Raw genomic sequence first — 61,628 nt, 5'->3', positions numbered from 1 at the left:
AAAAGATGCTCAACATCACTCATTATCAGAGAAATGCAAATCAAAACCACAATGAGGTACCATTTCACGCCAGTCAGAATGGCTGCTATCCAAAAGTCTACAGGTAATAAATGCTGGAGAGGGTGTGGAGAAAAGGGAAGCCTCTTACACTGTTGGTGGGAATGCAAGATAGTACAGCCACTATGGAGAACAGTGTGCAGATTCCTTAAAAAACTGGAAATAGAACTGCCATATGACCCAGCAGTCCCACTGCTGGGCATACACACTGAGGAAACCAGAATTGAAAGAGACGCCTGTACCCCAATGTTCATCGCAGCACTGTTTATAATAGCCAGGACATGGAAGCAACCTAGATGTCCACTGGCAGATGAATGTAGAAGAAAGCTGTGGTACATATACACAATGGAGTAATACTCAGCCATTAAAAAGAATACATTGGAATTAGTTCTAATGAGGTGGATCAAACTGGAACCTATTATACAGAGTGAAGTAAGCCAGAAAGAAAAACCACCAATACAGTATACTAATGCATATATATGGAATTTAGAAAGATGGTAACGATAACCCAGTATGCGAGACAGCAAAAGAGACACAGGTGTATAGAACAGTCTTTTGGACTCTGTGGGAGAGGGCGAGGGCAGGATGATATGGGACAATGGCATTGAAACATGTAAATTATCATGTGTGAAACAAATCGCCAGTCCAGGTTCAATGCATGATATAGGGTGCTTGGGGGGTACACTGGGATGACCCTGAGGGATGGGATGGGGAGGGAGGTGGGAGGGGGGTTCAGGATGGGGAACACATGTACACCCATGGTGGAATCAAGTCAGTGTATGGCAAAACCAATACAATGTTGTAAAGTAAAATAAATAAATAAATTGAAAAGAAAAAAAGAAAATTTTTATTGTGAACACAGTAGCCAAATACAACAATTACTAATTTCCAATCTTGTTTCATATACACCCCTACTTATTCCTCTCCCACACTCCATGGTTTATTTTTAATCAAATCCCATTATTATATATATATACACACAAATATATATAGCACATGAAGACTAAAAAATATAATCACAATAGTATTATTGAACCCCTCCAGTGTTTAAATTTCTCCAATGGTAAGTGCTATTTAAGTGTTTGCTATTATCTGAATTTCCACAGATTTGAGGAGGAAGAAGCAAACACAAGTTCTTGAGGTTTTGTTTGAAATCATCTTAAAGGTCAAAATTCACTTACATATAAGTACCCCTATATTATGTGTTATATAGGTATATGTTACAGGCAATTCTGGTAGATATATAAAATCAAGTGCTTATTCATCTAGTTTAATGCTAATTTAAACTCCCCAAAGATACTTAAGAATATTAGGAGGTACAATCAACATAATAGAGGCAAAATACAGTTGCTAAATAATTATCACAAATGTCTGTCAGATAGTATGCCTTTAAAAGTTCACACATAAAGTTGAGTGGAAACATTTCTATATATTCATGAAAATTACAGAATTTTACCTGGATTCAGCCAAACTTAAATTATTTTGCAATAGCTACTGGTGAAAATGAGTTATTTAAAAAAGCAGCTGCTTTTTAAACTTCTAATAAATGGTGGAAATTAGGCATAGTCTTAATTATATAGTGACAAAGTCATTATTAGCATTATTTTTAGTCATGCTGATAATATTCCTTCAAACTCGTTTCCTATATTAGGAAGGTGTTTCCGAGGAAAATCCCATGATACTTCATTTCCACTGGTAGCTATTTTGTGTAGCGTATGACTCTGTACTGGCAGTGCCCTGCCAGGCCTCTTTACTAGCTATGCCCCCATCCCGCATTAGCTTCAAGTGTACCTTACACAGGGACGTCTGGTTTCTTGCAGTTGACTGATAGGAGCTTGAGAGGGTCCACTCCCCATCTTCCCAGGTAGAATACAAAATCCTTGTCATCTGGGCTTGAAGGCAGGACTCCTGCAGGGGATCAGTCTGAGGCTCTGTATCCTTGCCCACATCTCTCACTCCTGTTTCTATTCCTCCCTCAGATAATGGAAATAATGTATCAGTCAGAGTAAGAATTTATGCTTTTGTTTTAGGAATGTTTCAGTTGGAAGTCCACTAATAGTGATTTTTGAGCAAATGTGTTCATTTCAAGGGCATTGATGCCACCTGCTAAACTGAAGGTTACAAATGGAGCAGAAAAGAAAGAATGGGGCCTTTGTTGGAAAATAGAATATTGAAAGCAATTCTGATAAGAGCCTAAAACAATCACAACTAGATTTCTCATTCATTTTGCTCAGTCCTATTTGGTTTTCCACTTGGAGTAGTCATCTACTTTTTAAAAAATTAGTTAATTTATTTTAATTGGAGGATACTTACAGTATTGTGATGGTTTTTGCCGTACGTCAACATGAATCACCTACAGGTATACATATGTTCCCCCCATAGTCATCTGCTTTTGTGAACTCATCTCTCTCTACACTAAAATAGTCCTGGAAATTGTGAGTCTTTGGTACACTGGAACAGTCTGTCAGTTTTGTGCACCTAGGATCAGTATCTGCTTACACTGAGAAGCCTGCTTCCTTCCTCCTGAGGCTCTGAGGCTGTTCTTTGGCATTCCTTCCAGAAGACCCATTCTACTTTCTACAGTGATGGAAATGTTCTGGGTCTGCACTAATACAGTAGCCACTAGCTGCAAATGGCTATTGAGCATTTGAAATGTGGCTAAATATATATGGAATCTAGAACAATGGTACCGATAAACCTATTTGCAATGCAGGATTCTTTATCAACTGAGCTATCAGGGAAGCCCGAATAGAGGCACAGAGGCCGAGAACAGACTTGGGGAAGGAGCAGGTGGAAGGAATTGAGAGTAGCTTTGACGTATGTACACTACCATGTGTTAAATAGCTGGAGGGAACCTGTTGTATAACACAGGGAGCTTAGGCTGATGCTCTGTGATGACCTAGAGGGAACTCATTGCAGGCGGGGGCTGCTGTGTTAGTCACTCGGTTGTGTCTGACTCTTCGATCCCATAGACTGTAACCCGCCAGGCTCCTCTGTCCATGGAATTCTCCAGGCAAGAATACTGGAGTGGGTTGCCATTCCCTTCTCCAGGGGATCTTCCCAACCCAGGGATCAAACCTGGGTCTCCTGCATTGCAGGCAGATTCTTTACCAGCTGAGTCACCAGGAGGGAGGTCTAAGAGGGATGGGACACATGTCTACGTATGGCTGATTCATGTTGTACAGCAGAAACCAACAACTTATTGTGCTTTACACAATAAGTGTAAAGCAATTATACTCCAATTTAAAGTTTTTTTAAAGAAATGTGGCTAAGTAGGACTGAGGAACCAATTTTTAAATTTGATTTTATTTTAGTTCATTTAAATTAGATCTGAAGAGCCACATGTGGTTAGTGGCTGCTCTCTTAGCACAGCTCTATCTTATTTATAGCAGGGCCCTTTAAGTAAGCATGAAGGGAGAGCAGAGACTACTGTGCTGAATGATGGAATGATTGCTTCATTTGAGTAACCAAAAGTATCAGAATGGAGGAAAATGGAATGTCTGGTTAGAGAATAATACACAAACAAATGGACCTACTTGTAACTTTTTATTTACTCAGTGTGTGATAACCCTGAGGCAAGAATATATCATGAGCAGAGGAAGCCTTGATAAATCTTCAGTGTTAAAATCTGTCCTGTACAATATGTACTATATAATCACTTTCAAACACCAGAGGTATTTTAAACTCAGCAATAAAATCTTTTTTTGGAAGTCAATTTCTTATCTGTCTCCCTGTTACTGCCCAGCTTGAAAAGACACACAATTTCCTATAGTAGTATTTGGCCTATACAAAATTACCTGAGTTTCTTTGACTTACAACTTTCCCTACCATGGGAGCCTGAACTATATAAGATAGTTTACTGTTGAACTCATTAAAAATACATGAAGCATATCTATTATACCTAATAATTTCTAACACACACCCCTCAAGCCTTTTGTTTGTGATACCACATTGTGGGTCAGGAGATGAAGGAGTAAGCCTTTGGTGCTAGCAGCCATCTAAGAAGGTGTTAAAGATAGTCTGGTGTAAAATACCCTGTCCGTTTTTAATATTCTGAATTTTGAGCCTGATCCTGGAGAACAGCACCATCAGAAAGAGATGTCATGTTAGCATACAGATACCTGAGAACGTCAAGTAGCCACAGCTTTAACTGTATTCATAACCAGAGTAACAGTGCTTTCTGAAAACCAAAACAGAAGGTAACATAACCTTAGGGATTTTAACCTCTCTAGAAGCAAGGAACCCTTATTATTATTTCTGTCTCATTTGCTGATTTTTCTACAATTTTCTATAGCAAAAACACTCAAATGCAGCACAGAAGCATGAAAGGTATACCTTTTAAGAGTACACATTTATGTTGGGTGAGAACTCTATCTTCACGTAGAAATTAATTCTTTTATTGCCTCACCTTGAGAACAAACTGTATACTCAGTATATAGCCCTTTTTTATTTTTGTGAGCTACTAATTCTATTTTATGTAAGGTTCTCTTTTCAAAAAAAATTTAACATTCCTTAAAATGTACATATATCAGTATTTAAATGTACAAACTTAAGTATACATACACATACTCAGGGCTCAAAAAAGATTTAACATACCTCAAAATGTACATATATCAGTATTTAAATGTACAAACTTAAGTATACATACACATACCCAGGTGGCTCAGTGGTAAAGAATCTGCCTGCCAATGCAGGAGACACAGGAGATGCAGGTTCGATCCCTGGGTCCAGAAGATCACCTGGAGGAGGGCATGGCAACCCACTCCAGTATTCTTGCCTGGAAAATTGCATGGACAGAGCAGCCTGGCGGGCTACAGTCCATAGGGTCTCAAAGAGTCAGACATGACTCAGCAACTGAGCACACATACAGCACACATACTAAAAACTGATAGATGGCATTACATTTTAAAACTTAGTTTTTAAAATATAATTACTCTTGGGACTTACCTGGCAGTCCAGTGGTTAGGACTCCACGATTTGATTGCCGAGGGCTGGGGTACCATCCCTGGTCCAGAACTAAGATCCTGCCAGTTGGCAGTGAGGCATGAATGAATGAATCTCTAAAAGCTTATAAGACATTTGGTTTTTACCATCATGATTTAAAACTTGTAACCTAAAGGAACCAGGGCTTTTTGGGAAAATGGCTGATTCCAAGGCTAGGGCTGGGAAAGCACAAGATGAGCATAGAAAATCATGCAGTGCCAGCAATTAAGAAAGTGCTCGGGACTTCCCTGGCAGTCAAGTGGTTAAGACTCCATGCTCCCAAGACAGAGGGCACCAGTTGATCCCTTGTCAGGGAACTAGGATGCTGCGTGGAACAGCCAAAAAAAGAAAAAGACAGTGCTCAAAGAATGGTGGGGAAATATCAAGATACAGGAGCCAACATAGAGGGCCTCCTAATGGCCAAATCTTGGGCAATTTGGGTAACAAAGTCATGCTACTAGTGGATCATTACATATAAGATAAAATTGGAATCCCTGAGTCTATGATGATATAAATAATTTAATAAATAATGAATAGGGAGGAAGGAAAGCTCTTCATTGTAATAGAATTCAAGCTAATAAACTAAAAAGGAATTATGTTAATAGGAAAATCAACATTTGACAAACACCCCAGTGATAATTATTTCAGGCAAGAATGCTAAAATTGGTGAAAGTTTGATGAGAAACTATTTTTTACATAGTCTTAAAGTATCATTCCTCATAATCTTTATTAGTTACAAAGGGGAAAATAGTATCTTTATAGTGAAGAAACCTAGCAGACACTGCCTTAACTAAGTCATCCAAGTGAACATCCATAATGGGACAGATGGGTAGCGTGTGCCACCTAAGGTGAAACACTGTGAGGAACACACCATCACAACTGTTGTCTTTCTGACCCAAAGTGGACTGCCTGAAATCTAATGATGTCATACCATTGGACGAACCCAAATTGAGGAACATTGTTCAGAGTAACTCACCAGTGCCCTTCAAAAATGTCAAGACCACAGAGACTGGGGAACTGTTCCAGAATGAAGGAGAGTTAAGGAAGTGCAATATGCATTCCTGGAACCAGTCGTGGTCCAGGAAGGACATTAATGAGACAATGGTGAGATTGAAATAAGGGTTCTAGATTAGTTAACACTGTTGTAGCAGTGTTAATTTCCTGATTTTGATCATTGTACTAGGTGTGATTGTATTGGATGTTAACATGGGAAGGGTATACTTGGAAGTTTGAAAGAGCAAGAAGAAATAGAGCAGTAGGAGAATCAGAAAGGTGGTATTCCAGCAGCCAAAGAGATATAGAGACATTCAAGAACAAAGTGATAAAACAGTACCAAATGCAATGTGAAGGACAGTTATGTAAGGCCAAAAAGAATGTCCATTGGATTTGGCAAGATAGCAGTCAATGGTGGTGTTTGTTAAAGTTTTTTTCAGTACAATGGTTGGTGCAGGAGACAGAGGTAATGAAGGTTTGTTGAGAGGAGATGGGAAATGAAAAAGCAGATGGAGCCAGTATGGAGAGACTCATCGCCTCTTGGCTTGGAGAAAAGATGTGGAGAAGCAGTGTAGATGTTGGCGGAAGGAACTGATGGGATTCAGGTCTGATTCCTTCCTTCTCTTCTTAAGTTAATGTGTTGAATCTGTGTTCTAGAGTGAATTTGATGGAGTTGAAGGAGGATGTGTTCAGAACATGCCTGAGGAGAACAAGAGGGGGAACTGACCAAGCACTTGTAAAGGACTGTGCCTGGGTGTTTAGGGCCCAGTTGAGGTTTGAGACTATGAATCTGTAGAGGAATCAATGTCCATGGTTGTGGGATATTCTCCTGCAGCCCTTCATGGCCTAATAGGGTGGGCAAAGCAGGCTGTGAGTTGAACAAGGGGGTGGCACTGCCATTGTAGTGGAGCAGAATTAGAAGGGTACAAAGGACCTCTGGCAGTGGTGAGAGAGTGTGCAGGTGGAATCCAAAGTGAAGTGGGAAGTAAAGGTTGTAAGGAGAGCCAAGAACAGAATGCTAGACGATGAAATTGGAGAACTGCCATGAACCTGAAGCACAAATTATGTTAGGCATGGTGGCCAACATGAACTGGAGAGGAAGAAAACCGGTCAGAGATTGGGAGCTGCCAATCAGGAGCAATGGAAAGCATCCTCAACCTGGCCTACACCAATGTAGGGGGACTATATATTCCAGTTTGCCAAAGACAGTCCCAGTTTATGTGTTACCCTGCGTCTTGTCCAATTTAGCATTTGTCCCAGATTTTTCATTTTCCTATCAAGTATTTTGTTTTACTAATTAATTAGTTATTTTTTTTGCTGCGCTGGGTCTTTGTTGCTGCATGTGGGCTTTTTCTAGTCATGGCAAGCAGGGGCTACTCTTTGTTGCATTGAGTGTGGGCATCTCATTGTGCCGGCTTCTCTTCTTGTGGAGCATGGGCTCTAGGCACAAGGGCTCCACTAGTCGCAGCTCATGGGCTTAGCTGTACCATGGCATGTGGGGTCTTCCCACACCAGGGATCAAACCCATGTTCCCTGCATTGGCAGGTAGATTCTTAATCACTGGACCACCAGGGACGTCCCAAGTGTAAGTATTAATAGTTGAATCGAAATAAGCCAGGATGGGTCAGTTGCATACCACTTTTTAATTCCAGCTTCTGCCTTGGTCTTGTCTACTAGCTTGTGAGATGCAATGTGCAGAGAACCAAACTCTCACTTTAACACAGTTAAACCTAAGCAACAACCAGTGGACAGCCGGTGATAAACCTTTTCCCTTTTCCTCTCAAGGACAGTGTGTTGGGTGTTCACTGGTGTCAGCAAGTGCACTGACACTATGAGTTAGAGACAACCGACTCATTCTTGTCCTGGGTGGGGGTTGGGGAGCAGTATTCACTACTCTGCCTCTTCTTGGACATTGGGTGTGCCAGCTGGGTGTGCCCATGCCAAAACCGGCAAGATACATGAAGCCACTAGGCCAGTGGACATAGGAAATTACATATGTACATGTATGGAAAATATATTCAGGAAACAGAGGTAGAAATATGTCCTGCCATAGAACATAATACAGCAAATAGTCTGAATGCTCTTGGTACAGTAGTTATTTATTATATGTTGCAAATCTACAACCCTTATTTTTTTTAAAACTTGCAGTCCACCCTTTCAGCACGAGTTTAAAAAACTAAAGTGCATAACTAATGAAAAATACTGAGCTTGTTATTTAAGAAAATTGGTCATGAATGTGTAATGTGAACAAAACACTTGTTGATAATTATCATCCACACGGGGTGGGGCTCCTCAGTGATATCACTTATTACATGAAAACCAGAAGCCGTATGCATGCCTGCAGAGACAGCAGCATCTACCTCAAAGGTTTGTAGTTATTTTAAGAAAATTGTGCCCAAAGAGGATGACTTAAGGAGGTCCAGCTGCAGAGAGGGTAGCTTCATATTGCTCATGAATGACTTTTGTTTAGATCAAACACTTTTCAACATTCATTTACTTATTTTTTTATGTCAAGTTTCCTTGTACATGATGAAAAGTGAAACAATAGCTTTTAAGATGTAGCTCTATTAGTAGAACTTGACAGTTAAATGATGTCAGTTTTATACTGATATCATGAAATGATTCAAACTGCAAATCAGTTATATTAGGGTTCTTAAGAGAAACAGAACTAACAGGATGTGTGTGTGGTGGGAGGGGGGGTGTGGGTGTGTGTGGAGAGAGAGAGAGATTTTATGGACTTGGCTCATGCAATTGTGGAGGCCTGGTGAGTCCAAAATCTGATAGAGAAGGCTAGCAGGCTGGAGACAGGGAAGAGTTGCAGTTCCAGTCCGGCTGGAAGAATTCTTTTTTGCCTGCAGGGGAGGTCAGCCTTTGTTTTATTTAGGCTTTGAAATGGAGGCCCACCCATATATGGAAAGGTAATCTGGTATACTCAAAGTCCAGTGATTTAAATGCTAATCTCACCCAAAAAACACCTGCACAGAAACATCCAGAATAATGTTTGATGAAATATCTGGGCACCACAACCCAGCAAAGTTGGCACAGAAAATGAACCATCCCATTAGTTAATTCCAGTAATTGTTCAGTTTCTCATCCAATTCATGGGATCAAAGTAAAGCTAATGGGAATTTATTCTGATGGAGAAACATCTGACATTGAAAAGGCTATTGTAAATTCAGTCTGAAAATTCAACATTTAGGATAAGGATTTTTGCAGTGATTTTTTTTCATAGAAATACACAGCACCATGGTAAAAACAAGGTTCTTACTAAACAAAGAAATCTGTGGAGCAGAAATATACTCAGAATTGGCTGTGGTACAGAAATAATTCCTCATTTTGTCCACATAAGTGGACTACAAAATTGTTTCTTGAAAGGCAGGGGTGGGGCAGACTGGGGAATGTTGCGCTATACCCATACTTTCTTTATTTCTTTCTGCATGCAGATCTTCTAGTGAAGAATGGTGGCATACCTAGCGTATTTGACACCCAGAATGACAAAATTATGTGAGAAAATTATTTTGCCTGTCTGACAAAATTATTTTCTGTTAATATAATGGTTATTACTAATTACTACAGAAAAAAATAGTAAAAACCATTATTTTCTTGTTTCATCTTTAGTTTTAAAACAATTAAAAATTTAAATGAATACATTTCAATTTAAAATTTATTGTCCAAAATCAGCAAAAGTTGTCATGTATGAACCAGATTTTCACTTACCAAACGAAAGGATTACCTCTTGCAGATTGCACTCTGCTATTTTAAATTTTTAAACACAAGTAAAAGCTCCAAGTTGTCACCTAAAATGACAGGGTTGAAATAATGACTTGTTTCTTTGTCTTTAAAATCACTGGCTTTCCCCATTTATTTCAAATCTCTGTTAAAATACAGGAGTATAGGGGTTGGAGAAATAAACTGCAAAGCAGAAGCAAGCTGGAAGGGTTCTGAAATATTGTGCTCGCTTCGGAAGCACATGTACTAAAAAAAGGGTTCTGAAATATTGGTAACTGATTTAGAAACCAATGTGGGCGGCTGAGTCCGCATGTGTCAGGGGCCAAATGTATAATCGAAACTTCTCTGAATTAACTTCCCAGGGCAACAGTATTTCTTAAAGGAATAATAAAAATGTGCTGATATGAAGTCAAAGTCTATACCCAATGGAAATACACTCATGATCACCGAAAGATAGGTACAAAAAGTTCGTAACTGCGCTACTTTTTAGAGAAAGAGGCTGAGGCTCCGAGTTAAATGACTTGCCCAGTTTCACAAATCTCCTCCAACCACGTACCTGTCAGTGGCCTTAACAGAGGCCACCAACTATGTGTTAGGCGCTGTGTGGGTGCTGGAGCTACAAAGATGAGCACAGCAGAAATGAACAACTGTTATTGGCGTGCTCGACCTATTGGAGTGTAGGGGAAGGTTTTCTCCCCCCAGATTCATATCGGGAATTGTGGTGGCAAAGAATAAAGATCAGTGAATGTGATAGTTCTCATTTACTGATCATGCACCGTCCTCAGTGTTGTACCATACACATACATTACATATATATATATATATACACATATATATATACACACACATACATATAAATACAGTGTGTGCTCATAGGACACCGTCTGCGTACATATCATTATTTCTCAACGATCCTCGTTAATACTCATTTTACTGAGACGCAAATGAGTGGCTCAGTGAGTCTGATTGGCATAAACTCAAAGAACAGTTAAGGTTTCCCTTCGGATTTGTACCCTGTTCGGGCTGACTCCACGGTTCTAGGTCTCAACTCTTACACCCAGTTAAAGATTTTGGTTCGAATTGGGCCACGAGTCAGGAAAATGGAAGCCGCAATGCAGTCCAAGGTCTTGGGAAGGGGACGCTGGGCGAGAGGAACCACGTGGTGACAGAAACCTGAAGAGTCGGCGCCCGATTTCGGGCCACTGGGAGGAAAGGAGGGCGGCGGCAGGTCTGGGAATTTGGGGGCCGTCTGGACAGAGACTGGGGGAAAGAAAAAGACAGCGCGCGGACGACTCTCCGCTTCCTCGGCAAGAAAATTCCCACGGCCACCAGCGGAGGGTGGAATGCCGCAGGCGCCCACGGAGGCGCGCGGGGAGCGCGCGGGCGGCCCGGGGCGGGGCGGGGCGGGGCGGAGAGGGGCGGGGTGGGGCGGAGAGGGGCGGAGAGGGGCGGGGCGGGGCGGGGCCTGTTGCGCCGGAGCTTGGAGCGGCGGCGGAGAGCGCTCCTGCAGACCTCTTGGCTTTCCCGCGCGGCACCGCCTACCGCCGCGCCTCCGCCTCCTCCTCGGCCCCGCCGCCGGCTTCCTCCTCCCCAGACTGCCTGCAGCCCGCGCACCAGCCGGCTCCGTTATGGCGGCCCGCAGTCCCAGCGTGGTGGTGAGCAGCCTGGCCCGCCAGGCCCGTGGCGGCGGCCGCCGGCACCCCGAGCCGCGGGGCCGCAGTGCGGGCTTGGGTCCGGGGGGCCCGGGGTCGCGGGAAGGGGGGCGGCCGCATCTTCCTGGGTTCGGCCGCGTGTCACGCTGGGGCGCTGGGGTGACGGAACGACGAGGTCGGGGTGGCCGCCTCCGGAGAGCCCCGGGAAGGAGGGCTGCGTGTGGGAGGAGAGGGTGGAAATGGCGTTTGGGTTGACATGTGCCGCTGGCGAGCGTGCTGTGGGGAGGGGCCGTGGGCCAGTTCGGGAATGATCTGGCGCGGTGAGGGTGGGGGCTTGCTTAGGAGAGGCTCTTCTCTGTCGGTTTGGAGTGTGGGAGTCCTCAGGGCAGCTCCGGAGAGGACCCCGGGGCACGGAAGCGACCACACGGGAGGCATGCGGGGACTGGTATTTTCACTTAGTTCTGCAAACACTATGATGAATATTTGTGGGAATGCGCATTGCCTCATTGCATCCTCGCGGCAGCCTTGGCAGCGGTAACCATGCCTACACGCGTAGAAAATAGTTAACTGATATTAGGTAATTTTCCCACAGCCCAGAGGTAAGCCAGGCCTCGTAATCAGATATGCTTGAATCCCAATCCGTTGCTCTTTGATGTCTCAGGGGACACAAAAATGCGAATCTGGTCCTTACCTTCAAGGACACTGGTACCATAATCCGTCTCTGGTATCGTGTCTCCAACCTCATTGGTTCTTGTTTCTCCAAGAAGCCAAGCTGCTCCCTCCCATTGCTTTCCCCTTCTGATCATGCTTGCCAAAAGAGCCAACCCTCTCTCAATAATTAAATGCCTTAGCCTGCATTATTACTATTATTATTATTTTAACAGTTACCTTATTACCTGTTGATTGTCTCTCCCACAAAGGCAGGAATCACAGTGCCTGGCACGTAAGAAATTCTCAATGATTTTCTGTTTGATGAGTAAATTAAATAAACCATTGAGCCCTAAAAAAGAAAGGCCAAAGAGCAGTGCTCTTAATGGAGTCTGCCCTGGGATCCTATCTATCATTGTTCTTACCTACCTATCCCTATTTAGTCCTCAAAACAACCCTCTAACAGAAGTATGGTTATCATTTTACAGATCATTTTACAGATGAGGAATCCTTGAGTTCTTTTAGGCTCTAAATCTTTGAAGTTATTGAGAGGAGCTCAGACTCAAACCTAGGTCTCTATCAAGCACCCATGGGCTTAAATATGATGCTAATAGTACCTACTCAACTATTTTTATTCCGTTGCTGAGGAGGTTCATTGGTTTTAGGTTTTGGGGTCCACAATGCTTGCCCCAGCATACAGTGAATTATTTTTGCTATAACTGGCTTTTAGTTTTGCTTGAACATCAAGATATTCGTTGTGTTTTTGGTTTGCAAATTCCTGTTCCCTTTTTTATTTCCTTCCCAGAAATTGTCTACATGTCAGCAATAACAAACACTTACATAGTGCTTACTATGTGCTGGTTACTAAGCCCTTTATACATATTAATTGGTTTGATGTTTATTTAAAAATTTTACCTGACTCAGAGAGGTTAAGTAACTTTCCCAAGATGACCCAGCAAACTAGAATTTGAATCTAAGCTATCTGGCCCCAGAGTCTGCTCTTAACCTCTCCACTTTTAAGTTCAAAGTGACAGTAGTAGGTGTTTATTTGGTACATACTATGTTTTAGGCATTGAGGTAAATATTTTACAACATTATCTAATATAAATGCCCTGCTATTGCTAAGTCACTTCAGTCGTGTCCGACTCTGTGTGACCCCATATACGGCAGCCCACCAGGCTCCTCCGTCCCTGGGATTCTCCAGGCACACTGGAGTGGGTTGCCATTTCCTTCTCTAATGTGTGAAAGTGAAAAGTGAAAGTGAAGTTGCTCAGTCGTGTCTGACTCTTAGCGACCCCAGGGACCGCAGCCTACCAGGCTCCTCCTTCCATGGGATTTTCCAGGCAAGCGTACTGGAGTGGGGTGCCATTGCCTTCTCCATAAATGCCCTAAGATATTATTAAGATAATAATAGATATTTCAAGGGAGGTTGAGGGAGGTAGATAAATACTAGTATGACCTTGGAGGCATAGATGGATGAAGTAACTTACCCAGTATCAATCAGATGAAATTGACCCCCAGATCTGCCTGATAAGACCCATGCTACTTCTAACTATGTCTCTAAACTACCAGCGTAAACTTGGACACACTTGAACAAAGAACAAGTTGAATTTTTGCAGGTTATTATGAAACATCAGAAATACATTATGTGGATAAAATATCTTCTACATTTCAGGATGGTAGTGCTAGAAATGTAATCCCTATTACCTGGGCTTAAATCTTACCCTGCCAGATTTTCACAGAATTGATAAAACAGTGCTTTTTTGGGGTCCACAACACTATCATTTTATCAACAGGGTTTACGCTGACAGTGTAGACCAAAATTATCCTTGGTGACCACTGAGAAATGGAATAGTTGAATTTGGCGGTTTCATTCTACAAATTGATTAATTAATGCGACGTGCATCCTATAGATTCATCTTAACTTTTTCTGTCCATTTTTTATATCTAGGTATCACAGAAAGTCCATAGGCAAGAGGTGGGAAAAAGACAAAAGGACCAACCAGATCAGCAGAGAAGAAGGGTCTTGGAGTTCTTTTAGCTTTCTGTAGTTCACTAGGCAGTAATTAGGCCATGTCATTTTTACCCCCAGTGTGAAGAGATGCTAAAGATGAAGATGTGCTAGTGTCCTCTTCTTCCTCTGTAATTGTATATTATGTACATCTGTAAGATTTATATGCTGTAAAATTGTCAGCCACCATTGTTAATATCAATATTGAGACTAGATTGTTATTTTCCTACCAGTGGCTGCCAGATTTCTAATATTTAGAAAAATTTGCTACAAATAAGAATTCAAACAAACATTGTAAATTGCTGTGAACTACCATCTTCAGCACTGTGCTTCTGATAATTGGTAGGCATATATTTTGCCCAGAGTTAACATGCCTATTATTCTGCTGTGCACACTGGAAAGGAAAGATGATAATGTTGGCTAAATGCATGTCCTTGTACATACAGATAGTACTTACGGGCCTGCTTGCATAGAAGCAGGTAATAATTTATCCCTGAGTTGAATAGAATGCTGATTTTAATTCTTGTAAGCCTTAGATTCTTGTAAGGCTTTTAATTCTTTACCTATTAGAAGGGAGGGCAAGCAAGTGATATATGTAATTTATTTGTAAGTCTGATATAAAATTGGAAAATGAACATACTACTAGCTTAAATTATTTTCAGATTTAGGAATAAATGCATCAATAGTTCATAATTTTGGTCTTAAGATACCATGAGTTATCACAAACTATCCCAAGGGTATGATATATCTGCTTTGATGTTTTTTGAGAGTTTTGAAGTGTCTGAATATAAAAGGTAAAAATATGCCACCTGGTCATTTCTGCCCATTCTAGAAGCTTGGAATTATTGTTGGTGTGTGCATGCCAAGTTGCTTCAGTCATGTCCAACTCTTTGTGACCCTGTGGACTATAGTCCGCCAGGCTCCTCTGTCCATGGGATTCTCCAGGCAAGAGTACTGGAATGGGTAGCCATTTCCTCCTTCAGGGGATCTTCCTGACTCAGAGACTGAACTCTTGCCAAGGCAGGCAGGTTCCTTACCACTTATTGCCACCTGGGAAGCCCGTATTGTTGGTTACTAAGAATAAAATAAAATGTATTTTATCTATGACTGTACACCTTTTAATTCACATTTTAAAACTCACTTCCTCACTTCCATTTAGTCTTGTTTAGACCCATAAACATTGTCATTTTTTTTATCACAAATAGACCTAAGCCATCCAACTCACAGATGATGAATTGATGTTGCATGTGTTATCTTAGTTCTAGTTAATTTCCTTGCTTACTATAATTTTAGATAATATATCTTTGTAATTAGACATGTACAAACCACAACATTTCTCATTTATGAAAACCATTATTATAGATGTGACACATATAATTATTAAGAATTTGTGGCTCCAGTTTTACTGGAAAATAAAATAATTTTGATAATTTATGATAGCAAAAGATTGACTTTGGTCCTAAACAAAAGATACATAGTAATGTTAACATCTTTCAGTAATCTTTCATATTAATAAAAGTGCCTTGTAGATTTTACCATTAACAAGTTTATTATAGATAAGTTAGAATTTGAAAGCTACCTTCTAAAACTCTGAGGAGATGCAGTCAGATTTCTGAACTGAGTAAATGGTAAGTATCTCAGAGCTATTAATAACCTATCTTTTGGCCATTTCTGGCTGAACTGGGACTCATAGTAGGAAAGGTGTATCTGCAGAGAAACCACATTTTCATTTGTTTACCACTTCCAACCCCTCCAGAGCTCTCCCCTAAATATTTTGGGGTTGGGCCCTTCCCAAAGCCATCCAGAAGCTTCTTTGTGAGCTTGAGCCATTTTAAGTTCACATGTTGACGTTTTAGCCCCGCCCCTCAACCCCCAAGCTGTGGTATTTGGAGATGGGGCCTTGGGAAGGTAATTAGGATTAGATAAGGTTGTGAGGGTGGGGCCTTGGCCTTTGAAGAAAGACCCACAGAGTTCCCAGCCCCACCCCTCCCAACACACACATAGCTAGGAGAAGATAGTTGCCTGCAAGCCAGGAGAAGAGGCCTCATAATGGAACCTACTTTGCTGACACCTTGATCTCGGACTTCACAGCCTCCAGAACAGTGAGAAATAAGTTACTGTTGTTTAAGCCACCCAGCCTATGATTTTTTGTTACAGCAGACTGATACAGTTCTTTTAGGAAGTGTTGGTAGTCACCACTGTCCTTAGACACAACACCAAGCTACAAATAATAACATGTAATTTATACTTATATACAAAGTTGGGCATTTCTGTCACCTAGTTGATTTAGAAGGCTGTGCTAATTCGGTGCCAGAGACATGCTAGTCTAATTTACTCCGTTTGCAATTTAGGCAACAGAATATAATACTTTATCATATACTTTAAGCTTAATATTTCTTTAGGAGGGAGTCATTGGTGCTAGGTGACCTTGGGTTCCATTTATCTTTAGTGTGTATAAGCACTTTTGATAATCACACATTTGTGGGCTTGTGGAATTAGATATGGTACAGATTATAAGCTTTAATGTGTGTCTTTGAAGTCTCTCAATTTATAATCATCTTTGTATCCTCCTGCAAAATCTGTGGCATAGTGCTGTAATCAAGGTGGATGCTGAATGCATTTTTATGTAATTAAATATATTATGATCCCTTCCTACCAAAGTACCCACTGGATTGTTAACTAATCCATATTAGATGGGGTTAATTCATATCAGATATTAATCAATTAATATTGAGATTCGCAGGTAGCTCAGTGGTAAAAAATCCACCTGCCAATGCAGGAGATGCAGGAGACACTGGTTCGATCCCTGGGTTGGGAAGATCTCCTGGAGGAGGAAATGGCAAACCACTTCTTGCGTGGAGAATCCCATGGACAGAGGAGCCTGGTGGGCTACAGTCCATGGGGTGGCAAAGAGTCAGACCCAACTGAGCAACAACATTAACCGAATAACCCACGTCAGATGAAACAATTAAGGGCTAATAAAATTAAAGGCCGCCAAGTATATTTCTGTCTAGCTCTTCTAAGGATGGAGATTATTGGGCCTGTTTAATATGAAGCTATGGTGTTTGGGATGATAAAAGCAAATTTCTGTTTATTGAATTATATTTTATGTTAATTCTTCTTATTAGTGATCTAGGTGGAAGCAAGGCTAATGAGTGAGTTTCAGTACCCTCTTAAGCCGCCATAATACATCTTTATTTTTAAAGTAGTTTAACACTGTCTTATGATTATTCCTTTATATGTCATGTCTTCTACTACACCCTTTGAGGGTAGTGGTGTCAAATTTATCTAATCATCTCTAGTATGTGCAACATAGTATGTACTCAGTAAATATTTGAGTATTGGTAATAAGAATTACAGGTTCTGAGTAAGGTCCTCACCACTTTAAAAATTGCTATTCTAATTCATATTTGATCATTAAATATAAATTTTTAAAACTTGGATTTTTTTTGTTAAGTGTAAAATTGAGAAAAATTGATGTTGGTGCCTTGTTATTAAAATAAATTTCTCCTTGTTTAACTTTATTCACAACATACACAAGTACACATATTAGTATAATGAACCCTCATGTAGTCTGCCCAGTTCTGACAAAGTCATATGTATTTCAGATTAGGACCCTCATAAATATACCCCATGTATTTATAGTGAATTATAACAAAGTTGTGAATTTATGTCTAAAGTACCTCAAGTGATGCACATTTTATGAATTCTTGTTTTTGCCTTTTGGAAAGAGTTATATTGATGTATTTTTTAATGCTTCAAATAACAAATCAATCCTTTTACACTGAATGTGATATATAAATCGAATAGTACTGATTGAAAATAAAACCTTTTGAACTGGAAAAAATTTTTTTAAGAATTTCATTTTTCGGCCATGCCACGCAGCTGGAGGGATCTTAGTTCCTTGACCAGGGATCGAATCCGGGCACTCAGCAGTGAAAGCATGGAGTCCTAACCACTGGACTGCCAGGGAATTCCCTGAGTTGGAAATGAATTCGGCATGTTGACAGAATTCCTGTTTGGGGGTATATCCCTGCTGGTCTGTCTGTTTTAGACTGTGTGTCTGGGATGAACTCTGGGCAGAATTCACATCAGCTTTGATGGAGACAAACAAGATTCTTGAAGTTCTTAGGATGCATGCAAAACCCATAGCCAGTTACTGAGCCATTTTCACAGAAGCAGTAGTCTTCTGTGAAAGTGCTGCATGTTTAAGAGTCCTGGGTGGGTCCTGGTTTGTGCTTGTGACAGAGCAGTGAGTAACTGGGAGGAAGGGAAGCCATTTCGGTGCTGCGGATCTTGATTTTAAAGCACTCTGAAATGGTACATTTTCATTCTTGTCAGGTAATAGCAGATCTAGTCTGACAAGCCTGACATGAATGTTTATCCTCTCCTAGGATCTAGCAAGGTCTGCCTCTCCTTTTCCCAAAACTTTCATTAGGTTTCAGTTTATAAAATTTAGAAAAGCAATACCTTGCTTGTTAGGAAGCTTTATACAAATAACACTCACTTAAAATGCTCCTGTAGGTGTCACAGGTGTCCCATTCCCATTCTTTTTGTAGTCATGTCTTCTGAAATAAGCCTGATGTGAATGCTGAGTGGATACATTCGTACTTCACCCTAGAGGATCTGGCATAATCTTTCTCCCATGCCCAAAATAGGATTTTCCTCCCTGCGTATGAAAGTAACACATGTTTGTTTTTAAAACAAACCAATATTGACTTCAGACTGCATGCCCAGCGAGCGCCTGTGCGCTGCATGCTGCTGGACCTTGCCCGTGGACATGTCCTCATCCACCTGCCCAAAGGCCCGCCAGCCTCCTGGCCACAGCTCCAGACGGAGGTGGCTGCAACTACTGCCAGTACGCCAGCACTGGAAACGCCACCAAAGTCTGGAAAACTCAGAGCTCTGGGGACTGAAGGAAGGACGACATGAACTTCAAGTTTCTTAAAATAGAATGACCAATTCTGTGGATAATAGATGCATCTTAAAATACATGTTTTTAAAATGTATTGAAAACCAAGCCACTTGTCCTTAAGCACCTAACACAGTGCTGACTGGAGCTAGGAGATGCTCAATAGGTAATAACTGACTTGGCAAGATTTAATTATGGTTTGACCAATATTTCTTGCCCGCTGCCAAAGCTCATGTCATCAGCTTCTTGAATGTGATTTGGAAGATATTCCGTCTTGAATAAACTGTGAAACAAAATATTATAATTCTTGCTGGTGTCTTTGGAATAAGCTGTATTAGCACCACTCTAAACAATTGAGCTAACTGGCTAGGTGCTGAAGAAGTTTTAAATATAATGCTGAATAGAAATTATAAAAAAAAAACTATAATTTTTGTTTTAAAGTGAAATTGACAATGAAAACCCAAGTCAAGATTAATGTGCAGAAAGTGGCAGGTCCCCAGTTCTTACAGTTGACCATTGTTTGGTATATTGCATACCAACCTTTCTTTTTTTTTTTCTTGTCTTCCTTTTATTTCTGTTATATTTTTTTTGTTTATAGATTTGGCTTTAATATATCTTAGAAAATTTCCCTATGCTTTTCATATTATATATGAAAAGACATACTACCACAACTAATTAATGAGGACTTGAATTTTTAAAAAGCAATATATACTCATCGAAGACAATTTGAAATATATAGCTAAATAAAATCACTATAACTCCACTCCCCAAGATAAAGGTTTTTGTGGTTTTTATTATAGTTTTTCTGTGTGTATGCATGCTAAATCACTTCAGTTGCGTCTGACTCTGTGTGACCCTATGGACTACAGCCCACCAGGCTCCTATGTCCATGGGATTCTCCAGGCAAGAATACTGGAATGGATTGCCATTTCCTCCTCTAGGGGATCTTCCTGACCCAGGGATCGAACCTGTGTCTCTTACATCTCCTGCATTGACAGACAGGTTCTTTACTACTAGCACCACCTGGGAAGTCCTCTGTGTGTATAGGTTCATAAATAAAATTTAGAAAGCTGTAGTCATAGTATATTTTACCACCACAGGTACCACATCCTCAGTGTTATTAATATTTTATTTTCCAGGAACTGGACATACCAAGATGACCAATATGTGGTCCTACTCAAGCAATCTTAGAGTGTCTAGTATGAAGGCTCCTCATGAGTTGATTATAACAATCTCAGACTTACACAAGCGTGGGTTTTTAAGGAATCACTTAGCTTCTTTGGTGGGTTTTTTTTTTCCCTATTGTGAGATGAGACTATTTTGATTTGAGTTAGGGAACATCAATTTTTCTTGTTCACTGTGATATTTTAACTTGTTAGACAATAGTGTATTAAACATTTTTTACTAAATTTTCAAGCATGCAAAAGTGGAGAGCATATTAAAAGTATAATTGATCTCCATATACTTATAACCCATGTTTATAATATTGTCAAGATTTTGTCATATTTGTCTTAGCTATTTAAAGTTTTTCTTCTCTGCTGAACTAAAGAAATTTTCATGTCATTCTACTTCTGTAATCTTAACTGTTCATCTCTGAAACATGTGGTTGATTTCCTCTAAACGACAATTCATTATACCTATGAAGTTACAGAAAGTTCTTGGCCACAGTCCGTAGAGTCACAGAGTTGGAAACAACTGAAGCGACTTAGCACACACAAGATATCTCAAAATATCTAAATTTCTGTGATAGGCTAAGGTTTTTAAACATCTAAATCCAATCAAATGTTTGTATCCTGAAATGCTCTCGTTAACACAGCTGTATTTCTTTTTCAGATTAAGGATGATGAACCAGGTTATGACCTAGATTTATTTTGTATACCCAATCATTATGCTGAGGATTTGGAGAAGGTGTTTATTCCTCATGGATTAATTATGGACAGGTTAGTATGATCTCAAGTTGGAATTTTGTCTTCTCTTATATTAATTTCTAGTGTCAGCAACTGTTTTAAGTAGTTGATATTTGAACATAAACTAGGCCAGCTTTTCACATAATTGATGCTTTCTGTTTTAGAAGCCCTCTTGACAAAAAAAGGAGGGGAGGAGAACTTACAAATAACCCAGTATTACCGGGAATCTGTATGGAGTAGAATAAAGTAAATATTGAAGGGAAACTGGAAGAATGAACTTTAATCACAAAGTCTGGTTTCTCAACCCTGAACAGGGTAATGGACTGGGGCTCAATTCATGGGAAGGCAAGGTCACATTTTGATTATTATGCACACTAGCTTGAAAATTTTCTGTTAAATGAATTGCAGTGAAAAACTTCACTTTATTTAAATGCTTGTCTTGTGTGTCTGGCTGTTCTTTTTTATTCTAAGATTATAATATCATTATCATAACTATATTCTAAAATATTCTAACTCTAGACGCTTAAACATGAAGAGTAAAGTTCTCTCAGTCTCCTGTACACATTTCTTCCCTACTCACTGCCTATGTATGTATACCATATATTTTAACACATGAGTATTGCTGTTGTATAGCTCTACAATTTATTGGACATTTTTTCAGATTAGTACATCTGGAGCTATCTCAACCTTTAAAATATATTTAATGGTTGCATGGCATTCCACTTTCTGGCTGTACCATAATTGATATAACTAGTTCCTTATAGGTGAATGCACGATGTCTCCATTATTTTGCTTTTACAGATCATACTAGAAGGGAACATCCTTTTCCAGATATTTGGGCAGTTAACTTTATCCATGGGGAAATTTTGGGCCAAGGGGAAGGTGTTTATTGAATGTTTTGATACTATCAAAGTATCCTCCAGAAAGTTACATTAACTTATACTCCCAATGGTATATGAGAGTGCTGTTTTCCTCACCATTTCTTCTAATATTATCAGAATTTGCCAATTTGATAGGTGAAAATTGTATCTTATTTTAATTTGCTTTTTAAAAATTTTCATGATAGATGTTATAGTACACATGAATTTTGAAGGTTTTTTAATTTTTTACCTTCGCTTTATGAGCACAGATAGACTTCATGGGGGTAGAGAATGTGTTTTGTGGAAGCTTAATCCTTTTTTTTTTACATTTGTAATGCGTTCATTTTATTTATTTATTCATACTTTTTTGAACTTATTTATTTTTAATTGAAGGATAATTGCTTTACAATATTGTGTTGGTTTCTGCCATACATCAACATGAATCAGCCACAGGTTTACTGACTTCAACCTCCTTTTTTTTTAAATGTTTGTCCACTTCCCTCGGCTGGCAGGATCTAAGTTCCCTTACCAGGGATCAAATCCAGACCCTCATCAGTGAAAGCATGGAGTCCTAACCACTGGACTGCCGGGGAATTCCCATAAAGTTTAAATGTTTTTTTTTTAATAACATAATTTAATTTCTATTAAATGATTGGTTTTAATTTCTGTAGGACCGAACGACTGGCTCGAGATGTAATGAAGGAGATGGGTGGCCATCACATCGTGGCCCTCTGTGTGCTCAAGGGGGGCTACAAGTTCTTTGCCGACCTGTTGGATTACATCAAAGCACTGAACAGAAATAGTGACAGATCCATTCCTATGACTGTAGATTTTATCAGACTGAAGAGCTACTGTGTAAGTATATTTCATATATGTTTAAAATAAACATGGCATTTTTATTATATGTATCCTATATGTATCAGCTTTAACTGATGATGCATAAACTCCTTTTGTTTATAAATTTTATACAAGAATCAAAATTGATCTATATTAATAAATAAAAACAAAACTACATGGATTCTAAGATTCTACATGAATTTATTGTGAAGCATTATGTTTTGCTGAAATAAAAAACAAAACCAAAAAAACCCATGGCAGCTGTAGGTTTTCCTGTATGTTTTGAAGCTCTTCAAACTATACTTACATGTTCATTTTACATGGTTACTGAGCTTTTCTAATATATTCCCTAGTAGTTTGTATCCAAGTGAATATTGTCTTTTTCAAACTATTTGTTAGTTTTTTTCAAACTTTTAACTTTTTATTTTGTATTAGGGTATAGCCCATTAACAATGTTGTGGTAGTTTCAGCTGAACAGTGAAGGGACTCAGCCATACATATACATGTATCCGTTCTCCCCCAAAGCCTATATTTATTTTAAAGTTTTATTGGTTTAGTTTCGGTTTTCTGGAGTTTTAAAACCCCCTTGAGGAATTGCTCTTGGGACTTAGGGGATCCTCTACTTACTGGTGGCAGATACCCTCTCTGGCGCTAGATTGACCTGCAAGGGAGCCCTAGGCATTTGGAGTTAGTTGTAAGTAATACGGAGGGTTAGCAGTTGTCCCTTAGAAAGCGTGTTGGAGTGCGAGCATTAGCACATTGGAGAGACCACCTTTGAGTCAGTCGCTCTGTTTGTGTCACACAGTCTCAAATGCTTCAGAATATTGACAGAGTAAGCATTATTGATGTTTGTGGGGTGAACCAAAGTCCATGTCATCTTTTCATGTGAATCTCATCATCTGTATGTTTGATTTTTATTACTTCATACTATTGCCTTTTTTCTGGTTGCATGTTGGCATTGTAATTCCTGAGAGTTACTATTTTCCTTAAATAATAGATTTTTTTTCCCTAGCTTCTTCAAGGATTAGAATGAATGTCTGATCTTTTTCTGTTTCATAAATCAGTATTGTAGGGCATCTTTGTAGAAACTTGCCTTATGTTTACACCTTCATTTGGAAATAAGGACCACTTATCTACATTTAACTTTCAGCCTACTTTCTTTTTGTTAATCATCTATTTGACCCAAGTGTTTGACCTTTCCCCATTTTTATCAGTCCTGCCGGGTGATTGGGCAACTATTTAAGTATCATCATAGACAGTTTCCCTATCCTGTTAAAAATCTTTGTGCTTATATATCACAACATTACTTTGTGATTATAAACTCCTTTTAACTTGTCAAAGTCTTGCTTGAATTAAAGACTTGCTTAAATGCAAAATTTGGATTTTTACTTAACAGAAGTTGTTTTGCTGATTTACACTAAGATTTAATTCTAGTCAATATAACTGACTTTAATATGTTGTTGCTTAGAGGCTCACAGTCCAGGGCATGATTTCTCTTTTTGATCTTCTTAAGAATCCTCCTGCCCACACACATACACATAAAAATCAGTTTTGTTACTTTATGACTTCTACTTCATTACTCTGGAGACTTGTGCAGAATGTTCTTTCTTTGAAAAGAAAGCTCATTAAAAAATGAAGGGAGTTTAATATTTTCTTTTTAAGTGTATTTATAGTCATAGAGCAATTTGAAGCAGTAGGAACATTGACATTTTAATTCCGTTTTTTTGGCTACGCCACACAGCATGCAGGATTTTAGTTCACTGATCAGAGACTGAACTTGTGCCCCCGCAGTGGAAGTGTGGAGTCCCGACCACTGGACCACCAAGGAATTGCTAGTTTTTTCCTGTTAGTTTAGATCTTAGAGGATTGTTAAGCTGAATTCCTCAACTGATAAAAAGTGTTGAAATCTTGAACATAATTAAAGCAAACGTTTAGGTAAATTTTCCCATAGAGAAAAAATTTATTCTATTTGATGTGACATTTTGTGTAGATTTACTACTAAACAATAGAAATTAGGAAAACCATGTATACTTCGTTGATCTGAAGTAACATTTCTACCCTCTTTAATAATTCATCAACTTGTTGTGGAAGATATTTGCATATGCATATTATAAAACAATTTGATATAACCATAAAATAGACATTTAAAATTGTTTGTAGCATTGGTAACAATGATGTTAGTGTAATCTTCATCAGTTTGAAGTAGTGAATTAAACATTAACTGATCTGTACTTAACCTAAAGAAATGCTCCATGAGCTATTAAATTTTCCCGGATATATGAACAGCTGTAACAGTGTTAACACACTCTATGTAGTTTTTCTTCAGAATGAAAAGTAAATTTTTCTGATTAAAAAAAAAACCTGTAAAAGAACAGACAACCATAAAAAAATTATAAAGGAATTAAATTCCAGTACCTCTTTTAATTTTAATATTTTGAAGAATTTTCTGTGTATAGACACACATATTATAGTTTACATACTTTTAGACTAGCTTTTCAGATTTTTATTTGCTTACTGCCTAGTTGAGAAATTGCCTAGGGATTCCAGATACCATGTTTAAATCTAAGATAGCCTTGATTTTAAGATTTACGACTACTTTTTGTACTGCTAAGAAAGAAGACACTGTCAGTTATAGCTGTAAGTTGCTGGCAACTGTCATGTGTCAATTTCAGGAGGTATTAAGATGTGTATCTATATCCTTCAAAAAGAAAATGTTATATATTCAGTGACCTTTTCTATCACTAAAGATCTATGATATTTTAAAAAAAAGCAGTAAGTGTGCAAATGTATTTTCTCTATTGTGAGTTCAATTTTGTAGTATTTTTTTTTTTACTGAAATAGTTTAATTAAAAAAAATGAGACAGCCACTATGGAGAACAGTATGGAGATTTCTTTAAAAACTAGTACCAAAGCTACCATATGACCCAGCAATCTCACTACTGAGCATATACCTTGTTGTTGTTGTTTAGTTGCTAAGTCGTGTCCGACTCTTTTGCGACCCCCTGATCTGTAGCCCACCAGGCTCCTATGTCCATGAGATTTTCTAGGCATGAATACTGGAGTGGGTTGCCATTTCCTTCTCCAATGCATGAAAGTGAAAAGTGAAAGTGAAGTCGCTCAGTCGTGTCCGACTCTTCGAGACCCCATGGACCGCAGCCTACCAGGCTCCTCCATCCATGGGATTTTCCAGGCAAGAGTACTGGAGTGGGGTGCCGTTGCCTTCTCCCACATACTCTGAGAAAACCACAATTTTAAAGGTCACATGTACCCCAGTGTTCATTGCAGCACCGTTTACAGTAGCTAGGGCGTGGAAGCAACCTAGATATCCACCGACAAGATGAATGGATAAAGAAGTTGTGGTACATGTATACAATGGAATATTAGTCAGACATAAAATCAGTTCTAGTGAAGTGGATAAATCTAGACCTTGTTATACAGAATGAAGTAGGTCAGAAAGAGAAAAACAAGTATCATGTATTAACATATACATGGAATGTAGAAAAATGGTACTAATGAACCTATTTGTAGGGCAGCAATGGAGACGCAGACATAGAGAACAGATTTGTGGACACAGCGGGGGAAGGAGAGGGTGGGACGAATTGAGAGAGTAGCATGGAAACATAGAAATAACCATATGTATAATAGACAGCCAGTGGAAATTTGCTGTGTGATGCTGGGAGCTCAAATCAGGTGCTCTGTGAGAACGTAGAGGAGTGGATGGGCTGGGAGGTGGGAGGGGACATGTGTATACCTATGGCTGATTCACGTTGATGTACAGCACAAACCCACACAACATTGTAAAGCAATTACCTTCTAATTAAAAATAAATACTTTTTTTTAAAAAAAAGAACAAAGCCTCATGAGGGAAAGTTGTCAGATGAGTAAATTTTGTGTGGGCCGTAATCAAAGGAAAAATTAGCCTGATTTATGATGTGTTCAGACTAAATGGCTTACCTTAAAATGAAATTGTTTTTAGGATTTTAAATCTTGCAGAAAACTTTTTTGAGTTAGGAATTATCTCAGTGTACATTTGGGAGGGCTTCGCTGGTGGCTCAGCGGGAAAGAATCCACCTACCAACACAGGAGATACAAGTTCGATCCCTGGGTCAGGAAGATCCCGTGGAGAAGGAAATGGCAACCCACCCCAGTATTCTTGCCTGAGAAATTGCATGGACAGAGGAACCTGGCAGGCTACAGTCCATGGGGTCACAAAGAGCTGGACACAACTAAACAACAACAACAACACATTTGAGAACAATGAGGGGCAGAGGGATTAAGTGACTTACCCAAGATCATGCAGGCCTTTGATTTGAACCCAGGCCTTTAATTCTTTTCAGAAGAGTCTTACTTGGAAAAACTTTTTAACTGACTTGGATCCTCTGATACGGGCTTCCTATTATTTCTTCATCAGTTTTGCATGCAAAGACAATTCATTTTGCCTATTATGGGATTTTTCCTCAATTATAATCAAGATTCATAAAGCTGTAAGTTTCAGTCTTAATCTTGGAGGTCACTTGATTAGTAGCTTGATTAGGCCAACTGTTTAATACATGAAAGGCGCAAATTACTTACAGCGATTTGTTATTTGTAAGAAGCTGGCTTTTTGAGTGAGTTTGTTAAAGAAAAATGCAGAAAATATTTAAGTAGTTTCTTAAAGTGTCTCTTGTAAGAAGAGGTCAGTAGCTTTCAATCTGTATGTATTTAGTCAATTGCTTTAAGGTATGCTTTTTTCTCCAGAACAGTTGAAGTTTAAATGTAAAGTACCACTTTGATGTGGTCTAAAGCTTATCTTCTGTAAATCTATTTATATATATATAAAGCAAGTGAAGTGATTTATGCCTTTCTCCTGCTTATTGAACTAAGACTATTGGACATTGATGGGGGAAAGAATTTGTTCAGTTTAAATTGGCAGGAATGGGGATATGTACTGTCCACGGTATAAAGAAACTCTAACAGAAAGGTCAAAAGTGTACTTTCTCATCCTTGCCTGTGGATTTTTACTTTGATGTAGTCCTTGTTGCGCAGCTTAGGTTTTATACAAGCACCCTGACTCATAGGACATGAAGGAAGTAGTCACGTTTGGCCCCATGAAACCACAAATTTTATTTTTTAAAAAATTGAGGGATTTCCCTAGGGGTCCAGTGGCTAAGACTCTGCACTCCCAATGCAGGGGGCCTGGGTTCGATCCCTGGTCAGGGAACTAGATCCAACATGCTGCAACTAAGAGTTCCATGCCACAGCTAAGACCTGGTGCAGCCACATAAATAATATTTTTTAAAAAGAAAGGAAGTTTGATAAAATGGAAACACAGACACTAAGGGTATGTATCTGTAAACCCAAAGAACTTCTCTGGGAATTTTATGTGGTGGACAGTGACATCCTGAGTTAAGGACAGATTGGGCTCTCCCATGCCAGTACCATCATCTCAAGAAGGATGAAGTACTTGAGAGTCACTCAGTAATGAAATGCAGCAGGGAGACAGTGGGAACCTTGTCCTAGACGGGAATGGAGGGAGTGAGGGAAAATCCTCTGGTGGGGTAATGGATTCATGGTTGTCGTTTGTATGCGGTTTGGGAACATGTACCTGTATTCTAGCACAGTGGACTGTAACATTTTTCTTAAATGAATGTTCTGTTTGAGCCTGCATTTTAAAGGTTGTCTGTGTTTTCATCAAAGAAGCCTTAGAAACGAAAACCCTTGGGGCAAACACAAATATGGAGATTTAGATCTACCAGAGCAGCAGTGTCTTGCATACTTGGAGTTCTCTTGTCTGTCTCCCTATTACAATCGCCTTTAGATCACAGGGTTTTTTTCCTTGATTTCATACTTTCCATACTTTTCAGTTCTCAGATCTTTCCTCTGTACAAAAGGGTCAATTGAAGTTGGAGTGTAATACCAAATTTCAACAGAAGATGTCGCTGTTTACCTTGGTTTGTTGTGCTCGTTGAAAGCTTCAGGTTTTATACACTTTGTTTTCTATTATGTGTTTGAAACTCTAGGTTTTAAGTTAGTTAGAATAAGAGGTGGAGATGAGAAGTGATATGCAAGGGTTTTTTGATATTGGAAGTCATACTTCTGTATCTTATATTAGTTTGCATCACTGTGTTCTGTTGGCCCATTTGTGTTTTTCAAAAATAATATTCCATCGAATATGGACATGTATATAGAAGCATTCAGGCACACCTTGTTTTATTGTGCTTCATTTTATAGTGCATTTTTAAAAATAAATTGAAGGTTTTTGGCAGTTCTGTGTCAAGCAAGTCTATTGAAGCCATTTTTCCAGCAACACTTTTGCACTCTTTGCATCTGTGAATTACATTTTGGTAATTCACGCAATAGTTCAAGTTTTCATTATTATTATATTTGTTATGGTGATCTGTGATTAGTGATCTTTGATGTTACCATTACAAAAAGATTAAGACTCACTGAAGGCTCCGATGATGTTTAGAATTTTTATTTATGTATATTTTGGGGGAAGTTGTACCATAGTTTCATGTTTTATTTTTAAAGAAACTGCTGATTTCCAGAGTGCCTGTACCATTCTACACTCACATAAAGTATAAATGGTCCAGTTTCTCTACATCCTCCACAGTGTTTGCTGTCACTATTTTATTTTCTTTTTAATTAAATTTTTATTGGAATGTAGTTGATTTACAATGTTGTGTTGGTTTCAGGTGTATGGCAGTGAGTCAGTTATACATACACGCATATGCATGCGTGCCTGCTAAGTTGCTTCAGTCATGTCTGACTCTTTGCAACCCTATGGACTGTAGCCCGCCAAGCTCCCTTGTCCATGGGATTCTCCAAGCAAGAATACTGGAGTGGGTTGCCACGCCCTCCGGGGGAAATTTCTGAACCTGCATCTAGACAAGATGGTAGACAACCAGGCGGGTTCTTTACCACTAGCATGACCTGGGAAGCCCCACATAGGCATATCTCCATTTTTTTTCAGTCTTTTCACATAGAGGCCATTATAGAGTATTGAGTGGAGTTCCCTGCACTACACACAGTAGGTCCTTATTATCTATTTTATCTATAGTAGCGTGCATATGTCAATCCTAATCTCCCCATGTATCCCTCTCCCCCCTTACCCCTGGTAACCCTAAGTTGTTTTCTACATCTTTGATTCTATTTCTGTTTTGTAAACAAGTTCATTTGTACCATTTTTTAAGATTCCACATATAAATGATAACATTTTGTAGCAATAAAGTAGTTTTAAATTAAGGAATGTACATTGTTTTTCAGACATAATGCTGTTTCACACTTCATAGACTACAGTACAGTGTAAACATAACTTTTATGTCCATTGGGAAACCAAAAAATGTGTGTGACTTACTTTATTGCGACATTCATGTTACCATGGTAGTCTGGAACCAAACCCAAAATATCTCTGAAGTATTCCTACATATAAAAGTAGAAAGTCTTCTTATCCCTTGTCACTGCTCAGAGGTAATTACAGTTATAAGCTTTTCAAAAATGCTGAACAAAAATGGCTTCATAGACAGCACAGTGCTCTACAACTTGGTGTTTTAGTTACTGTTTTTCATGACAGTATGTACAGATTGTCAGATTCTTTTTAATAGCTGCACAGTATTACACTGTGTGGATGAACTTAATTTAAATAATTCTGTTAATAGATATGTTGGTTGTCTCCAGTTTTTGTTGAGAATGTGAAAATATTCTGCGCTTTCTTCTGGTCTGCTTATGGCTTTATTTTTTATGTTTTGATTGTAACCCATCTGGAATTTATTTTTGTGCATGCTATGAGGTAGGGATTGTACATTATTTTTTTCCCAAATGGATTGCCAGTTGATGAAACACCATTTATTGAATAATTCATCTTTTTCTTATTGACTTGAAATAACCATCTTTATCATGTACTAAATCCTCATATATTTCTGGGTCTGTTTCTGGGCTCCATTCTGATCCTTGATCTCTTTGTCTATTACTGTGCTGGTCCAGCACCATTGTAATTGGCAGAACTTTGGTATGGTTTGCTCTCCAGTAGCGCAAGTCTAATCCCTTTCATTCACTGTTCTTTCACTAGTTTTCTGTCTTGAATCCAGCACAGCTGAATTATGATCATTATCACCACCAGCTAGAGTGGGTGTGGAGCATTCCTTTTTGAAACTCCTTTAATGGTTTCTACTAGATTCTGTGATAACAGAAAACTGGGAGCCTAAGAGGTATGCTTTAAAGGACTACTGATCAGACCTGATTTCCCAGACTGTGCTGAAGATGGCCTGGGCCTCAGCTAGATGTTTGAGGGAGATATCTTTGGAGTTGAGTGTGATATAGACCAGACTCTACAGTTTGATTGACTCATGGGAATGGTTCAGGGCCAGAACCAGACACCTGTCATGCTAATAAATTCTTTCATGGTTCAGAAATTCCTGAGACTGAAGATGGGAGGCTGCCGTAATACTGCCCACTCGAGAATGCGTGTGCCCCATTTTTGGGACTCTTCAAAGCATCAAATCAGTAATGGCCAATTAGAACTTCTTAATTTTTTGTCATTCATTTCTAGAAACATAATTCTTAATTATGTATCATAATTCTGTGACATGAGATAGCTAACTTCTTAAGTCTCCTAGTTCCCATTTGATAACTTGAAATGTGTGTGTATATATGGAAGGGTCTATATGTATCTTTATACCTTTGTTTTTAAAATTAGAACGACCAGTCAACAGGCGAGATAAAAGTAATTGGTGGAGATGATCTCTCAACTTTAACTGGAAAGGTATGTATCTTGTTGTTCTTTTTCTGGTTCTCTTAGGTGTAAGGTTAGGTTGTTTATTTGATGTTTTTCTCATTTCTTGAGGCAAGCTCATAGATAAACTTCCTCTTAGGGAAAGGTATGTATCTTGAGGGAGAAGGAAAGAACACTCCATACCAAGAGTCATACTGTGCTTTCAATCCATCACCAAGAGACAGTTTAGATAGTTATTTATGTACTCAAACACAAGTTATTTAGCCCTTGGAAACAATCTAAGTTAGGCATCTAAGCTAGGTCATATAGCAAAGAGGCCACAGAATCCAACATTAAACTTCAAATCTCTTGTTGCCAAGTACTGTTGGTATGCTTCTGTGGGGATCTAATTTGGGATCCTTCAAAAGAATATATGAAGGGAAAAGCCTCCTTTTTAAAAATAGATCACATGTAGTTTCTTAAAAGATAAACAATATAATGTAGTGACTAAAAGTGTGGGTTCTGGAGCTGGAGAACTTCGATTCAATGCTTGACTCAGTGCTTCCTAACTGTGTGACCTTGGGTAGGTTCTTTAACTTCTCTGTCTCCCGTATGTATGGTGGGATGATTCTGGCAACCACCCCAGAGAGTTAAAAGGGTCAAGTGATAATAATCGTGTAGAACTCTTTCAGCAGTTTCTGGTAGTTCAAACACTTCAAATATGCTATTATTTTAAGGAATCGCAAAAAGAGTTTTAAATACATCAAAAATCTTCCAGTATAGACGTTTAGCTGAGATAATAGAGCTATTAAAATATTTGAATATTATTCTTCTGATACACTGAAATGATTTTTGAGTAACCAGTGATAAATGATGGAATGCTATGATTTCTTTTTCAGCTGCCAGTTGTTTTATTTTAATTTTTTTTGCTGATAGACACAGTACCAAATATAAAGGCATAAACTTATAAAAGTTTCACAAGAATCCTGTGAGGTAGATATTATCATTCTCGTTTTATAGATCAAGAAACTTAAGACTCAGAAAGGTTGAAGGACTTGTCCAAAGTCACTCTGCCAGCAGAGTGAAGGAAAGTTCAAGTGTTAGTTGCTCGGTCATGTCCGACTCTTTGCGACCCCATAGTCTGTCCATGGGATTCTGCAAGCAAGAACAGTGGAGTGGATTGCCATTCCCTTCTCCAGGAGATCTTCCCAACCGAGGGATTGAACCCAGGTCTCCTGCATTGCAGGCAGATTCTTTACCATCTGAGCCACCAGGGAAGCTGGCGAATGATAGAACTTGAATTTAAATTTAGGTCTATCTAGCTCCAAAGCTCTTTTATTCCTCTGGTTTTTAGATTTTAATGTTTATAGCTTACTTACATGACTGAGTATCTGTAAGGCAATTTTAAGATACGACACTTGTGTCAAATTCTATGGTCCCATATCAAGGTCATGCCAAACTAATGTTGTCTTCCTCAACATCTGTTGAAAACTTCAAAGGAGAAATTGTGATCTGTTGACTCTTCTCCCTTTCTGCCAGGCATATCCTCCTTCCCTTTCAGCATGCTTTGTCCATATTTAGAAGTCATTTGAAGCCCTTACTCCTAGAATCAGTTTTTAGTGCTGGAAGGGACCTAGCCTTCAAAGCTTTCTGATTCCATTTGACCTTGCCTTTCCCACCTAATGGCTGTTCCACTGCATAGCTCTGTGATCTTACAAGTTCTTTGCTTCTGAAATAACTTAGAGCAAGCTCATTTATTGTGGAAAAAAATCAAGATGCAGAAGCTGGGTGAAGTTATTTCTTAGTGGTGAGATTACAGATTATTTAGACTTTCTATTTCAATTTGTCTCTATGAGTAGTTTTCCCTTTTTTTCCAGTTAGTAGCTGAGAATATGGGCTTTGAACCCTGAAAACCTCTCTTCAAGTCTATCCACTTGACTATTTTTATAACTTTAAGCAAATCATTTGACCTCTGAGCCTCATTTTTTTTTCATTTATTAAGTAAAGAGGTAGCTATTTGATATAAAATAAACTCTCAATAATGGTAGCAATTCTCATTCTTTTATTTTTTAAACAGTAATGATACCATACTCTGGATACTATAATTTTGTGTGGCAAATATTTAATCTCTCTAGACTTTGATTTGTGTAAACTGTCTCATAGTACTAAAAGTCTTTGATTATGATTTAGACAAGCATTTGCAGCTACTTAGTATTAGAGCCAAGACTAGACTCCAGTTTCTCTGTCTCATAATTCAATGCTGTTTTCAAACTATAACTCCATCCCATGGTTCTGATTGCCACATCAGTGAGCCAGAGTTACTGATGGGAAAATATTATCCTTCAGATGTGCTAGCTGGGCTAGGAAAAATGCTGAGAAAACCACATGGTGGGTAGTGCATTAATTGATTGCAGTTGGCCCTTGAACAACATGGGTTTGAACTGTGTGAGTCCACTCATGTGCATTTTTTTTTCATCAATCCATACTACACTACTACACAATCTGTAGTTGGTTGAATCTGTGAATATGGAGGAACTGTGGATATGGAGGGCCGACTGTACAAGTATACATGGTTTTCAAGTGTGTGGAAGGTTGGTGTCCCTCGCCTCCTTGTCGTTCAAGGGTCAACTGTGTATTCAGTTTTCCTAAAGATTTAGGTTACAGTATCTTTTGAGAAGAGAGAAATTAGTTGTTATATGACGAAGAGAGTATTGTATATGAGCTATTGTAATAATATAATGCACATTATAAAATACATGCAGTTATAAAATTATAGATTAAATAAGATGAGGTTTAAAAAATTTCTAATGTTTCTTTCAAACCTCCATTGATAACCACTGACTTAGAAAAGTATAGAGATCATACCTGATGCTATAGGTATGTGACAGAAATGAGAACTACAAATAAATAATATAACATGAATCTTCTTATGACTGATTATAATCAGTATGTGAAATGCTACCTCATTCTCAAGAATAGATAGGACTCTTCTCTACCTTAGACAGTTAAGGCAGTATTTCCTCTAAGGGTTCTTTCAGCTATAAAATTCTGAGAGGTAGAAATTGAGATAAGAGTTTATGGTAACAGGAAGCTTTGGTATCTTTTTTTAGTTTAGTCCAAGAATATGAGCACATGCAGGTCAATTTCAGCCTACCAAGAAAATGGGGGTTTTAGTAGGATTCCATATGGTAAGTTAAATGCATGATTTTGGAGTTACTGTACAAATTATAGTTTTTGAATGTTAAGAGTTAGAATACACATTAGTGTATTTCTACATGGGAAACTGAGGCCCAGAGAAATTTTTCAACTTGCCCAAGGTTATTCTGTTTAAGTAATGGAAACTCTTTTAAAAAATTGAATGTATGGGTCAAATTTTATTTTAAAAATTCCATTGCAGTGAAAATTTTATATTAAAGAGTTCCAAATCTCAACAGATGGCCCATTTGTTTAAATCAGGGTTTGATAAAGTAGGTTAAAACAAGAATTTGGAGAAATCCTTAGAGTTTGTTATGATGTGACTTAAACTATAATTGGAAACACTGTCTGATTCACTGTACTGATTTTCATTTCTCTTTTTCTTCCAGAATGTCTTGATTGTTGAAGTAAGTTTGACATATTTTTAATTTGGTGTTTATGATTTTCTGACTTGGTATACGCAGTCCTAAAGGTAACCTAGGGAAAGAAATTCCTTTTCATCAGTTTTAGTGATGGGCTTGTGTTATAGGGAATGAGATTGTTTGTAAGAAGTATTTAGTCATTTATTTTTAAGTTAAATTGGACAGTGGAAACATGGTATATATTTTACCCCTCTCTTTTTGGCTTGGAATTTAAAAATTTCTTTTAAAGTTATATATATCATTCCCATCCATGTTTTTATGCTTCTGTTGCTTATATATAATCATATACACAGCATATCTTTCGATAATTTACATGTGAAAGTCACTCAGTTGTGTCCAACTCTTTGTGACCCCATGGACTGTACAGTCTATGAAATTCTCCAGGCCAGAATACTGGATTGGGTAACCTTTCCCTTCTCCAGGGGATCTTCTCGACCCAGGGATCGAACCCAGGTCTCCCACATTGCAGGCGGATTCTTTACCAACTGAGCTATGACGGAAGCCCATAGTCTCTATATGTTCTCTCTTGCAACTTATTATTCTCACTCAGAATTGGTTTTGAGGTTATTTATGTTGAGACATATAGAGTTACTTGACCTTAAAATCCATCATAACATTGCAGTGTATGAATCAACCTATTTGTTGCCCTACAAATAGGGAGTTTGCTTCCAATTTTTCCTACTTCCACAGGATTACTAAGAGCATCCTTTTGCGATGTCCCGTGTGCATGTGTTTGAGTTTCCTTTGGTTGCAGGCACTTAGAAGTGGGATGGCTTGGCTGTAGAATTTGTACACTTTCAATTTGACTGTTACTGCCAAATGACTCATCAAAGTGCTATATAGAAAGAATTCTCACTCTTACGTGAAATGGTGTAAGGCCTAAGAGCAGCACGTGGTCAGTTGCTCAGGCGTGTCTGACTCTGCAGCCCCATGGACAGAGGAGCCTGGCGGGCTACAGTCCATGGGGATTCTCCTGGCAAGAATACTGGAGTGGGTTGCCATTTCTTTCTCCAGGGGATCTTCCCGACCCAGGGGTCGAACCCAGGCCTCCCGCATTACAGGCGGATTCTTTACCATCTGAGCTACCAGTAACCCCTAATTCATTTTTTTATTGTTATCAGGTTTCTTAGATTTTAGCTTATAGATTAAAAAAATAAATAAACAAGTAAGACTCTTTCCAAAGGGTTTGTGTACATGAGTATCCCTGGGAACTGGTTGCTTTTTTAAAATGCAGATTCACTAATTCCACTTCAGATTGATTCATTTTGTCTAGGGTAATGCCAATTAAGAAATTACTACAAACTAAGCAGCTTAAAACAGCACACATTTATTATCTCAGGGTTCGGGGATCAGGAGCCTGAGTTCAGGGTAGCTGAGTCCTCTGCCCCAGGTCTCATCAGGCTGAATCAAGGCTGGGACTCTGATCTTACCTGTGGTTCATGGTACTGTGGTATTCTCTTCCAAATTCATTCCCATCGATGGCACAACCGAGTTCCTGTCGTTGCAAGACTGGGAGCCCCATTTTCTTGCTAGGCTGTCCTCATGTCCTGGCACATGGCCCTCTCACATGGCAGCTGACTTCTTTAAAACCAGCCGAATCTCTCTCCAGGCTGCTCCAGCCATTTTGTGTAACACAACCTAATGACTACTCCATCATTTCACAAGTCCTGCTCACACTCAGGGAGCAGGGGATTATTCTTGATGTGTCCACTAGGAGGCGGGAGTCACAGTCTGTCTACCGCAGCCCAGAAATCTGTATTTTTCACAAATCCCCAGCCCTGGTGTTTCTGATGACTTACAGCTTCATTTTGTGAGCACTGCTTTAGACCATCTGTAGAGAATATTTTCACTGAAGAACATTAGGGTTATGGTTGAAGAAATATTTTCCCAATTAGAGATGGGTTTCTTTTGAATAATGTCCTACTTTTGACTAAATAGCTAAAATTCACTTTCATGTAAAGTCATTCTATATGGTAAAATCTTAATATTTTGGATACTTTTTTTTAGTCTTTAATTACTTGGCTGTACCTGGTCTTAGTGGTGGCATGCGGCATCTTAAGTTGCGGCATGCAGGATCTAGTTCCCTCACCAGGGATGGAACCCGGGCCCCTGGATTGGGAATGTGGAGTCTTAGCCACTGGACCACCAGGGAAGTCCCTTGGATACTTTTAAGATGATATAAAACAGTGTTTCTCAGTGTGGTCTTTTAATCACCTGCGTCTAAGAGTTGGAAGGAGAGCATCCTCATCTTGAATTTATGAAAAAATATCTAATCTCTTATAATGAAGGGCAGCACTACAACTCTCTAATAAAATATGTGTGTACATACTTGCATATATATTTAAACTAGCTGTCATTGACCTCTTGGTGCCTATAAAATCCAGCCCTGAGGACTGGCATTCCTACTGCTTGCTGAGAGCCAACTGATTTTCAGATTCCAGAATATCTCAGTATGAATTGTGAGAATAACTGCACTGAAAAAAATGGCATTATTCCAGTTATACATGGGATTTTGTTTTTTTGGTGTGTGTTTGTATAATGACTGAATTTAAAGCTGTGATGGTTTTATTTGCCATTTAAATATCTTTTCTTTGTTTTTAAAGGACATAATTGACACTGGGAAGACAATGCAAACTTTGCTTTCCTTGGTCAAGAAGCATAAACCAAAGATGGTCAAGGTTGCGAGGTATGTATATAACATTTTGACATAAGCTACTTCATTTGAAAAAAGAGTGCTTGCTTCTTTGTAAGGGTAAATTTTCTCAACTCTGTTTTATCTTCAAAAAGTAATATAATCTCAAATAGGATTCAGTAAACGTTCTTATAAATCATTCGTCACGTTTTAAAGACTTTCATTGCAGTTGCCTTGTTGTCTTATGTTATTAATGTTTGGTTTTTCAACAATATAATAATGATACCAACTTGTCCAGGGTAGCATGGCAGAGGATTTGGGGCCACTTAGCAAAATTGAGACCAAGGATCCTAAAGACAAGTTAGAAGGTGGTAGGAAAGGGTAGGCCCTGAAGCTCCTTAACTCCTGCAACTGATTGATGGAGTGGTCCTGTGTATGGCATCTTGTTTTGTGACTACATTGAAAGTGGACAGTGCCTGCTTCCTTTCTTCTGAATCAGCCTCACCTCCTGGTCCTACCTATGCTGTCTGGCTTTTGCTTTATTCTGCCTGTGTTTATTTTATCCCTAATTATGGTTTCATCACCCACCCTCCCCCCCGACAACTCTGAGATCAGTTGTTAGTCCCACTTCGAGGATGGGGGTAGCAAGGCATAGGGAATTGTCCAAAAAGCACAGAGCTGGATCACTGTAAGGGTGAGATTTGAACCTAGAAACCTGGCTGAGTTTATGCTGTACTATTTTAAGTGTTTTGTCGACTGACATTCCTGTGTGGATTTTTTTTTCCTTATTCTTTTTTTAATTTGACCAATCTGCAATTTTTATGTAGGGGTCAGATAGTGATCTGCCTTTTTTCCCCTAAATGATTACCTGGTTTTTATAAACCTCTCTTAATGGAGCAAAGTATTTGTTGAACATATTTGAATCAGAGTAAGCCTTCCACTGAGTCATATGTCTGCAGTTTGTCCTTTGGGGCTTTTCTGATAGCTGGTGCAAATTTATCATCAGAATTTGGGACAGGCATGATGAAAGTGTAGAAATGATGCATTCTAGTGCTCTAAGCAATTTCCTGTAAACCAATCAGTGCACTTGCTTATTTCTCTACGTGCTTTTAGGGTTTTAAATGTCAACCTACCATGGTATGTACTTCTCTAGATATTCTTTTGTGCCTCTTTCCTGGAATATGCTGAGAAACTGAGAAAGACTGCCTCATGAGAGAGGTATTTCCTGTTGCTGGAGGTGTGAAGTATTCAAAGAATACCTAGGTCATTTCTTAGTGATGGACTTGACCCAAGTCAGTTGTTTTTCAACCTTTTTTTTTCTTAATCTCTTCCTTGCCATTACATTTTAACATCACAGATATATTGTGCATTTGTTTGTGTAGTGTATGTGTATCTGTGCTTTATGCATAAAGAGAGGAAACATAAAGCTTATTGTTTTTATTCAGAGCAGGGTTAAGAATGACTAGAAAGCTTTTTAACTTCAAAGTTAAAGTGAAATTAAAAACTATTAACTGAGAGGCATGTCAAATGCTGCAGCCACTTTGGGAAACAGTTTGGCAGTTTCTTAAGAAACTAAACCTGTATCTGCCATACAGCTCCCAACAGCTGTACACTGGGCTTTTTTCCCAGAGAAATGCGAACTTGCATCCACACAAAAACCCATGTATGGATGTTCATGGCAGCTGCATTTGTAATAGCCCCAAACTGGAAAGAACGAAAATGTCCTTTGGTAGGTGACTGGTTAAACTGTGGTCCACCCTACCATGGAATCCTACTCAGCCCTAAAAAGGAACAAGCTACCAATCCACACAATGACTTGGAGGAGGATCAAGGGACTATTCAATAAAAGCCAACCTTAAAAAAGGTACATACTGTATATTTCCATTTATACAACCTCTTAAAGTGACAAAGTGATAGAAATGGAGAACAGATTAGTGTTTGCCAAGGGTTAGGAGGTGATGTTTAGAGGTGACTATAAATAAAGAGGTAGCAAGAGAAAGCCATGTGTGATGGAAAGTTCTGTATCCTGATTGTGGTGGTGGTTACAGGAATCCACACATGTCATACAATTGCCTAGAACTACATATATATAAATATGAGCAGGTAAAGCTGGTGAAATCTGGACAAGGTCAGTCCACCAATGTCCATGTCCTGGTTGTGGTAATGTGCTACATTATATGAATTGTTCATTGGAGGAAACTGGAGAAAGGACTCAGGCACCCTCCCTGTGCATTTTTTGGTAACTTCCAATTATTTCATTCAGATCCAAAGGAACATAAGGTGCTGAGTTCCCCTGAGCTCTTAGTACAGCTTGCACGGAGTTTAATGATACCTTTTTCTGGAATGTTCCTGAATGAGTTCGGGTAGATAGAAGGGGTTTTGCTGTGATCGATTTGTTATTTTCTTTCTAAATGAAAACCGAGTCCAAGTGTCTCCTCTCATTACTGGAAGGAGAATCACGAAGGACTTACTAGACTATGATCTCTTGGAGGCTAAGGCTTAGGCTAGTGCTTCTCAACTTAGACTGCACATTGTAATCACATGAGAGTTTTTCTTTAATAATTATTAATTTATTTATTTGGCCGCCCCAGGTCCTAGCCATGGCACTCGGGATCCTTGATCCCCAGCTGCAGCATGTGGAATCATGAGTTGTAGCATTGTGAACTCCCAGCTCTGATGCATAGGATCCAGTTCCCTGACCAGAGATCAAACCCGGACACCCTGTATTTGGAGCAGGAAGTCCCAGCCATTGAACCACCAAGGAAGTCCCTCACCTGAAAACTTAAAAGTCCCTTCCCCTGAGCTTCAGATATAATTGGTGAGGGGTATGGCTTGGGTATCTGAGTTCTGTTACATATTTTTTAAGGTGCCCAGTTGATTCAATGTGTAGGTCCTTTCCAGCCCTTTTAATATACTTATCTCTGAAGGTGTGAAACCTTGAGTTTTATTGGGAGTGTCCTTATCGTATGTAAAGACTTTCAAAGCACCATTACAGGTTTTTTTTTAACAGCTGAAAAAATTCTGCAGGCAGCATTTGAGTTATGAAATTGGCTTTTGTAGAGTTGCTGCATCCTACCAGCAGTTTCTGCCCTCCAAAGTAAATACCAACTCCTTTAGTGTGGTAGTTTTTTTTTGTTTTTTTTGTTTTTTTTGCTAAAGTGCCTCTTTGTAAGCCACTTATTTGTGGCTTAGGGATTGTTTTCTGTGGATTTGGGACTAAGAGCCTTTATCTTATCTTTGCTCATTGGCATTCCCCACCCATTCATCCTCCCAATGAGCTGCCCTTTGATGGGCATGTGGGTAGTCAGGGGGCAGCTCTCAGAACAGTCCCTTCTGTCCCAGGTGGAGATCAGTCAAGGGCCCCATCTGTAGTGGGAACTCATTGCTGCCCCTGCCCAGGGAGCCCTGTGATGTTGCTGTCCATTTCACAGTCTTTCTTTGAGTTTGTGAAAAATGACCATAGCATGCTAAACGGCAGATGAAACCATGTTGCAGAACACACATGTTCTCTTCTGTAATGCCCTCTGGTGTCTCCATGTGTCACATGTCACATTTTATAATTAACAGCTTGCTGGTGAAAAGGACCCCTCGAAGTGTTGGATATAGACCAGACTGTAAGTGAATTACTTTTCGTCAATCATTTAACCATCTTTAACCCAAACAAGTTTTATGTGAAATGGTTTAGAGTTACTTTAGAGAATGTTTACACATATTAGATTTGAAAGTGATGTTTTCTCTATCTGAATGATGAATTATGGTTCTTTTTAGTTGTTGGATTTGAAATTCCAGACAAGTTTGTTGTGGGATATGCTCTTGACTATAATGAATACTTCAGGGACTTGAATGTAAGTAATGCTTCTTTTCTTCACTCTCAGTTTTCAGAACCCATATAAAAATTTACAAAAGGGAAGACTTGTTTTCTCCTTCCAGCACCTCATAATTCGAACAGACTGATGGTTCCCATTAGTCACATAAAGCTGTAGTCAAGTACAGACGTCCTAGAGCTGGAACTTGGCCAGGCGAGGGTGACACTTCTTGCTGGCTCAACAGTTGAACAGCTTTAATATACAATAACCGTCCCATTATTATTTCAGATGATGGACGTGGTCATAAGAAAGAAAGGAACTAGTTTCAGTCTCTTAAGTCACTCTCCTTCAAATACCCACCTCCTCCTCTGGAGGCAGGAATCTGGAGAATGCATTTGTGAGCATGGGTGAGGAAGATGGGGAAGGCACACAGACCTCTGTTGGTTTCACTAAAACCCCCGCAGCATAATACTATTCATAGAAGACATGCCAAATATTGTTCTTGCCTTTCAACTTCAGATACTTTTCTAATGTAAATTTCTCAATTTTTATTTTATAGCATGTGTGTGTCATTAGCGAAACTGGAAAAGCAAAATACAAAGCCTAAGATGAGAGTTCGAGTTGAGTTTGGAAATACCTGGTGTCCCATTGAAATCACCAGTGACATGATCCGATGTTCTCGTTCTGTGGCCAGCTGCTTAGTAGAGCTTATTGCATGTATCTCCTAAGAATTTGATCTGTTTTGTATTTTAGAAATGTCAGTTGCTGCATTCCCGAACTCTTCATTTGCACTATGAGCCTAAAGACTATCAGTTCCCTTTGGGTAGATTGTTGTTTGACTTGTGAATGAAGTATCTCTTAAACCACACCACTATTGACTGAAAATATGGAAATTGTATCTGTAAGAAACATTTAAAGAGAAGAATATATTAGTTTTTTAATTGGTATTTTAATTTTTATATATTCAGGAAAGAACAGAAGTGATTGAATATTGTTAACTATACCACTGTGTGTTTAGAAAAGTAGCAAACAGTCAGTTTCGTATCCATGACAGCACTTAGAGGTATTGTTATGTCAGAGAAACCGTATGTCCTGGAACTTTTTTAGTAGGTTTCAGTAGTATTAACTATATTTTCTTGCTTGTTCAGATTATTTCTGGTGAATCTTTGTCAACAGTTCCTTTTCAGTACAGGTCAGTAAATTCCAAAAACCTACCACTTTTTCAATTCTTCAGTGTAAAAATCCTTCAAATAAAAGCTGTCTCTTTAAAGGAAATTATGCATACCTGTCATTTCTCTACAAATTAACCTAGTTTAGTTTTCCGTTGGCTACCTTTTCCTTGTCTGTTAAATTTTAGTAGATAGCTTAATTGTAATCTTTACCAAACACAGCAAATAATGATTATCTATTAAAATGGGTTGGTAGAGCTAGACCTTCTTCAGAGGCCTTAGATTTTAGACACATAGTATATAGTTTATTCTATTTTCCTATGCTAAAATAACACGGCTCAGGGAATTCTCTGGTGGTCTAGTGGTTAGGACTCTGCACTTCCACTGCCAAGGGCCCAAGTTTGATCCCTGGTCATGGAAGAAAGATCCCACAAACAGAGGGGCAACCAAAAATAAAATAATATAAAATAACTTGGCTCTCTCTTTTGTAACTCTGTTAAATTGTTTCAGTCACAACTTCACCTTCACTTCCATAGTTTTTCAAACATAGACTGCTACCTTCTTTGGGTAGAGAATACTCTATTGACTAAAGAATAACAACAAAACCTTTTGTTTTCTGGGAGCAGGAAGGTAAGTTTTAAGCCAAAACTCTTCATTGCTTCTCTGTTCCAGGTAAGGTATGAACTAGCAACCTTGTATGCCATCCAGCTATATTTGTGCCTTAAAAAGTTTTCTGTAATTCCCCACAGGGAACTTTGAATGATAATGAATAATAATGTGTTATAGTCCTAGAACTTCCTAGTTTGCAAAATATTTTCACTTTTGTTATCTCATTTGATCTTTGTGACCTGTGCGTCTGAGGTACGTGTTACCCTGTGAGTATAGCATCAAAGATCAGGGAGAGGATGACTCCCGAGTCCTCTCCTCACCGCGTCCACCCCACCAGGTGTCCCAGGCCACCCTACTCACCACTGCATCCTTCCTCCCACTGCAGACCTGCCTCACCCTCCTCTTTCCAGTTGCACTTGCCACCTTCTCTGTATTAGTTGCTAAATCGAGTCTGACTCTTTGGGACCCCATGGACTGTAGCCCACCAGGCTTCTCTGACCATGGGATTTTCCAGGCAAGAATACTGGAGTGGGTTACCATTTCCTTCTCCAGGGATCTTCCTTACCCAAGGATCAAACCCATGTCTCTTACATCTCCTGCAATGGCAGGCGGGTTCTTTACCATCTGAACCATCAGGGAAGCCCACCACCTTCTCTCATGTCGAACCATATGAAGTTACCATTTGTGTAGGTCTAAATAGTTGACCTATTGGCAATTTTGAGTGACATAACCTATTAACATGAGGTATAATTTACATTTGTATTTGTTGCTCACTGTTTGTCTCTTTCATGTCTTCTAGAATGTAGGCTCCAAAGGAGGGCAAGAATTTTTTCATTTTATTCAAACATAGAGTGAAGAGACGAGAGAAGGATAAGGGGGAGGAGATTCAGAGGTTCAAACTACTATGTATAAAATAAAGGAGGCCAAGAATTTTTGTCTGTCACTGAGGTATACCTAGTGCTTCACAAATAGGAGCAGAATAGCTAAGAGTTCTGGGTTAGACTGACCGTTCCTTATTAGCTATGTGATGAGTTACTTAACTTTGGAAACATTTCTTAACTGATTAATGGGGATGATGTTGTGTCCTTCTGCAGGCTTACTGTAAGGATTTGTTAGATGGGATTGTGCAGGTGTAACAGGACAGCAGCCTGGGGCATAGCAAGTGCTCCATAAACATGAATTGCCATTGAGAAAATAATGAATGTTTTGAGAAGATAGGTGCACGGCTAGTAAGTGGTAAGGATTAAACCGAGATCTGTCTGCTTGTTGGCACAATATCATAAAGAATCAGAGCTGTTTCCTCTTCTGATTTATTTCTTTAACCAACTTTCAACAGATCAGATGTAGTCCATATATGAGAAAGGGGAGGGGAGATACTGACAGGAATAGCAGTAATTTTTAGGATAACAGCCTGTCAAAGTAGAGGAAGAATATTTAAAAGGAAAAAGCTGCAGGTTTCAGGACCATGTAGTCATTGAGGATTGGAGTAGATGGTCATAAATGTCACACCTCAGTAATCCCTCGGGGCTGCTCTTTCACTTCAACCTCTTACAATAAGGAATGTTCATAAGGAAGGGAAAATGAAATTTCATTTACTTGATTTTAGGAGCTAGGGCAACACAGACTGTCTTAGGAATGTTGCCATCCAGGGAAATGTTGGTGCGTAAAGAAGAAAACCTCAGCAACCTGGAAAATTTATTATGTCAAAGTCTTCATAAGTTCCCATATTGTGAATGCTTATAATCTATGAATCATACCTGTAAATATAGGTAGGTCCCCATTTTAATTCTATGTGTAAAAGATTTATAGATAACCTGGGCTAGTGCCTTAACTCTTTAGCTAGGCTTAAGTTAATCAAGTAATGTCCTTCCCTGCATTTGAGATCCTAGAAATACATTGAGCATCTACAATATGCTAGGTCCTGGGAAAGATGGGCAAGGTTCCTAGTTTCACAAAGATTTCATTCTAGCTGGGGAGAGGGACAGCAAACCAAATAATTTCCAATAGTGGCAGGTTGTGAAGGACCTAAAACAGCAATGTGCTAGGGACTGGTGGGTGAGGGATGAACGCCATATGTTAGATAAGGCAGTTAGGGAAGGTCATGGTTGAGCTGCAACTGCATGGAAGAGAAACCAGCCACATGAAGAGATGAGCTGATGGTGACAACCATCTGAGGGGTTGGAGAGAGAGAAGGAATACCAGTGTCTTTGAGCCAGGAGAGAGGCAGGCCCTGAGATTGGAGAGGAAGGTCAAGGCCAGACCATGGACCACCCAGTAGACTGTGACCAGGAAGGTAGATTTTCTGCATTCCACAGGGCTAAGGCACTTCAGGGTTTTTAAGTAGAGAGAGATAAGATTGTATTTGCATTTTTTAAAGACACAAGAACCTGTAAGAGCAGTTCTCAAGGTAGGTGCAGAGGCTTCAGGAATGAAACTGGCAAAGCCAGTAGTTACTATTTAATAGGTTTAATATATGTCAGATGCTGTGCTAAATTCTTTATATATATTATTTTTATCCATTCTAAGCACATTTCACAGAAGAGACTATCTCTGAGCTTCAGTTGCCAAAATCATGGAGGGAAGGCTGCCACGGACAAATTGGCCATTATTTCTTCCGTGGATTATGGCAGTAACCTCCAATTCGATTTGATTTGAACTCCAGCTTCCATTCTTGTCCCCCTTTCCCCTGACCAACAGACACAGTCTGTCAACACAGCAGCCTAAGTGATCCTAATTTAAATCATACCTAGAGTGAGTCTTTCTTGATAGAGCTGTGTGTATGTGTGTGCAGGGCTCAAATCCTTCCTGTGGCTCCTGGTTTCAGAGTTCAAGCCAAACTCCTACAAGGGTGGATTATCTCTTCCCCACCTTGCTGCTCCTAGCACCAGGCTCCTAGCACTCTGAGCATATTTCACCAGAGTGCTATGCCCCTGCTTTCAGTCATGTCCAACTCTGTGACCCCAAGGACTGGACCCCACCAGGCTCCTCTCTCCATGGGATTCTCCAGGCAAGAATACTGGAATGGGTTGCCATAGTTTGGGACATCATTTTTTCATTCTTATGTGTTTTTTTCTCTCTTTTTTTGGATGATAGTCATTGGAAAAATACAAATCAGATTACAGTTGACCCTTGAATAACGATGTTCACCTGTAGAGACCACTTATACGCCAATGTGTTACAAAAAATACCTACAGGGCTAGACACCCTGCCGTGCATTGAACCTGCATGTGGAACTGACACCTATGCGGATTTCTGACTACTTGGAGGGTCAGCGGCTCTAATCTCTGTGTTGTTCAAGCGTCAACTGTATATCGCTTGCCTTCTTAACACTGGAAAACTCAAGCTACCCTCAGACTTGCAAAAGTAAGTAAGTAAATGTTAGTCGCTCAGTTGTGCCCAACTCTTGGCGACCCCATGGACTGCAGCCCACCAGGCTCCTCTGTCCATGAGATTTTCCAGGCAAGGATACTGGAGTGGGTTGCCATTTCCTTCTCCAGGGGATCTTCCCAACCCAGGTAAATCAGACCGCCCACTCCTCTAACTTCATTTATCCTCCTCCTCCTGTCTCACTTCACTTCACACTGCTGTCCCTTCCGCCTATATCTCTGTTCCCCCAGATGAGCTCACCTATCACCTTGGTGGACCTGTCCCTGGTCTGCCTAATAGCCTCAAAGTCTCTCTCCATTACCTCTGTTTTAATTTCCTCATGGTCCTTAGCTCTGTCAAGCAGTCAGGCAGTCCCTAAATGGCAACTACTGCCACAGCTGCTAAGGTGGGACTTGCCATTCTGCCATCGATTGGGGTGGGAAGGGGGAAACAAAGCCCAAAGTGGATGCAGAGAGTTTATTACTTCAAAGCATAGGCGAGATCCCAGCATGATGTCAGCTTCCTGCATCCCCCGTCCGTATAGGATGGCACCAAACCAGGGAGGACAGGTGACACAGTGGTAGGCTGCCCTGTCGTGGTGGAGTCGGCTCCATGCTCCAACTAAATGATCGTATCGCCCTCAGCTGTACCCTCAGTGGTGCAAGGTTGGAAGTCCCATGCCTCTTGGGAACCAACGAGAGGGACCATAAACTGCCTTCCAAGGCAGCCCCCTCAAGATTGGGAGGTGGGTGACCAATAGCCTCAGGACAGCTCCTCACAAAGCTGTTTACCATGTTCCTGGGAGGATCACAGGGCGTTGATCTGAGACTTGGGTCTGACTGCAGTTGGCCTTGTCCACAGGGCTTATGGCAGAGCTGTTCCCTTACAAGCACCTGCCGGGTGGAGCTTTTCCTATTTCTCTATTTACTGGCTGTCTCCGGTGGTACACCATCAGCTCCGTGAGGGCAGGACCTGGACAGTCTTTTTCACTGCTTTATCCCAGACCCCTACAACAGTGCCTGCCAAATTGTAGTGCCCAATAAATATTTGTTGAATAAATGATAGGAAGTTAAAAGGTAAATATAATATTATAAACTTGTATCTGAATTACCCAGAATAAGGAGCAAACATGTTCAAGTTAAACAAAAAAACCCAAATCAAAAAAAAAAAAAAAAAAACCCACACAAAACCCCCAAACCCTATTTATTATTAACCTTTTATTGAATTATCACCATATGCAATAGAACCATTCTAAGCATTTTGAATCTTTATGATAAACCCTATGATGGTGGGTTGGGTTTTTTTAATTACCCCAGTTTTGCATATAAAGAAATGCAAGCCCAGAGAGGCTGCATCATTTGCCCAGGATCACACAGCTAGAAGTGGCAGCTGAGGAATTTGAACCCAGGCAATCTTAGTCCAGAACCTGGCTCTTCATTCACTGCCACTTAACCTTTGGCACTCAGCTCTTAAGTGGAAATGAATATACTGATAGCATAGAGGAAAATATTAAGCTCATTGAATGTAATAATTCCAAATGACTTGTACATTAAAGTGCTTTTTTGAGGTCATGGCTGATCTTTAAGAATGTAAACTGACTTCCTCTGGCACTGGGAAGCATTTTCAAAGATGATTACAGAGTTCTTCTAATGTGATCTTCAAATTTTTCTGCTGGCTTATTTTATGATCCCGTGGGCAGCTTCAGACAAAATAACTTTCTGGTATGAAGGATTGTGTGTGCTCTTTGCCATTTTTAAATGTGAATTTTATAGATACTTCAAACCACTTGAAAGAGTAATGATTTTTTAATGGTTTTTCATTATTATTTGTAACTTCAAGCATTACCAATAAAAACTGCCAAATTAAGTTTAAAGTTTTCTCTTTATACAGCCTGAGTGTACATCATAATGAGCTTCCTCATTATGATTCATGACTGAAGTGACTTTCAAACTTGGTAGCTTTTCAGTAGAACTTCTCTTCTTAACATTTTTTCTCCTATTCCTTTCATTATGACAATATTTGAGAGTTTTGAACGTAAATCACAGGTCCATTTATATTGCACATTTTTCCCCCTGGAACATTTGCTGTGCATCTTCCCATTAGTCCCACCCTTTTCCAAGCACTTTCCTATTTCCTGGCACCATGGACTTTTACAGGTTTACCTTGTGTTTACCCTGCCCTGGTATGGAATCAACCATTACTTCAAGAAGCTCTGGTTCCTTTACTGGACAATGGTATTAGAAATCAAGATCCAAGGGCTAGATGTGCTTATGACTATTGGGGTGTTCTTGCCTCTAGGTCCTCCCAGTGGACAGAGCTAGGAAATACAAGCATGCATACTGACCCATGTACACACACATCTATGTTTACTTCTGTATCTGGGCTAGAATGAATCCTGTAGTTTGAGTGAGAGGGGATGTCAGTATGTTTATTTCCATATATCTATTGTCTCCATTCTCACCCACACCACAAGATTCATTCTAACCTTCCCCTTTTCTTTATTCTTAAACTTTTTTTTCTTTGACAGAGAGAACGTGGCTCAACTCACTAGTTTGTTTGACCCTAGTATCATAAAGTAGTTACATATGCCTGTAACAGATTTACTAACTAGAGTCCAGTATTTGTGGACAGATCTTTGTCATAAGACTTACAGTATTCAGTCAAAATGCTGTTTTCCACAATTACTTTATTCATCTATAATGGAATTTGATTCATGTGTTAGTGTTTATACTTCATGTAGGCCCTCTAGCTCCTAGTCGTAAATACTTATTATGGCAAAATGTAAGAGTCAGAGCTATACAAAAAGGTCTACTTAGATGTTCCCTCCCCAGTCCACACTATCCTGTCCCCATTACCCCTACTTTCCACTGCTTTCTGCTCCTATCCCTTGAGGATCATCCTGTTGTTAATGGCAGTTACATCTTTACTGAGCACTTACTATGTGTGGACACTGGGCATGCACTGCTTCATTCCTATTCACAACAACCTCTTGAATATGCACTATTATTCCCCCTTCCCATTTTCTTAGGTGAGGGAGCTGAGTTCCCAGAGAGTGGAAGGAATTTGTCCAAGGCGATATATCTGGAACATAACCAGTACTGAAATTGGGATCTGTCTGACACCAGGGATGGTGTTCAAACCACCCCTTTCTTAAAGTTATCTGATCTTCCCTCAGTCTGGGTCTTCCTGAAACTCAGCACTTCCAGAATCTCCTTTCTGAAGACATTTTGTTAACGGTTGCAACACTTGCTGTAGTTGGTCAGGTGTGGTTAAATAAGTTTCACAAGGGGCCACCTGGCCTTTTGTTGAAACTTGGGGGGAAGATACTGCCTTCAGTTGAATCTGACTTCCCCATTTTCAAAATGTGTTTACATATGTTACTTGTAAATTTGGAGACATAACAATTTCTTTAGAAAGTCACTGAACCTTCATAGGAAACAATTGTCTGGAGTCACAGAAGTTAAAGAAGCAACCACATTTGGTATTGTTGCTGTTCAACTCAGTACAAGTGCCCTACACAAGAACCTTCAGGTTGCCAACTTTCAAAGATGCGAACATCTGTGTCTGGCATACGTTATCACATGCGTGCATCCTCTACAAGTGATTGCACTTGAGTGTACTTTACTGTACAGTACTGGATAGAGTACAGTAGTACAGTATCTTTATTTCAAGCCCAGGATGTCTGGAAGCAAGTGTAAAAGCAGTAGTGATGTAGCTGGTACTGCTAAGACATACCAGCTGTTGTACCGGTACTAGTGTACTTTTCAAGGTAATGTACTGTAAGATTAAAAAGTGTTTTCTTTATTTTTTGTGTTTTTTATGTATTATTTGTGTGAAAAGTATTGTTGACCTATTATGGTACAGTACCATATAGTCAATTGTGTTAGTTGGGTATCTAAGCTGACTTTGTTGGACTTATGAAGGCACACTCGAAATGGGAATTTTTTGTATGGGAAGGACTTATTATGGGGCCTTTCTGTGTCTCAGGCTCTGTGCTAGGTTCTTCAGGGATAGAGATGAAAGAAAATTATCCCTGCACTTGACGGGGTTAAAGTCTAGTAGGGGAGAGGGATCAAGTATATAAGTAAAGCAAGGCAACTCTTCCTTCCGTGCTAGAAAAGGGGCACACCTAATGCAACAGGAATTCAAAGAGGAAACTCAAAAGAGGGAGGCAGAGGTGGGGGGCATTCTGGGATAAGCTTCAGGGAGAAACGATATTTGAAATGGGATCTGGGAGAGTGGGAAAGGTTTTGACAGGGAGATATAGAGGAAACAAAGTTGGGGGAAATGTTTCAGCCATAAGGTCTGCTTGGGCAAAGGCATGGGAAAAAATTGCAGGGGAGTGGGAAATGGTGAGTAGCCTATTGTGGTTGCAAAAGGGAAGGTAGAGGGGAGTGACAAGACAGGAAGCCAGACAGGTGGACTGGAGTCATCAGAATGGCCTTTGTATCAGTTAGGATGTTCTAGGCTCCCAGTCATATTGCCCAGATCAAACTGGCTTACACAATGAGATTTATTGGCTATGTAACTGGGAAATCCAGAGGTAGCTCGGGCATGGCCAGCTGACCCACCGCTCCACTAGGATGCCAAGGACTCACGGGGTCCCATCGTTCTACTCTGTGGTCCATAATGCCAACTTTATCCTAAGTCTGTGCCCTCTTGTGGTCAGGAATTGTTCTTCAGTTGCTCGGTCATGTCCGACTCTTTGCGACCCCATGGCGTGCCAGGCTTCTCTGTCCTTCACAATCTCCCAGAGTTTGCTCAAACTCAAGTCCATTAAGGCCATCACGTCCATTAAGTTGGTGATGCTATCTAACCATCTTATCCTCTGTTGCCCCTGTCTCCTCCTGCCCACAATCTTTCCCAGCATCAGGGTCTTTTCCAACGAGTCGATTCTTCGTATCAGATGGCCGAAGTATTAGAGCTTCAGCTTCAGCATCACTTCTTCCAATGAATATTCAGAAGAGAGGCTGACAATAGTCATGTGAGTGCAAGCTTCCTCGAGAAAGGCTTTCTGAGTCAATTCTCAACAACAGTGACAAATCTCTCAACTCCCACTAGCCAGAATGGGTTCAAATGTCCCATTTCTTAATCAATCACTGGAAATTGGGGATGGGATTGCCTTTTCCCCAGTCAAGCCCACTTTTAAAGCTAAGATTATATTTAATTTCCCTTGGAACATGTTGAATAAGGTCAGGATTCAGTGAAGAAGGAATAAGGGAGAAATTTGTGCTGAGGAGGCAAAAAGCGCCAAGAAACTGTATTATGCTTGTTAAGTGAAAAATTGGAGAACCTGGAGAGCTTTCTAGGTTTCATAAAGCAAAAATATTCCTGTGTTTCTAATTTAAGATGGTATCAATTGTTTTTATACAGATAGCAACCTGGTTTCTTTAACGAATAAGTTGCAAGGAAAAAAGACATAAGGGAGAAACCAATAGATAAAGAGATTCAAGAAATATCAATTAGGGACTTCCCTGAAGGTTCAGTGGTTAGGACTCTGGGCTTCCACTGCAGGGGGCACAGGTTTGATTCCTGGTCAGGGAACTAAGATCCCACATGTCATGCATGTGGCATGGCCAAAAAAGAAGAAATATCAATCAATAGTGACATATGAACCTCATTTGGATCCAAATTCAAATAAACTTTAAAATACACATGCATTTAAAAAAGGGAGAGTTAGTGCAGAAAAAAATACACATTTATGACTCTTAGGAGACAACTGGAAATTTGCACACACTTGAACGTACATTGATATCAAAGAATTGTTGTGGCTTTTAGAAGGCTTAGATAGTAAAGTGTCTGCCTGCAATGTGGGAGACCCGGGTTCAATCCCTGGGTTGGGAAGATCCCCTGGAGAAGGAAATGGCAACCCCCTCCCGTACCCTTGCCTGGAAAAATCCCATGGACAGCAGAACCTGGTAGGCTACAGTCCATGGGGTTGTAAAGGGTTGGACATGACTGAGCAACTTCACTTTAGAATATGAAATAATATACTGTGGTTATTTTTTTTAAAGAGTCCTATCTTTTAGAGATACAATAGTATTCAATTATCTACAGACAAAAAAGTCTTGATGTCTGGGATTTATTTCAAAATAATATGGGAGTGGGGGGAAATAGGTGGGGGCATGAAAGCAAGATTGGCCATGAGCTGATGATCATTGAAGCAGGGTGATAGATCTATTGTACATTTTTATATGTTTGAAATTTTCCATAATAAACCTTTTTTTTTAATGAAAGGAAGAAAAACAAGATATCTGGATAAGCCTAATTGAGAAGGTGACATTTGCTGTGGAATGCTCAGCATGTACAGGACCCCTGTCACCATCTGGCAATAAAATTACTAAAAACATAGTCTAGGGGCTGTTGTGATAGATTAAATATGGCCAAGAATTCTTCTCTAATCCTCCCATCAAGAGGTGGAGAAAATTCCCCTCCTCCTGAATCTGGGCTGGCCTTAGAGACTTGCTTGAGCAATAGACTACAGCAGGGTGACATTCCAGACTTCTAGACTAAGTCATAAGAAGTCTTATAGCTTTATTTGGCTTTCTTGGGACACTGAGAACCCTGAGCTACCCTAGGAAAAGTCTGACTTCCTAGAGTCAGTTATTCAGGAGGTTTGGCTCCAGTAAACAGTCCCAGCTGAACCCAGCCTTCTACCCATCCATCTCCACCAAGGCTCCAGACTTGTGCTGAGCTCATGTAGGCCTTCCAGCCCAGCCCATCCGCTCTTTGTAATAGAAGAATCTCCTACCAGAATGCTGCTTGAATTCCTGAAACACAGAATCATGAGATATAATTAAATGCTTGATGCTTTATTTTATTTTATTTTATTTTTTTGTGGGAAGGCAAGCTTTATTTCAAAGTAACATGAAAAGAGCAGTCAGAGGTCCACAACCACAAACTGGTAGGAGGGAGAAACAGTCACATGTCCATTTGGTAGTGTCTCAGTGGAAAGTCTCACCAATTCCTGCTGATCGCCCAATACCTGCTCAGTTTCCTCTTCAGTTTGAAACTAAAAAGGTTGACTTGAAGATGCCCATTATATCTCTGTTATCCAAACACACTTATTTCAGGATGGAGGACACTTGGAGTCAACTTAATTGAGGGAATCCACTTAATTATTAAATATTTATACTGAGAATATGGTTAAGTTAGTAGCTTTCTTCACATTTTCACATTTTTAAAAGAGCCACAGAGGTTCCATTCACATTCTAAGCAGTTGAGTTGGCAAATATCCATTTCATAGGACATAGATCACATTCAATTACTCCTCACAACAGCCAACTGGAAGACTATTCCATTGCTTTTGAAGCACTGGTTGGGTTGGCATCTGCGATGGTAGCCAAATAAATGAGATTTCTGTGTAACACATGCTGGTACTGGACGCACTCATTCGCCCGGCCTTTGTTCTGATATTCCACGATACAGCGGATCAGCTGGTCATTCTCCTCCAGGAGCTGCTGGATGGTCTCCTGATTGACTTCTGCCTTCCCTCTCAGCCAGTCCGGTACGAAAGCCACCGACATCCCGGGAAGCCAGGGTGGAACTCGGCCTCAGGCCCGGCAGATGCCCTCACATCTAGACCGGAGCGGACCTGCAGCTGCCGCTTGATGCTTTAAATCACTGTTTTGAGACAGGTTTTCAGGCAGCAAGAAGTAGCCAGAATAGAGCTAGATACATATGTGACAAGCAAGAGAAGAATAAACACAAAAATCAGAACAGTGTTTCTTTTTTTTTAAATTTTTTATTTATTTATTTATTTTCAGAACAGTGTTTCTTGGTGGCAGGGGATGGGGTGCAGGTAGGCAGAGGCAGGGGGATGACGTGACATGGTTGGACACAGTTGGATTCAAAGGTATCCACAGGGCCTAGTTCCAAGACTGGGTGTTGTGGTGGGTTCTTAAGTGTGCATTTAAATTCTATATGCACATTACACACAGAATATTGTAGGTACTGAATATTACATGATGAGACTTTTATAAAAGGTCTCAAGCAAGAATGGGAAAATACAAAAAATTTTCTAAACTTGAGTGGTGGGTACATGGGCATCTACATTATGATTCTCCATACATTTGAAATATCATACAATACTAAAATATTTTGAAATTAAAAGGATTTCTATGAGGACAAAAACCACATAATATATATACATGTAAGTGTAAAGATGCATGAAAAGATGAGTTCCCCAAGTTTTTGTGTGTTTTTAAATTAATTAACTAATTATTGGAGGTTCTGGGTCTGCGTTGCTGCTTGCGGGCTTTCTCTAGTTGCAGCAAGCAGGAGCTAATCTTCGTTGCAAGGCACAGGCTCTAGGGTGCATGGGCTTCAGCAGCTGTGGTCTGTGGGCTCAGCAGTTGTGGCTCCTGGGCTCTAGAGCACAGGCTTAGTAGTTGTGGCACATGGGCTTAGTTGCCCTATGGCCTGTGGGGGTCTTCCTAGACCAGGGATCAAACCCGTGTCCCCTGCATTGGCAGGCAGATTCAAATCTACTGGTCCACCAGAGAAGTCCAGTTCCCTAGTTTTAATGAATACTATCTCAGGGAAGTCCTTGCACATTTTTTATTGTGGTATATATACACAGCATAAAACATACCATGTTAAGTGTAGAATTCAGTGGCATGAAGCACATTCACATTGTTGTGCAGCCATCACCATCATCCATCTCCAGAACTTTTTCATCTTCCAAAACTGAAACTCTGTACTCATTAAACAATAATTCCCCAGTCTCTCCTTCCCCTAGCCCTTGGCAGCCAGCATTCTACTTTCTGTCTCTATGAATTTAATTCCTCTAGATTCCCCATGTAAGTGGAATCATACAGTGTTTGTCCTTTTGTGACTGGCTTATGTCTGTTACCATAATGTCTGCAAGGTTTATCCGTGTAGCATGTGTCAGAATTTCCTTTTTAAGGCTGAATAATATTCCATCTCATGTATATATAGCCTTTTTGTGTATCCATTCATCCATTGATGGTCATTTGGTGTCATGGGCTGAATTGTGTCTCCTCAAAATTCATAATCCCTAATGTGACTGCATTTGAGACAGGACTTTGAAGAAGTAATGGAGTTAATGAAGTCATAGGTATAAGACCCTAGTCCAAGAAACCAAGTGCAAAAGGCCTATGTGAAGACACAGCAAGAAGGTGGCCATCTATAAGCCAATGAGAGAGGTCTCAAGAGAAACCAACCCTACTGACAGCTTGATCTTAGACTTCCAGCCTGCAAAACTGAGAAAAGAAATTTCTGCTATTTAAGTCACCCAGTCTGTAGTATTTTGTTATGGCAGCCCTTAGCGAATTAACACACTTGGGTTTGCTTCTACCTTTTGGCTATTGTGAATAAGGTTGCTATGCGTATGGGTATACAAATATCCATTTGTGTCTGCTTTCAATTCTTTTGGGTATATATTCAGAAATGGAATTTATGTTTACTATATAATTCTGTTAACTTTTTTTTGGAAGAACTGCCATCCTGCTTTACACAGTGACTCCACCATTTTATATTCCCACCAAAAATGGACAAGGGTTGCAAACGTTCCACATCCTCGCCAACACTCGTTATTGTTTATTTTCTTTGATAACAGCCATTCTTACAGGTCTGAAGTATCAATAGCATTGCATTGTTGGTTTTGATTTGCATTTTCCTTATGATTAGTGATGTCAAGCATCTTTTCCTCTGTTTACTAGCTATTTGTATATCTTCTTTGGAGAAATGTCTGTTCAAGTCCTTTGCCCATTTTTAATCAGACTGTTTATTTGATTTTTGAACTTTTATGTATATATCTAAATGATTATGGGGCTTCCCAGGTGGCTCAGTGGTAAAGAATCTGCCTGCCAATGCAGAAGATGCAGGTCCAATCCCTGGGTTGGGAAGATCCCCTGGAGGAGAAAATGGCAACCCACTCCAGTATTCTTGCCTGGAGAATCCCATGGACAAAGGAGTCTGGTGGGCTACAGTACATGGGGTCTCAAAGAGTTGGACATGACTGAGCAGCTGAGCATGCATGGTAAAAGTATATAATCAGAAAAAAAAATGAAACTGCATTGTAGCTAAAACAGAGAAATAAGAAAATAATTTTTAAAATAAAGCTAATGCTCTGTGATTTTTCCTCTTTTCAATTATTTTTCAATCTTTCTGATTACATCAAGAAGACAATCTGTTTGTGCTCCTATAGATTTTAATGCTCTCTGATTTTAAAAATGTGGAAATTAGAGAAAAGTAGGACATATCCAAACACAATCATAGTGCATAGTATTTTGTATCCTAATTTTAATCATATTTTGTACATGACCATGACATTTTTGGGGGCTTAGCTTTGTACCTTCCCTGGTGACTCAGACGGTAAAGAATCTGCCTGAAATGCAGGAGACTCAGGTTTGATCTTTGGGTCTGGAAGATCCCCTGGAGAACAGAATGGCTGCCCACTCTAGTATTCTTGTTTGGAGAATTCCATGGACAGAGGAGCCAGGTGGGCTACAATCCATGGGGTCACAAAGAGTTGGACAGAACTGAGCAACTAACACTAACATTTGTGTGTCATACACATTTCCAGGCTATTGCATGAGAAAACCAACATGTATCTACTGTCAGAATTGAATTTATGTGCTCACCTCCACTTCCTCCCTACCCCTGGCGTCTGAGCAAGGTTCAGTTCCCACTGAGTGTCCATTTCCAACAGCATGGGGTAGATAGTCAATAAATGACAATTCTTATGACAATTGTTACACAGACTTTTATTACCAATTTTCTTAATAGCTGTACATTATCATTATTTTTTAATATTTATTTTTGGCCGTACTGGGTCCTTGTGGCTGCACAGGGGTTTTCTCTAGTTGCGGCAAGCCGGGGCTGCTCTTCAGTTGTGGCGTGAGAGCTTCTCATCACAGTGGCTTCTCCTGTTGTGGAGCATGGGATCTAGGTGCATGGGCTTTAGTAGTTGTGGCAGGTGGGTTCAGTTGCTCTGAAACATGTGGGATCTTCCTGGACTAGGGATCGAACCAGTGCCCCTTGTATTGCAAGGGGGATTCTTAACCACTTGGACCACCAGGGAAGCCCTTAACCGCTGTATATTATTTTTAAGACAGTAACTATTTCAAAATCCTGTGATTTCTGGAGGGCCCTGACTTAGAGCAGGTCCTTTCACAGTTCAACTGAGATGGGTTCAAACTTCCAAAGTAGGGTCTTTCTTTGACCCAGACCCCCAGTGGTGGGATTTTTAAAATTAACCAGAGTGATTAATTTGTTAATCAAAATAGCATTATCATTTTTTCTGGATATACAAGAAGGTATGAAGAGCCTTGGAAATGGCAAGTAAGTGAGTAAACCTAAAAGACTGTGTTTTCTTCCTGTCATTTACTTAAAAGACAAATGACTATAAAAATAAACAATAGAAACTGTCAGCTGGGGTTTATAAGACTTGTAGAAGTAAAAGATATGACAATGATTGCCAGAGAACAGGAGGGCAAGTGTATGGAATTATTGTGTTGTTAAGGTTCTTAGATTTGTGAAGTATCACACATAAGATGAGAAGGGGAAAGCTGGAAGTCTTTGTTTTGTCTCTGTATCAATGAGTCTCAATAGACTTTCTAAATTAAGGATGAATGTTGTTAACCCTAGAGCAACTGCTAAAAAATAACAAAAAGAAGTAAAGCTAAGAAGACAATAGAGAAAATTACATCATCACAAAGAAATATTAATCCAAGGAAGGCAGGAAATTCCCAAATATTAGAAAACCAACACATTTCTAAATAGACCATAGATCAAAGAGAAGCTATGTGAGATATTAGACTTACAAAGAAATAAAATCCTGTGGTAACACCACTCTTTCCTGATTTTAAAATTTTAAATAGTTCCTATTGACTGCCTCTGTCCCTCTCTCCTTGACTTTCTTCAAATCTTTGGCTAAATATTTTCATAATACCCAATGACTTATTATTATTTTTTGGCTGTGCCGTGTAGCTTGTGGGATTTTAGTTCCCCAATCAGGGATCGAACCTGTGCCCTAGGCAGTGAAAGTGCCAAGGCTTAACCACTGGACTGCAGAGGAATTCTCAATGTCCAATAACTTTGTACGACAACTTTCAACTCGATTTTTCATATGGGAAATACATTAGAGAATCTATCAACTCCACTCTATTTTTTTTCCTGCTCCACTTTTTTTTTTCTTTCTCCGCCCCTCTTCCTGACCCCCCCCCCCCCCCCCCCCCCCCCGCCCCCAGGTCAGCTGCCGCGGCCCCAACCCCTCCAGACAACCACCAGCCTGCCCTTTCTCCTCCTTCTTCTCTCCCTGCTCCACTTTTTTCCTCCTGAAAACAACCCTCTTGAGGCCTTCCACTTCCTGCTCCAGCCTGAACTGGTAGCTCTCAAGGTCTGGTGTATAGATTTCATCCTGGCATCCTCCTTCCCTATTGCTGTGGGAATTTCCTTTGTATTTCACCTGTGTTACATTCTCTATTTGATGGATCCCATGTCTATGTCTTAATTGGTTTACTCTTATGTTCTTTTTTTTTTAATCTTCTAAGACTGTTTTACGGTTTTCAGCTTCCTGCTACAGTTGTAATGCTTGGCATTTCCCCTCTGAACAAAATACACATCACTGTTTTACAATCATGGTTGAAAATTGTGGTGCTAGGAGTTCTGCTTTAATTTGTATTGGCTATCATTTCTACTGGTTCTTGCTCATCATAGTGTCTAAAAACTTTAGGAGTTTGATTATGTGTTGGGCATAACTTTTTTTATGAAGCCTAGGATACTGTTCTATTCCTCCAAAGATTTTTATTTGTTTTTCCCAGGTGCCTGGGACTGCTAGCTATCTGAAATACACTGAATACAATTTCAGGGCATGAAGTTTTGGGGGTTACTCAGAAGAATGGAAGGCAGGCTGCATTGCATGTGAGAGCTGGTTTATTTCCAAGCCATCCTTACTCCTAAGCTACAGCTTTTCCAGATACCAGCCCAAGACAAGTGATGATTTACCAGAATCTTTGTCGTGGCCTGACCCTGGACTCTGACTTTTGTTCCCTACCCATTGGAGGCCACTGGAAATGTTCAGTCTCTTGGCTTCTTCTTTCTGATTGGAAAAATCTCCTTGAACCAAAGTGACCCCAAGAGCTGGTCTCATCTCTCCTGGATCTTGGCCCACTAAATTCTATCTTGTTAAGTGTTTCATGCTTTTAAGGATATTTTTAAATTATGTCATCCACCTTCTTTGATGTCTTTAGCAGGAGTGTTGGTCCAAATGACCTAGCCTGCCATGTGCAGAAGCTGAAGTCTCTGTTCTCATTTTGGTGGCATATAGCCTCCAGGAGCTTCCTGAGAAAGGAAGCAACTTTTTTGAGACCCTGCATGTGTGCAAATGTTTATATTCTCTCCTCATGCTTAATTGTTGCTTTAGCTGCATACAAAATTCTCGGTTGGATCTTAATTTTCCTTCAGAATATTGTTTCCTGTCTTCTAGCTGCCTGTTTTCCTCTTGAAAAATCCAAAGTCATCCTGGTTTCTGATCCTTTGTGTGTAATCTATTTTTTTTTTCTCCTGGAAGCTCCTAGAATCTTTTCTTTATCTTTCCGTTTGAAATTTTCATGATGAGGTACCTTGATGTGGGGTTTTTTTCATTCACTATGCTGGGCACACATTGTATTCTGCCAAACAGGAAATTCATGTCCTTCAGTTCTGGGCATTTTTATGTATTATTTGTTTGATAATATCTTCTCCCCCTTTATTTTTTTTTTCTGGCTCTCTTTCTAGAAACATCTATGATTTGTCTCTTGGAACAATCCTCTAATGCTCTTCTCCTTTTCTTTTCCATTTTCCTACTCTGCCTTTTTGTTCTACTCTCTGAGAGATGCCCTAAACTTTTCATTTCTTGTTCTTTAAATGCTCCTTCTTTTCTTCTTGAAGAATGCATAAATTATGCTTCTGGAGATACGGTGGATTTTTCAAAGTTGTGTTCTGCTGTGTGCATTGTTTCCTTTATTAGCGTTTCTTTTTTCCATTTGTTGGTTTTAGTCTTAAGGCTTTTTGCTACTGTCTCAGCCAGTGCCAGGACTTGCGAGAGGCAAACAGGACACCCTGGGCGCCTCCCTTGGCTCGCTCTCATCCCAGCTCTGGGCCCTGATCCACACTTAGGGATGAAACACTAATGTGCTGACTGGAAGCTTTGTGACCTGTGTCAGGCCTGTCCACTGGCTCCAATCTAGAACAGCTGGACCAGCATTCCCTCAAAAGCAGAGGCTCAGAAAAAAAATTGAGAGCAGGTAGTTTATTTGGGAGTTGATCTCGGGAAGTTGGAATGAGGGAGCTAAGAGAGTGACACAGGGCAAGAGGAGAAGCCAATATAACCAAGTGTTACTGAGGTCACCCTTGTGGGAAACATGAGTTTTATTCCACCCAGGGCCTCCCTAGAAGCTTTCAGAGACCTTCCAGAATTGACCACTGAAGAACAGGAAGCTACAGCCTTTAAACACCAGCTCCCATCTCCCTGTTGGGTGAGGGTAAAGCCTTATTAACCCTGGGGTGTTAATTGACCACACTTACAAGCTACTTTTATAAGTAGCTCCTACAGCCTCCTAGTCCACTGGGGCTGCTATAACAAAATACCACAAACTGAGGGGCTTGTCAAAAACAGACATTCTTTGCTCACCATTCTAAGGGGCTGGGAAGTGCAGCATCATGGTGTCTGCCTCCTGATTCATAGACAGGCCTCTTTCCACTGTGTCCTCAGCTGGCAGAAGGGGGAAGGGATCTTTCTCCAGCCTCTTCCAAGAGGTTTAGTTCAGTTGCTCAGTCATGTCCAACTCTTTGCAACCCCAAGGACTGCCACATGCCAGGCTTCCCTGCCCATCACCAACTCCCAGAGTTTGCTCAAACTCATGTCCATCGAGTCGGTGATGCCATCCAACCATCTCATCCTCTGTCGTACCCTTCTCCTCCTGCCCTCAATCTTTTCCAGCATGAGGGTCTTTTCCAATGAGTCAGTTCTTCGCATCAGGTGGCCAAAGTATTGGAGCTTCAGCTTCAGCATCAGTCCTTCTGATGAATATTCAAGACTGATTTCCTTTAGGATGGACTGGCTTGATCTCTTTGCAGTCCAAGGGACTTTCAAGAGTCTTCTCCAACACCACAGTTTGAAAGCATCAATTCTTCGGTGCTCAGC

The 61,628-nt window shown here is 39.8% G+C and overlaps 2 protein-coding genes across 3 annotated transcripts; one reads left to right on the top strand and one right to left on the bottom strand.

Moving 5' to 3' along the window:
- Positions 1-11,238: 11,238 nt before the first annotated feature.
- Positions 11,239-42,608, top strand: HPRT1 (hypoxanthine phosphoribosyltransferase 1). 2 transcript variants are annotated; one of them, XM_043457981.1, is made up of 10 exons: positions 11,283-11,417; positions 20,125-20,267; positions 20,819-20,925; positions 22,424-22,607; positions 31,264-31,329; positions 34,863-34,880; positions 37,499-37,581; positions 41,095-41,141; positions 41,296-41,372; positions 41,893-42,608. In XM_043457981.1, the coding sequence occupies exons 2-10, from the start codon at positions 20,142-20,144 to the stop codon at positions 41,938-41,940; spliced, it is 756 nt and encodes a 251-aa protein (XP_043313916.1). In that variant the 5' UTR covers positions 11,283-11,417; positions 20,125-20,141; the 3' UTR covers positions 41,941-42,608. The 2 variants fall into 2 exon arrangements, with proteins under 2 accessions (XP_043313917.1, XP_043313916.1); XM_043457982.1 differs by lacking the exon at positions 20,125-20,267 and having other exon boundaries at positions 11,239-11,417.
- Positions 42,609-53,307: 10,699 nt separating this feature from the next.
- LOC122434803 (SS18-like protein 2) lies at positions 53,308-54,113 on the bottom strand. Its single transcript, XM_043458521.1, has one exon. It carries the CDS (start codon positions 54,001-54,003, stop codon positions 53,770-53,772), a length of 234 nt encoding a protein of 77 aa, XP_043314456.1. The 5' UTR covers positions 54,004-54,113; the 3' UTR covers positions 53,308-53,769.
- Between the last annotated feature and the right edge of the window lie 7,515 nt (positions 54,114-61,628).

The sequence above is a fragment of the Cervus canadensis genome, chromosome X, assembly GCF_019320065.1.
Source record: "Cervus canadensis isolate Bull #8, Minnesota chromosome X, ASM1932006v1, whole genome shotgun sequence".
Taxonomy (NCBI): Eukaryota; Metazoa; Chordata; class Mammalia; order Artiodactyla; family Cervidae; genus Cervus; species Cervus canadensis.
Note: the sequence above shows the minus strand (reverse complement) of the source record. Positions and strands in the feature narration are given on the sequence as shown.

Excerpts from the sequence above, each read along its gene's own strand:
- HPRT1 (XM_043457981.1), top strand. The coding sequence starts at position 20,142 with ATGACCAATATGTGGTCCTACTCAAGCAATCTTAGAGTGTCTAGTATG. Across the intron at positions 20,268-20,818 it reads GGAATCACTTAGCTTCTTTG|ATTAAGGATGATGAACCAGG; the intron begins GTGGGTTTTTTT and ends TTTCTTTTTCAG. Across the intron at positions 41,373-41,892 it reads AATACTTCAGGGACTTGAAT|CATGTGTGTGTCATTAGCGA; the intron begins GTAAGTAATGCT and ends TTTATTTTATAG.
- LOC122434803 (XM_043458521.1), bottom strand. The coding sequence starts at position 54,003 with ATGTCGGTGGCTTTCGTACCGGACTGGCTGAGAGGGAAGGCAGAAGTC.